The 72,089-nt window shown below is 34.9% G+C and overlaps 1 protein-coding gene, 3 long non-coding RNA genes and 1 other non-coding gene across 5 annotated transcripts; 2 read left to right on the top strand and 3 right to left on the bottom strand.

Moving 5' to 3' along the window:
• Nucleotides 1-3,899: 3,899 nt before the first annotated feature.
• On the bottom strand, nucleotides 3,900-6,376 carry LOC112727953 (uncharacterized acetyltransferase At3g50280). Its single transcript, XM_025777912.3, has one exon. It carries the CDS (start codon nucleotides 6,109-6,111, stop codon nucleotides 4,696-4,698), a length of 1,416 nt encoding a protein of 471 aa, XP_025633697.1. The 5' UTR covers nucleotides 6,112-6,376; the 3' UTR covers nucleotides 3,900-4,695.
• A 28,908-nt stretch (nucleotides 6,377-35,284) lies between these two features.
• Nucleotides 35,285-39,243, bottom strand: LOC140177097 (uncharacterized). The gene is made up of 2 exons (XR_011868803.1): nucleotides 39,012-39,243; nucleotides 35,285-35,601 (listed from the first exon to the last, which is right to left on the bottom strand). It is a non-coding gene; the product is annotated as an uncharacterized lncRNA (long non-coding RNA).
• On the top strand, nucleotides 35,534-38,911 carry LOC140177098 (uncharacterized). Its single transcript, XR_011868804.1, has 2 exons — nucleotides 35,534-37,698; nucleotides 37,852-38,911. It is a non-coding gene; the product is annotated as an uncharacterized lncRNA (long non-coding RNA).
• Nucleotides 39,244-39,765: 522 nt separating the features above from the next.
• On the top strand, nucleotides 39,766-43,504 carry LOC112727952 (uncharacterized). Its single transcript, XR_003166052.3, has 4 exons — nucleotides 39,766-40,551; nucleotides 40,623-40,703; nucleotides 40,815-40,930; nucleotides 43,311-43,504. It is a non-coding gene; the product is annotated as an uncharacterized lncRNA (long non-coding RNA).
• Nucleotides 43,505-56,713: 13,209 nt separating this feature from the next.
• On the bottom strand, nucleotides 56,714-56,817 carry LOC112731575 (small nucleolar RNA R71). Its single transcript, XR_003167348.1, has one exon. It is a non-coding gene; the product is annotated as a small nucleolar RNA R71 (small nucleolar RNA).
• Between the last annotated feature and the right edge of the window lie 15,272 nt (nucleotides 56,818-72,089).

Here is a 72,089-nt window from a genome sequence, read left to right as displayed (position 1 = left end):
TTCTTTCATTCTCATATTTCTCTTTTTCCTTCTTCAAAAGTTCAACCTGACGAACCCTTTTGGCTAAATGGGCTAAATCAGGAATATACACATTAAGCAGTTTTTGATGCATATAAAATCCTAACCTCATAATTGCTATTTTCACCACTTCACTCTCAGGAAATGACACATAACATCTACTTCTAGCATTTTTGAAACGTATCATATAGTCATCAATGTTTTCACCATCTTATCATTTCAAAGATATTAGATCAGTAACTGCTACGTTCAATTCTCCTCGATAAAATTGGGCATGAAAAGTAGTTTCCAATTGAGTCCAAGTTGTTATCGAATTTGGTCTGAGATTCAAAAACCAAGTAAATGCATTCTTCGTTAACGAAGAAGGAAAAAACTTTATTTTCAAATTCTCATCATTGGCTAGATTCCCATTCTCAGCCAAATATCGAGCAAAATATTCAGTGGTCGATTCTCTAACTTTTCCCGCAAATTTTGTGATTATTTTTGGATTTTCCACACCTCTTGGCACTTCGGTCATTTGAACAACTTGAGGGAAAGTAGATACAAAATGAGGTCGATTCATGAACCCAACATTCAAACCGACTCTATTGAGCACATCTTCTACAATTCTGGTAACTTGATAACGTTCTCCACCATGATTAGCACGTAATCGGGCCAAAACGTCATCTGCATTTTGACCATGGGGAATTATCTGAGGATTTTCTCTGTTTCTTAAAACGTTATTTTCATTTTGAAATATATTTTCGAAACCCTTATAATTCCCTATGGCATCATGCCTTTCTCCTTCATCTTAATCAACGATTCAAGCGATTCGCTCGACTTGCCTTGCAAGACGTTCGAACTTGGATTCGTGATCAGCCATCATAGGATTCAAAATTTTGGTCATCTGCTGAGTCAATAAGTTAACCAAATCATGATGACTTTCTTCGAACTGTTGTCGAAATACTGCCATCGAATTAGAAGCATTCGATGTAGAGCCCACATTATAATCACGAGAGTACCCGGAGTGTTGTTGTAGATTTTGAGAATTATTTACTCCAATCATACTTCCAACATGGATAGGAGGAACAAAACCACTCACTGGTGGAGTATAACCAGGAGGAAGGCCATAAGGAGGCCAACGAGTAGTTACTGGAGCATGTATTGCTGGTAGATTACCACGTTGACGAATATTACGTCCATTATTTTCAGTGTGAACACTAGTAACTACTATGCTTTCACTTACAATCATGCCTTCTGAACGTGAAGTAACGTTCGAAGGATGTACAGTTACTGGTATACTGTCATTGGTGGACGAACCACCATTCACATTCGACATTTCATCTGCCATGTGAATAACTCTTCCACTTTTTAATCGCATACAGCAAATGACACCAAAAACATTTGACGCACTTCAGTTTCAAACTGTCCCACCGGACGTGCTAATTTGTTTTGTCAATTTTTTAACAAATCGATGGTGGTTCGATTCTAATGATCTGAGAGTGAAACCTACTCCTCTTTTACAGGTACCAGTTTTTCTATAAGTGCATCAAAGGTCCTCGAATTAGACGAGTATTTAGAAAAGTAAAAGATTCAAAAGGTGTAAAACAAGATTTTTGAAAGATAAGGCAGAAATTAAAAAATAAAAAAAAAGGTTTGCAATGAATTTAAATAAAGCGATAAAAATGCTTTCGAGTGAATCAAAGGGCTTGACATGGAAATTTAAAGATACTGGAATATAAAGTAGGCAAAGAAATTAAGCATTACTTGAAAAGTAAATTCAACAAGAAAAGTAAAGTTTTGTTGAAATTGTAAATTAAAAGATAAAGACATGAAAGGAACCCTACAGAAATCGAACTCGAATGCAGACTCAGAAATTTGCTGGAATATGAGTGTGCTTGAGTGTATTTCTAGAGAAAAGTTCCAACCCTAATTTCTTAAAGCTTTTTAATATTTATAACCCATTTCCATAACTGTAAAAGTACAGAACTGGTGCCCCTTTGTGTGCGAAGATTAAGGTAACTATTCCCGCTCTTTTGATCAAATGTGGGGCAGTTTTCGAATCTTTTTAATTTGAAAACCTTTGATTTGTTTCATTCGACAAACTATTCGATTCATCGTGTCAATCGAACCTGTACCAAATAACTTCCAACTCGATGCCTTCAAATACATGACCTTCGATCCCTGCTCCCACTCCAAGGCTTTACCAATATTCTTGAATCACTTCAATCTTCGAACATAATTTATTTGAGACTAACAACTACATATGAATTTTTACATTAATATTGTAATTCATTATTCATTTAATTAAATTTAAGTAATGTGATATATTGTTTTTATTATTTAATAATAATATTAGTTATATTTTACATTTAATTAATTTATAAATAAAAATTTGAATTAATTCTACATTTTATCACAAAATATTTTAATATAGTTGAATTTTCATTTATTTTCATTTTATTTTATTATTTAAAACATAATTTTATTATAATTTTATATATTTATTTAATTGTGATGGAATGAATAGGTTCAATCAATTATTTAATAACTCAGTAATTCGACTGATCCGATTCTCGTACCAATAATTATTTGTCCTTTATTCTCTTTTAAATATTCCAACACATATGTGGTGATGTATAGACTATAGAGTATATCCAACTCCAAATATTGATGAATAGTACTCACATGGTTAACAAATCTTCTAAGCAGAAAACAAAATTATCTCAACTTTGCATTTTAGAATTTTGGCCAACAAACTAAACTCGATATTCTTCAATCTTCTAGTGAGATATATTTTTTCGACTAATTCTACAGTGTGTATGAGTTGGTATCTAAATTTTGTATAATTTATTTTTATAATAAATTTTAAATTTTAAAAATAATTTATTTTTATATCTTTTAAATTAAATATTAATTTTTAATTTTTTTTTAAGTTAAACATCACTTTTTAGGCACTATAGCAATCATCTATTTTTTCTCCCTTTAAAAACTTGCATTATTACTAATAAAAAGGAAATCATTTACAAATTATTATGCAAGTTACCAACTCCAGAACTTGCCTAACTATCTTTCTTCCTTCCTTTCTGTTTTTCTTTTTCTTTTTCTTCAATAATTTTGTGTCATCAAAGACATTTATAGAACAAACTTAACACCTCAGATATTGGATACATGTTGGCAATTATCACAACAACTAATTAATGTATCACACAACATGTATAATAATATGGGACATCTCAAACTCTTGGTGGCCCCTCTAACGTCTAATTTCACATCCTAATAATAATCCTACACATCAAAGCATGAAGATAAGAACACATACAAGATACAACTAGCTTTTTAATAATTTGGTTCTTTTAAAATTATATACGCTACATTTTTAGAAAAGAAAATTAATGGCTCAGATAACTGAATCATGAATGATTAAAGAGATTTCTTGATCAAAATTTGCAGGGTTCATGTTAAATGAAAAAATTAAAGTGATTTTTGGGTTGGAGAAAAAGTTCTGGGCGGAAAGAGTATTTTGCAATTGTATGAAATATTCGGAAATCAAGAAATAAAATTCTGTGAGGGATACAAAGCAAATTGGATACTTGAAAATGTGAATATGAGATTAAGCTTAGCAGGGTGGATTAAAGTGTGGGTGAAGGAATTGCTTTTTACAGATAACATGATGATATCAAATTTTGACCTATGACAAGCATGGTTAAGACACTAATGTGGGAAAAAAGAGTATTAAGCAGAGCAACGTAGTATAATTGTCAAAAGTACGTTTGGTTGTTACTAAACTCTGTTGATGGCAATGTCAGAGTGTCCTGGTTGTAATTTGGTTTAGAGATGTTGTAAGACTGTGTGTGTCTTATTCCTCTTGTTTTGAGCTTGAAATTTACTTGTAAAAAGAATTGTATAAATGTAGTTTTATTTCGAAAGACCAATGCATGTGTAACCTCAACAGAATTGCAATGCTTGTCTATACTCTATGGCACACTGCTCTAAGTCTGTTACTTCAAGAACCCGCTTATTTATCATTCATTTTCTATCCACAACTCTATCCACAGAATTCCAACCAATTTATGCTCTGATCTTCTGTTAATTCTTGGAAATAACGTTAAGTACTACAATAAAGGGGCCGCAAAGCTTCCTCACAGAAAGAACAGAAACTCCACTCACCCGGTCACCCCATTTAGAGTTTGGGGTCCATATCCTCCTACATTAAAATTATTCATCAAAATTAATTATTAATATAAAATATATATTAAAATATAAAATATATATTAAAAATAAATTAATTTATTAATTTTTTTTAATACGCATAATAATTTTTATATAATATTTCACTTTTTTAAATTTTTTTAATTTATCATTAATAAATATTATTACTCTCTCCCTTTTTCACTTAGAAAAAAAAAGGAGAAAGAAAAGTGAAAACAGAAAACTGCCCACAAACCAACTTACACAAAAATCATTACATCTGGTAGGGCCAAACACCCACCCAAAGACTGCCTTACAAAGTTACAATACTTTGATCCCACCCATCCTAAAACGTTGACCAACCAAAACGACACCCAAATATTGTCGTCTACTGATCAATATATGCATACATTGATACATATCAACCTTTCCACCGTCGTTTACTAAAATTTCACCGCCGAGTCCCCTGCGTTTCATTCCGCTTAGTCTTAAAACGGCAGAAATCACTTATTCGAATGACGTCACGTACTGCATAAATTCCATGTCGTTTTCAAGTCCCACCATCGTTTCTGGTGCCAAAACGACTTCAAGATCAACGCTGCCGTTTCCTTCCCTACCGGGAAACGCTGAGATCTTGCCGTCGAACTTGTTTGCCTTCCCGCTCCGAATCGCCAACGGCTTTCCCCACCCGAAATCATTGTCGTACATTGGAAAACGCGGCGAACTCCCCATAGTAATCATGGCTCCGTCGAAGTTACCGAGAGGGAACAGTCTCGGGGCCTTTTCCCAGTCTTCTATGCCACGCCGCACCGTAGAATCATCGTGCGCGATGACGTTACGGTGCAGCAGTTCGGCGCAAAAGCCGACCTCGTTGGAAACAATATCCCCAACCGTTGCGACCGTTGGGATGCTCTGAATCGCGTTCCCAAAGTAAAACGGATCCATCTTTGGTTCCAAACGGTGACGGCAATTAACGGCCATCCTAAACGTCGACGTTTTCGAAGCGTCTAATTTCCTGGCACGTGTCACGGATCGCCAAAGCTGAGCAGATAAAGATTGAAACGACGAGATCTCGTCGTTGTTCCTCACATTAACAGTCGCTACCCTACCGTTTCCATTACAGTTTACGTTACCGTTAACTCCAGCGTTTTTCCAACCGTCGTTGTTGTGGCGGTTACTGTTAGCTTGCTTTTTCAGTCTCTGGATGTCTTCCCTGGAGAAATGAAAGACTCGCTCCCGGAGAGGCTCGTCGGCGGCGAACGTCACGGTGGGACCGCTGGCTGGGACGGGGAGGACGACGGCGGAGTTGAAGACGGTGTCGCGAGTGAAGTCCGGGTAGCTAGCTATCTTCTTTTTGGCGCCGGAGCCGGCAGCCTTGGTGACGGCGGCGAATGTGTTGAAGAAGTGCCAGAAGGAGGTACCGTCGGTGACAGCGTGGTTGGCGGTGATGCCGACGAAGACGCCATCGGCAAGCTCGGTGACCTGGACGGCGGCGAGGGGAAGGTGGTGGCCAGAGTAAGAAATAGTCATATCGTAAGCAAAGAACTCCTTGAAGGAAGGATGGACATCGGGAAAATTGGCTGGCGGCGAGAGGAGGGTGGCGAGGGTGAGATGCTTGGCATTGGCGTGGATAAAATCAACTCCGGCGTCGTTGCAAACGATGTGAACATGGCCGGCGGAGTCGGTGGAGAAGCGGCCGGCAAGGGCGGGGAAGAGAGAGAGTGTGGTGGAGAGAGAGAGCTTGAGGGAGTCGATGAGGTCTTGAAAGGGTTGAGGGGGAGAAGAGAGGAGGACTCCCTTTTGGATGTAGTGGCAAGAAAGCATGGGGAGGTCAGAGACAGAGAGGTGTAAGGGTTTGAGGGTGGATTTTTGGTCTGGATAGATTGTGCATTTTGAAATTATGCTTGTGGATGAAGAAGGCATTTTTTGTTGGTTTGGTTGGGTTTCTTTAGAGAGAGGGTAAGTGAGTAAGTAAGTACTAGTGTGAGTGAATTGTGTATGTGGGTTTGGAAGTGGAGGGTGCGAAGGGGATTTTATAGGGTGGAGGTGGGTGGACGGACGGGGGAGAAACTGGGATAGTGACGTGTCTGTTGTGTACTATATAGTCTGCCAGTGTATGTTTGTTGTCCTGTTGCCTTTGCCCTGTCAGCTTTTTTCATTTTTTTTTTTAATCAAAGGTAGTTATTTCATTAATGAAAATGATAGTCCAATAGGACAACATGCAAAAAGGTCAAAAAAAAAAAAAAAAAAACTCTACCATAAAAAATCTAACAAAACATTCAGAATCTAAGTTTTTAAATTAGGGAAAACACCACTTCCATTTTTCGGCTAAAATTTTTAGATATGGATAATTTTAATGTAAAATACAACAATATTTATTTATTTTGGTATTTTACACTATTATGATAAGAGTACAAAATGTCACTGACGTTTTATTAAAAAAAAATTTTTAAATATAAAAGACAAAATGTCACCAACGTTTTGTAAAAAAAAATTTTAATTATAAAAAAATAAAATGTCACTGACGTTTTGTAAAAAAATATTATTTTAGTTATAAAATGAGAAAATGTCAGTGACGTTTTGTAAAAAAAATATTATTTTAATTATATAAAGAGAAAATATCATTGACGTTTTGTAAATACCCACAACAATGTTTAACACCTAATTTAGATCATTTTTAAAGACTTCACCACTCATAATCCAATATACAAAAATAAAACTTTCCATTTCTCTCTATCATCATCCTTCAAACTTCAGAACCTTCATTCATCCGCATGAGCTTCGCAATTATTTGTGTTTGATCTTTGTCATCTCTATTCTTTTTCATCTGAAAAGATTTCCATCCAGCATCACAAAAATTAACATTTGCACTTAGGATGAACATTTCTATTAAACTCTAAATTTTTATAAAATTTAGATAAAATTAACTACGATGATAAATTATTTTTTCTGTCTCACCACACTTAGGATACAGTCTGAACTCACAATCAAGATTTTTAGAATTGATTTTTTTTACAGATAACGCGTTGTGCATTGTCTTCTAGGAAAAATTTCTTATTTTGGATTGGTTCTTCAGCTTTCAGAAATTGGACCAAAAGATTTTAACTTAGAATATTGTTCAGTAGCTGAATGCAACAGAATAGTGCCCACTTAGCTCCATTGTCTAGGTAATCCTATTCATCAAAATTTTCATTCATCCACATGAGGTTCGCAATCACCTCTATTTGACTTTTGCCATCTCTGTTCTTTTTCATCTTATCAAGGATTTCCATCCAGCATCACAAAGGTTCAACATTCGCGCTTGGAATGAGCGTCTCTATCGAACTCCAAGCTTTCACGGGGTCTAGACAAAACCAAATGCGATGGTAAATTATTTTCTGTCTCACCACACTTAGCATAGTCTGAACTCACAATAAGAATTTTTGGAATTGATTTTCTTTTTTACAGGTAACGTATTGTGCATTATATTCTACAAAAAATTTCTTATTTTAGATTGGTTATTCATCTTTCAAATACTGACCAGATGGCTTTAACTTAGAATGTTGTTCAGTAGTTGGATGCAACAGAATAGTGTCCACTTCGCTCCATTATCCAAGTTACTCTGTCCATCCCTTCTGAATACTTGTGTGCTACTACTAGTGTGAAAATGTCTGTGATGAGTTGCTGATTCCATTCACTATTGGACTGAATTAATTCAGAAACCCATACTAAAACATAATCTGTGTTAGGGATAGGGGTTGGGGTAACAGTTGTGAATTCTTTCACCCAAGAATCCTCTTTAATTCTGATTAGATTGCCTCTCTCGATTTTTCATAATACTCCTTTTTTTAGAAACTTTCTTCCTTCGATGATGCTCCTTCCTTCCTAAGAGGGGTTAGTTCCAACCTCCATTGTTAGAAAACTAGTATACTTAAAATATTTATTTTTCAGCACCTTGTTTATTAAAGAATGTGGGTGAGTTAACAGTCTCCAACTTTGCTTTGCTAACATCGCAAGGCTGAAAGCTTTTAAATCTTTGAAATTGAAACCCCCTTTTAAATCTTTCGATCTACATGTGATTTGTCAACCAACTTAATGCATCCTTCTTTCTGACCTTTTTTTAACCCACCAAAATTGTATTATTGCTCTTTGAATATCATCAATTAAAGTTTTAGGTAGCTTGAAATAGCTTAAAATGTAAATCGAAATAGCCATTACCACTGCTTTGATAAGAATTTCTCTTCCTGAGGTTGAAAGAAGCGATCTCTTCCACTGCTGCAATTTATTGTTGATCTTATTCTTTATATAATTAAAAGTAGCTAGTTTAGACCTCTGCACCACTGCTGGTAGCCCTAACTATTTATTCTGGTTCCCGACATGAGGCACTAAAAGAGCATTAAAAAAGTGGTCTCGGATAATACATTATCGCTAATTAACATGTACTTGATGAACACACTTTGAGCATCACTAATAACCCTGTTCATTAGAAAATGTAATATGTACACCAGAATCTTGAAAATAATCTTGTAAAAAATACTACTAAGGCTTATAGGTCAAATTTGAGACATTGAAGTAGCATTAACAATCTTCGAAAATATGACAAATATGTGTATGATTAAAAACTTTTAAAATTTTACCTCCTGCAAAAAATCTCATTACCACCTCCACCACATCTGTCTTGATTGTTTCCCAAAAAGATAGAAAAAATTTAGCTGTGAATTCATCATCACCAGGGACCGAAAAAGGATTAATAGAAAAAATCGCTGACTTGACCTCTTGCTCAATAACTGGACGGATTAGCTTGCGATTTGTAGCGGTGGCAATCTTAGTAGGAATTTCTTATAGTTCTTCAGTAGGATCTCTTGGATCGCTAGAGGAGAAGAGCTTAGCAAAATAGTTCTGGGCAATTGAAGCGATTCCCTCTGCATCCGAGGTCGAGTTCCCTTCCTCATCTTCTAACAGGTGAATGTTGTTTTTCCTACTTTTTGTTTTAAAATTTGAATGGAAAAATTGTATTCCCAGTCACCCCATCTGAGCCATTGAAGTTGTAACTTTTTCTTTCAATATCTTTCCTTCTTTTCATACTCATCTTCTATCTCTGCATCCAAACACCGAATAGTAACTGAATTAGCGTATTCATCTCTATCAATTTTAGTAGCTAATTGTTCTTTTAATTCCATAATTCTGATTTGCAAATTCACGGTGGTATTTTGCTGCCACTGCACCAACATGTGTCTGCATAGCTTTAATTTTTCAGCTAATTTGAACATAAGAGATTCCTCTATCATGGAATTCCAGTAGCTCTTAATCAGATTAACCACTTCCAGTTTCTCACACTATCGTTCTTGGAATCAAAACCTCCTTTTTGCTCTTCTTTCTTGTCTTTCCGTACATAACAGTAAGGGACTATGGTCAGACCCATGGTCATGCAAGTGAGAAATAAACGCATATGAAACTCTTCCTTCCAATCATTTGAAGCCAGCACCCAATCAAGTCTTTCTTTTATCAAATTACCTCCAAATTGCTATTACACCATATAAATTTATCTCATTCAGAGCCCAAATCAATCAACCTACCCTAGTTGATAAAATCGTTAAAGGATTAGATAGAGTTAAAAGTTTTTATCCTACCTCCTTCCTTTTTTAGATTATCTCTGATCGCGTTAAAGTCTCTAAAAACAATGAATTTGTTGTTGACCCGCTCTAGAATATGTAAAGGTTTAGCAAATTGACATTCTTTTCTCCTTTTCTCTGTACTCAAATAAACCCCTAACGCTTCCCATTGCTGCCCAAGTCATGAATTGGAATATTTGAAATTGATTTAAAAGCATTCCTAATATAGAATCTGCACATTATCCCCTTCTTTCTATGCCATTACAAGCCCTCCTGCCATCCCCACTAGGTTTACTATTTCTCTATTCTAAAAACACACCTTATTCATCACACCCTCCACAATCAAGGTATTGTTCTTGGTTTCACAAAGGAATAATACCTTGGGAGAATGAGATTTACCAATTCTTTTGATGTTGTGAATTGTCAGAAATTTTTTTAAATACCAAAAGTTTCACATCAGCATCTTTATGCTTCCTTAGATTTCTCTTTTTGGGTGGCACTCTCTCCCATTACGGCTGATATAACATCATCTCAGCTCTTAACCATGAGCCCCACTGCTCCCCTATATCAGTACCTTTGACCGAATCCTCCAAATGCAAACTATAGGCTCTAATTTCATGTCCCACACGACTATAGTAGTGGCAAAACTTTTCAATGCGCTCATATTTGATCTGAAGATCAATGACTTTGCCATTACTGCCGGCAATTTTGAGAGACCTTCGCAGTGGTTTTGTTATATCCATCACCACTTGGATTTTCAGCACTTTCTCCTCTTTTTCCTTCATTACGAGTAGATCTGAGTCTATGACTTCCTCCAATGCTCTTTCTCTCTTTCATCCCAAGGTTTTAATTTTACAGTGTTTGGAGAGTCCCCAAAACTGTAACCATATGGGAATGTGGACAAAATCTTTCTCTTTGATGGTTGTGTCTTCATTCAATCTTCTCAAATTGAGAATATAGTTCTTGTACAATCACGAGACACCTTTCTCAATTCTAAAGAGATCCATTTTATTGTAAAAAAAAATTGAAATAGATTATCCACAAGATCAACCACCTTAAAACCCTCTAGTTGCCTCCAAATTGCGAAGAACGCTGCTCAAGTGTGCCTGCGCTGAACCCTTGGTCAGCCAGTAGCCTTCCAACTAAGCTTCGAAAGCACTTTTTAACCACTTACTTTATATTATCATCAACAAACTGTACTACTTGTTCTTCAGTTTTGATCACAGAGTTGTTTTTCAGTCTTAGAACAATGGTTTCTACCAAATTGAATGCCTCACTTGGTGAGAATAACAAAATTAGAATTCTTCTCAAAAGATCCTAGCAGAGCACCTAACAAAAATCTAGTGACAGACATACACTAGCTAATATCAATGTTTTCTTTCTTTTTAATTATGAGTAAATATCCTTTTCGACCTCTGTCCTTTTTAAAATTTGACTATCCACCCCCTAACTTTTATAAAATATCAAATTGGCTCCTGTCCATGTATTCCGTGAGACCAATAAATCTTTCCATAGGTATTTCCGTTCATAGTCGTCGAAAAAAGCTGATGTGTAACGTGCAGTGTGTGACATAGTCTGGATACATCCTAGCGTAGGACCATGTTTTGCTGACTGTATAGGGGTTTAATGGTCCCAACGAACTCATAGCGTTCCATGTAAGATGTGTCCAGACCATGTCACACGCAGCTTTTTTCGACGACTATGAATGGAGACACCTACAAAAAAATTTATTGATCTCACAGAATACATGAACAGGAACCAATTTGATATTTTATAAAAATTAGGAAGCGGGTAATCAAATTTTAAAAAAGATAAGAGACAAAAAAGATATTTACTCTTTAATTATTAAAAATAGAGTTTCTAATTTTATTAAATCAATATGTAACATTAGTTAGAGAAAACGTTAAGTAATAAAATAATAATAATAATAATAATTTCCGTCAACCAAAATGTTGTAAATCTCTATTACATTCTACTGTAATTATTTCTAAATTAATTAAATAGTTAAAAGTATATACTGAATTAAATTTTGGGAGATAAAAAAATTTTTTAGGGACATTTCTGAGAAAGTTATGTTGAAAATTTGGTAATTTTTTTTTTGTCTTGTATTTTATACGCTAAAAAATAAAAATATCTCTTTAATAATTTTTAATGAGACATTATTGTTAAATTATATTATATTTTCAAATGTTTTTTGTATATTTTTTATTTTTGTAACATTTATTAAAAATACACACAAAAAAAGCAAATTATAAATATTAATATTATATAACTAATAAATATTATTAATTTATATTAATATTTGATCATAATAATTTATACTTATATTTATAAAAATTTGTTTATATAAAAAACATAATTTATATTTTTATTTATTAAAATTTATATACATAAATTAATATAATTATACTTATATTTATCAAAATTGGTATTTTTAAATTAATAAAATTTATTTATTAAAAATATTTAATATTTATATTAGTTAATTGTTAGTCAAAATTGCTATTCTTAAGATTTTCTGGATTATAAAAACGGCAAAGATATTAAATTTTCAATAATTTTTAAAACATTAATAACGAACCGGTTTATTTTTTATTTTGAATTGTTTCATGGGAAAAGGTAAATGAGATTAGAGAATGATTAGAATGTGCTGAGGTAGCAGGAAGCCATAGTTAAAAGAGGACACGTTGACCTAGAGACTGTGCACATCGGGAAGAAACATGTTATTTTCGTAGTTTGGGATTGTCTTTATCGTAAGATTTATCTTATATTCTAAAGACACATATTAAATTATTAATATTATAAATTTAAAACTTTTTATTAAAATATAAAAAATTTAAATTTTAATATATTTATTTTAATTTATTAAATAAAAAATTTTAAATTTTTATTAATAATAAATTTATCATGTATCTAAAAACATATGTTAACTAAATATTTTTTTCATTGCAATTTAATTAAATTGTATTCCATTCTAGTGTAACTATTTTAAGACTTACTAATATGTTAGTGTGTTTAATTAAAAATAGTATAAAAAATATATTCTAAAATATTTTTTATATTTTTATCAATGAATTAAATATATAAAAAATTAATTTTTTTATTATTATACTCTAAAATTAAATCCTTCTTTCAAACATTAATTAATGATGAATAATACACATACTTGATGTTTTTTTCCACATGTCCTTGTGAATAAACATTGGTTGTTGTAAAAGATTTATAGGGTGTTTACTGTTTAGTACTTGATTTGACTCAAATTTGATCCGCCTTAAAGTTTTTTGGCCCAAGTTTGCGAATTTCACTCAATAACCCCCCCCCCCCCAAAAAAAAAAACAAAGCATATTTTAGGTTGTATTAACTATTAAGGTTACACTTCAAGTTAGTACAACTTTGCCCAAATTCCTATATTTCGTTAACAAATAAAAATGGTATTTTTCTGGAAAGCAAAACCAGTAGTAAATTGGTAAACTTTAAAACTCCAACTGATTGTTTACAGTACATAATTATGTTTTTAATATTAAAATATTTTAATAATAAATTGTATCATATCTATTTCGAAAATTACTTGAAACGATTATTTTGGCCTGAACGTGAGATTCAGATTCCTTCTGAGGCAGCGTCCGACTTGTGCTAGTGCTGAGGTAGTGCTGTTCGAGTTCCTTGTGAGGAGGTGAGGGGTGGTACCTACAAGAGACTCCGATGCTAAAGTTAGCAAAGGCTTTAGGCAAGTTTTTAGTTTATTGGATCCTGAATATACCTGAGTATACCAATATATTTATAGTAGAATAGCTAACCACCTTTTTAGAGTAGTTCCGTCTTTGATCGGAAAGTTGTTGAGATCTCCCTTCTAGATGGATAGGAGATATCTTGGGAAGTAGTTACTTATTTATATAAGTAGGGCTTTGTATAGCTATCGTTGAGCCTGTTGTTGCGCCCGACCTCTATGAGGTCGGGTAGGCGTAGAGGAGGCCTAACCTCTTGTCTGTCTTTATTCTTTTTGGGTTTGGCTTTATTTTAGGCCAGTGTATGAACAGTACCCCTGCTTGAACCTGAGCTTTTATAAGGTCGGACTCGAGCATTCGTGGATTGAGCCTCCCACGTCGGGTATATCGCCTTTGGTAAGTCAGATACTCCATGTGTTTTCAGTCATTTTGAAATGTTGCATTCCTTTATGGCACCGGATGTTACTTTTGCAGTTTATCTTGAGAATCACAGACGTCATTAATGAGGGCATGAAATTAACTTTTTGCACTTAGTACTTTATTAATATTCAAACTCATTTCTCTTTCCTCTTTTTGGCCCCCTCGAAATGTTTCTTTTTTCTTCTTTTTTCAGAATTTCTTTGATATTTTTTCATAAAACTTCTTTAAGATTTTTTATTTTAGATTACTGGGAATCTTTGCTCGTTTGTTGAAGGTGTTGGATCATATGTGGTTTGCTGTTATTGTGCTCTTTTTTCATTTCGTAATCCTTTAAGGTTGGTCTTTTATCCCTTTAAATTTTTTTTCTATATTTTGGCATTCTGGGTAGCATTTTTTCTCCTTGGCAATAACCGTTGTGTATGTAACGGTGGTGTTTATGAAATATTGTTTGTCTGAGATGTTACTTTGTTTGTCTGACCTTGAACTTTGCTGTTTAGAAATATGAGCGATTGCTGGATTGCACCTAAATGGCATTATCTTTAATAGATTAAGTGGAAACATTTCTGTATTTGAAAATGTAGTGGTTTGGTTGTGTTTATAGGCATTTTGAAAAAGCTATAACTTTTTGGTACTGTTGATGTTGATCCGACTTTATATGAATTTGTGGATATTTTATTACCCGACTATCCAACTTGTTGTGACAATTTTTGTTTGTTTGTTGTAGGTATAGTTTTTGATGTCTCGTTCAATAATTCACATGTCCTCTAAAGTACCTTCCGACCTAACTTGGATAGATATATCTGTGCTTATCCTCATCCCCATTATTGATAAAGAGTAGGACGAGACTTTTCATAGATATCATATGCTATGATTAAGTAGGGAGGATGAAAGAAACTATGAGATTGTAATGGCTGACCACGAAGAGAGAGTTTGTTTCTACCGATTAGATAGGTCGGAACGTCACTTTATCTACGTATACGATTGCTTTTTTACTAAACTAGGAGTTAGGATTCTTTTCTCTGATTTTGAGTCTGAGGTCCTCAAGCTTTGTAATGTCGCCCCTTCTCAACTATATCCCAACTCTTGATATTTTTAAAAAATTTATCAATTTCTGTGCCATGCACTTGACGTTCTTCCTTCTGTTAGAGTATTCATTTACTTTTTTATTCTTACAAAGCCCTTTAGTCCCAAGAAACAAGGCTAATCCTCTTTCCAAGTTGTTCGGGGAAGGAAGGTCTTTGTCATTTTTTATGATTCCTTTCACGACTATAAAAATTACTTTTTTAAACTCCGCTCTGTTGAGGATGTCCGTCTTTTCTTCTTGAATGAGAGAGATGGGCCCTTTTTTCTTTATACTAGGATTGGACAACTTGGATGCGGTTGATGAGAGTATAGTTGCTCTATTCCAAGAGTATTGGGATTGAGTTTTTCATTTGAACACCAAGAAGCTTTTAGGAAATCCTATCCAAATTCAATCCAAGGTAGGTAGTCTTCTTTTTAATTTTATAACTCTGTTTTTATCAATTTGCCTTAATGTAACCCAACTTTGATGTCGTGCAGATAAAATGTCTCCTAAGTCGGCTGCTATAAAAACACTTCAGATTGCCAGAAAGAATGTTGTTGCACAAAGTATACAATTAAAAGAGGTTGGCGAATCTGGCGAGCTCTCCTACCTTCTAAGTCGGACTCGGGTGCATCTGCTCCTATAAAAATTATTTCTGATCGTGCTCCTTCTCCTTCCAACCTGAAAAAACAAACAATTCCTTTTCCACCCCCTAATCCTAAGCTGAAGCCTAAGAAACGCAAGACTACCGAATCGGTGGAAGTCTATGAACAAGGTTTTGATGACATAGCTTGGGCCAAACAACACATCCTTCCAAATGGTTTTATTGGTATGGATGATGTTTCTATAAAAAACCATCTCTAAGTACTTGCCCGTGGTGGATTTCAGACAGTAGGAGTATGTGCATCATTGTTGAAGAAATTGGAAAAGACTCCTCTTGGTACCATTTAGCGTACTTTGTCTAATCTTCAAACTGAAGTGGCATCCTTGAGGCAGACAAAGAAAGAATTAGAGGGTGAGAAGAAATCACTTTTGTACGATCTTGTCAAATCTCAGGAGAGGGTGAAATAGGCGGAGGCAGCCTTAGCTATGGTGGAGGGCTAAAAAAGAAGTTCGAGGAGAGTTATACTAGGGTCTTCTGGGAGAAACTTAACTTGGTAGATGAGGTTGCCAAGTCCAGAGAGAAATATGCAGAGCTGAAGGTATAGATGAGATAGTGGAGAACCTGAAGGCTCAGTTCCGAGTTGTTGCTCCTGAGGCAGACCTCTCCCTTATCAACCCCTGAAAATATTATGGTTGATGGGAAGATTGTTCCTACGCCCGAAGACAATGAGGACACTCCCATGCCTGATCCAAAGTCCTCAGAAGTCTGAGTTGAGGGAGCTTCTCAGAGCTTTCCAACTCAGATGGAAGACGAGCCCATCATACCTCATGAGGAACTCCCCACTTCTTCTGAAGCTATTCCGACCTCCTCTACTTAGCTTGAAGACGCTACTACTGGCGAACAAATCCTTCCGCTATAATTCGTTGCTTTGAGTGGCCCGACTTGTGGGTCTTTATGAACAATTTTTTTGTTTTGTAATAGTCGTAATTTGAATATTTTATTTTTTCCTTACTTAAAGACCTTTTTCCACTACTCGAATGTGTGGAGGTTCTTTTGCATGAATAAGTATTTCCTTATCATCATTATTTAGTGGTAGTTATTTTTTCCTTTTATGACTTAGTTGTAAATCATTTTGGTAGCTTTAGATGCTACCTTTAAAATCTTGGTAAATATTTTTATTAAGTGGAAAAAGACGTCGATAAAGTAATTCGGCCATTTTTTGGACCTTTTGCTTGTAGACTTAACTTTCCCTTAATTGTTTACACTTTGACTTTCAGTAGTCGGGTTTATCAAGTTATTCTTGCATTTCGTTTTAGGCCCGACTCTTTTAGGTTGGACCACGAACCGCTGACATAATTTCTTATACTAATTTGTACCTCGTCGCTTCATCTTACCAACCATTCAGGTCGGTGATAAACCCCATTTGGAGGGTTTATCTTGTGTTGAATTTAGAGGATTTTATCGCCTTCTCCCACATTTATTCAATGAAATAGCATGGTTTTGTAAATTCTCCTTTAATTGTGCTTAAGAGTGAAAACATGCTTTTTAGGTCTTAGAATAGCCAAATTTAATTCACCTTGATTCCATTAGATGCCTTGATATGTTTGTTAAGTGATTTCAGATTTAGGAGGCAAAGATTGGATCAAGGGAATGAAGGAAAAGCATGTAAAAATGGAGAACTCATGAAGAAATGAAGGAATCGCAAAAGCTGTCAAGCCGACCTCTTTGCACTTAATTGATCATAACTTGAGCTACATAGGTTCAAATGATGCGGTTCTAGTTGCGTTGGAAAGCTAACATCCGGGGATTCAAAATGATATAAGATTTTCCATAGTTACATTGCGCACTGGGGCGCGCATGCGCACGGTACGCGTACGCGCCGATGGTTACACATGCTTCACTTAATGCAACTCGTGGCCAGTGAATTCTAAGGCATTTTGGGCCCAATCCAACTCATTTCTGATGCTATTTAACCCAAGGATTGAAGAGGGATGAGGCACCTAGTTAGTTAGTGAGTTTTGTTTGAGTTTTATCATGCTTTAGTTAGTTTCTAGAGAGAGAAGCTCTCTCTTCTCTCTAGAATTAGGAGTAGGTTAGATCTAGATTAGGAATTCTTAGATCTAGGTTAATTTCATGCTTTGATTTACTTTTCCTTTGCAATTTCTTATTCTTCTACATCTCTTCTCTCTAGTTTAGCATTTAATTCTTGTAATTCTTTACTTTTATGTTGATGCATTTTTGTTCTTCCATTTTCCTTTAATGCAATTTATGATTCATGCTCCTTTATTGTTCATTTGATTTTTAAGGTTGTGGTAGGCTTAGAGAAGGGGGGTTGAATCTATACCTGCCTTTTAGTTGCTTTTTTTACCCTTTTTAAACAAACTTTCAATTCTGATTCTGTTTGTACTCAGCAGCAGAAATTTATGAGACAATTTATTTTTGTCTCATGAATATCAGAAAACAGAACACAGCAGAGAAGAGAGAAGCTAACACCAGCATGTATCCTGGTTCGGTTGCCTTGTGCTATGCAACCTACATCCAGTCTCCTCCACAACAGTGGAAGAGTTTTCACTATAGTTAACAGTATTACATACACCAATTACACAGGATTGACCCAATCCTTTCACACTCAAGTTCTAACCTAACTTGACATTGGCTATGCTAATACCTAACTATTCACTCTTAGTGCTAACCCAACTAAGAAAGGGATACCTTACAGGTACAAGATACAAGACACTTAACCAACCTAAAGAAATCAAAAAATAACTCTAGGCGTTTCTCTCAAGTGTTTCTCTCAGCCTTTTTCCACTCATGGCTTTTTCTTAAGCTTTCTCACAATGCCTTTTCTCACAAGAAATTACAGAAAGATAAACATAGAAAAGTACATTACAATCAGTAAAACATGAAGGAGATTGACTTCATCAGCAGCCTCTTTGCTATGTGCAAAATCAGATTCGCAAACCTCAGATACAGTTCTTTAGTATTGGCCGAATGCTTCTTTGAAAGAAAGTATTATCCAAGTAGAGGAACTTCTTCAGAACACAACTCACAAACTCTGGTTTTCTCTTCTTACCTCTGAATAAGCAGAAAGTCATCTTTTATCTCCTTGCATGTTGCTAGGTTCTTCTTCCAAGGTCAACACCTTGAGCCTTGAGCTTCACCAACCCACAGATTCACTTTTTACCATTAAACCTTAGAGTATAAACTTTGCTTCTGACTTCCTCATCTTGACCGAAAGCCATAAAACAGCAACCACAAAAATCTTTCAATGGTCAACTTAATCTGAGCCATTGAGAAGCTACTTGGTCCCCAAGAATCACTTGTGACCGTAGATATACAGCAGATTAGGGCAGAAAACAACTTTTCCTTGTATGCCATTTTTGGACTTGCAGAGAGTTTGGAAGAAGAGAAGAAGATCTGATGCATGCAAGAGGAAATGGGTTACCTTTAACCTAAGCTTGATTTGGTTTGAACTTGGTGATTTGACATTTGCCTTTCAAGCTTAATCTTTCTCTTTCTTGCTTCTTTGTCAAATGGCTTAGTGAAGAAGCTCTCTCTTTCTCTTTCTCACTTTTCTGAGTTTCTGACCAAGGTTCAGAAGTAAACGTTGCTTTTGGTAAGGCAAAAGAGAGGGATTTGCTTGCTGAAATAAAATCGGGCTTGGATCGGGTAGAGATATGCTTGGCCCGTTTTGATTTCTTCAGTTTTGATTCCTTGGGCTTCTGATTTTTCTTTCAGCCCGATATTCTTGCAGTTTGCTTTTTATTCCATTTGGGCTATTAGATTTTGGCCTGCAACAATAAACAATTAGTAATAAGTAATTATAATTGATCAACACTAATTATTTATTTTGCCCAAAAATAATGTTTGTCATCACTAATTAATTTAGTTAATTTCTTAACTCAACAATCTCCCCCTTGATGACAAACATGATTTAAGCAATAATCAAAAGGAAATTAATTTGAGTAAGGTTTAGGAACTCCCTTTGATTTTTGTCATTTGTTTTTATGTTGCTCCCCCTTTTCTTTTCAAGATTAGCTCCCCCTAGATTTATGCTTTCCTCTTTGTACCTGATTTACATTGTACTTAAAGAGAACACAATAGAGAGCTATACACATTTATCTTGTCTAAGGGATTTCCAACAAACAACACCACATAATTAGCCCAACATCAAACTAATATCAGCAGCACAAAAACTTAATAAGTGAAAGTAATTTTTAATGCAGCAATCAGATAAAAAATTCCAAAAGAAATACTAGTAGCTGCAGCAATGCCAAAAAATTCCTAGGACACTTTTACAGGACACATTTACCATTCTGTTGCTATTACTCCCCCTTTTGTCATCAAGGGCGGACAATAAGCATGATCAACAAAAATGATGTCTTGAATCCTGCAGAAAAGAGTCAGTTCACAGTGCAACAGTATTTAGAGTTATTACAGTCATCCAAAATAAAATAGTTAAAAAGAAGCAAAAGAAAACAGAGTTCATGAGACAAAAAGGAGATCAGTAGCAGCAGTTTTCATGAGACAAATCCTAGGCATTAGAAGCATTTCCCTCCGAGTCAGCTTCCTCTTCAACATCAGTGGCAGGGTCTTCATCCTTTTGAAGGTTATCAATGAAAGTCATGAACACAGCCACTCTATCCCTTGATTTCTTTAGGAAATTCTCATGCTTGCTAGCCATTTTCCTTTGTTCTTTGCTCATAGCAATCAAGTGATTTGATTGAGAAATGAACTCCTGAACAACATCTTTGACCACATTCAGCAAGGCAGATTTCTTTCCAGTAGAGATGGATGTACCCTCAGTGGAAAGAGAAGGAGATTCCTCATGAACAAAGTCATCATCTTCATCATCTAAGACCACCCTTTCAGATCGAGTAGGTCCTTTGGGCTGTTTCACTGAACCACCCCCTTTTAGGTATAAATGTCTATTTTGATATTCCTTATTGGTCAAGTCAACACCAAAATACTCAAATATGCAAGTTAGAAATATGCCACAAGGAAGTGCTTTGTCTTTTCATTCCTAACAGAGTCAAACATATATCTAACCATCAAGTATGCAAATGAAATTTCAGTTTTGGTGAGAAGGGCATATAAAATAAGAGTATCAGTGTAGAAAACCCTTTGATATGAGCCACTTTGAGGAAGTATAATGTGGTTGACCATTCAATGCAACTGAGCACACTCATATCCTAAGGCTTTGTGAGTGGGTGTAATACCATCAATTAAAGAAACATGTTCACAAATGTGAGCCAATGCATCATGATAAAAAATTTCAACACCTTCATCCCACTTAACCGAAGTGTAAGCACAAGGCCTAACATCAGTATACTTCAAAGCATCACTGATAGTTTCATTGTTTAAAACTATGTCTCGGCCCTTTACATATGAGTGAGCAGTGCCTTCATGATAAGTCATGTTGGCATAAAATTCTTTGACCAATAAGGGGTAAACAGGCTTTTTGATATCAAAAAGATGATTCCAGTCCAGAAAAATCAAGTTATCAACAAATGGAAAACCTTTTCTTTTCAAAGATGGTAAATCAGCGAGAAAAGATGGACACAGGGTACGATACTGGATAACCCCCGCATAAAAGTTATTATTCATGGCAGATTTGAATCTATAGGGGTTATAGTTCGAATGAGAGGTCAAAAAATGAGCTTTGTGATCAAAAGGTCCAATGTCTAGTTCTTTAACATTTTTGAGAGGGACTCGAGTTTTACCTCGTTGAGAGCGCACAGGAATCGACCAGAATTTTAGTTGTGTTGGTTTGGAAAGGTTCCTCAGCCGCCGGACGTTTGCCTTTGGAGGAGCTAGGCTTTGAAGAACCAGGTTTTGAGGAGCCTGGCTTGGAAGGAGTCACCTTCGGTGGTGGCGTTGGTTTGGTAGAGGTAGGGAATCTGGGAGTGTTTTTGGTACGAGCCATGGGGTCACAATGAGGAGGAGAGGTAGGAGGAGAAGGAGAGGGTGTGAAGGTTTGGTCTTGGGAGCGAGTTGATGGCTTGGAGGACCGCTTGAGGATTTTCTCACAAGGAGGCCTTTTAGCAATGGTTTTCTTCTTCATTTGGTAATATTTAGGCTTTTGAGGGAAGAGAAGCAGTAAATAGAGTGGGAAGAAACTGAAGAGTTTGAGGAGAAGTTATGGAGGGAAGAGAAGGAGTGTTGGTAACCGTACCCAAAAGAAAGTTTCTCAAACCATGCAACTGCATCACCACTGATTTGACTTGAAAAGACATGACCTCATTAAAGAAAGATTTAATTTGATTTTAAAATAAAACTAGAAATTTATTTTAAATTTTGAAAAACAAAAAATAAAATCAAACTGAATATCCTTTTGAAAAAAATAAAAATCCTTTCAAAAGATATTTTAAACACACAGCCCAACAAAAAAATTAACAACCAAACAAAACTTGTAACATCCATATTTGGGCCCAGAGATGGTTGGATTTAAAGAAACATATAGGACCACTCTGAATCTGATTTATGAGGTTGGCCCAATTCATTTCTTACTTGCAACAAGCCCAGAACACGCTGATTAAGGGGAACGTTCATCTTCTGCCCAGAATTGTCTCATACCTGTTTATGAGACAAAAAGCTCCAGCAAATTCATTAGCAATTATCAAACAAAGAATCATAACTCAAAATTCCTAGACTAGTCCTAAGCATGCAGAATCTGTCCTCAGCTAATGGTTTTGTGAAAATATCTGCTAATTGCTCCTCTGATTTAACAAATTGAATGCTAATATCCCCCTTTGGGATATGTTCTCTTATTGAGTGAAATTTCACTTTAATATGCTTAGTCCTAGAGTGCAAAACTGGATTTTTAGAAATATTAATGGCACTCACATTATCACACATCAAGGAAATATTTTCAGCATTTAATTTGTAATCGGCAAGCTGTGTTTTTAACCATAAAAGCTGAGAACAACAAGAAGAAGCAGCAATATACTTAGCCTCAGCAGTGGATAAGGCCACTGTTGGTTGCTTTTTACTTGACCAAACATTCAATGACTTTCCAAGGAAGCAACATAGGCCTGAAGTACTCCTTCTATCAACTCTATCACCAGCAAAATCTGCATCACAATAACCAACTGCAGAAAAATCATCAATCTTAGGATACTAAAGACCAAAATTGGATGTGCCATGAACATATCTAATGATTCTCTTAACTGCAGAAAGATGTGACTCTTTTGGTTTGGATTGGAACCTAGAACACAATCCAACACTTTGCACAATATCGGGTCTAGAGGAAGTTAAGTACATAAGAGAACCAATCATTCCTCTATACCTAGTCTCATCAACATCTTTCTCAGTTTCTCCCTTATCTAAATTTGAATTAGGATGCATGGGAGTACCCATGGGTTTGGAATTTTCCATACCAAATTTCTTAACTAATTCTTTGGCATACTTCTCTTGATGAATGAAAATACCATTTTCAGTTTATTTAATTTGCAGCCCAAGGAAAAAATTAAGTTCACCCATCATACTCATGTCAAATTCACTTGTCATGAGTTTTTCAAATTCAGAACAAAGGGATTCATTGGCTGAACCAAAAATAATGTCATCAACATATATTTGGACTAGAATAAAAGAATCATTAGAGTTCTTGATAAATAGAGTTGTGTCAGTGGTGCCTCTTTGAAAATTATTTTTCAAGAGAAAAGAGCTAAGTCTCTCATACCAAGCTCTAGGAGCTTGTCTTAAACCATAGAGAGCTTTAGATAGTTTGAAAACATGATTAGAGTGCTCTTTATTTTCAAAACCAGGAGGCTGCTCCACATACACTTCTCTATCTATCACACCATTTAAAAATGCACATTTCACATCCATTTGATATAATTTAAAACCACAAAATGCAGCATAAGCTAAGAGAAGTCTTATGGCTTCCATTCGGGCAACAGGGGCAAAGGATTCATGAAAGTCTATTCCTTCTTCTTGGTCATATCCTTGTGCCACTAGTCTTGCCTTGTTTCTTGCAATGCTACCATCTTCTCCCAACTTGTTCAGAAATATCCACTTGGTGCCGGTCACTTTCTTTCCACTTGGCCTTGGAACCAAAGTCCACACTTAGTTCTTTTCAAACTCAAGAAGCTCATCCTCCATAGCTTTAACCCAAGAAGGGTCACTAAGGGCTTCCTTGACATTTTGAGGCTCTATTTGTGAAAGAAGGGCAATGTTTGATCCTTCATTTGCTTTTCTAGTGGAAGACCGTGTTTGCACTCCATGAGAAACATCTCCAATGACAAATTCCTCAGGATAATTCTTTAAGAATCTCCATTCACGAGGTCTGGTAGATTTGGAGGCAGATTCAGATACCAAGGGATTCTGGGTGCTGCTGGCTTCAGGATTTCCCTCAGATTCATGAGACAAAATGGAATTGTCTCTTGAATTTTCAGCAGTTGCAGTTTCTAGTTCAATTTGACCAGACTTTTTCTTTTCATGATTTTGAGTGGTTTCATCTTCTTTTTGAGCTTGATCTCCTGCATCACAATCTTCCAAAATGCTTTGCACCATATTAGTATCACAAAATGTAACATGTATAGACTCCTCAATAATCCTAGCATCTTGATGATAAACCCTATAGGCTTTACTAGTTGTGGAATATCCTACAAACAAACACTTATACGCCTTTGGATTAAACTTACCCAAATTTTCTTTGTTATTTAAAACAAAACATTTGCAGCCAAAGATGTGCAAGTAATCTAAGTTTGGTGGGTAGCCTTTCCAAAGTTCATAAGGGATTTTCTTCAAAAATTTCCTTATGATTGTTCTATTCAAAATGTGGCAAGCCGTGTTAACCGCTTCAGCCCAAAGGAATTTTGGAACATTGCTCTCACAAAGCATAGCTCTTGTCATCTCTTGTAAGCTTCTATTTCTTCTTTCCACAACACCATTTTGTTGTGGTGTTCTTGGACAAGAGAAGTTGTGAGATATTCCAAATTCCTCACAGAAGAATTCAAATAAATTATTTTTAAATTCAGTTCCATGATCACTTCTTATAGAAGAGATTTTTAAATCCTTTTCATTTTGAATTTTCTTGCAAAAAGGTTCAAAGGCCCGAAAGGCTTCATTTTTGTGTGCAAGAAACAAAACCCAACCAAACCTAGTATAGTCATCCACAATTACTAAACCATAATGTTTACCACCTAGGCTTTGAGTCCTTGTTGGACCAAATAAATCAATGTGAAGCAACTCAAGTGATCTTTTAGTAGAGATGTCTTCCTTTGGTTTAAAAAAACTTTTTGTTTGTTTTTCCATTTGGCAAGCATCACAAGTGATGTCTTTGTCAAACTTTATCAAAGGAAGGCCTCTTACTAATTCTTTCTTTACACGTTTGTTTATTTGAAACATACTTGCATGGTCTAATCTCTTGTGCCATAACCACTTTTCAGATTCTTTAGAGTGAAGACAAGCTATATTTTGATCCTTTAATTCATTAAGAGTAAGTCCATACATATTATTGAAACGCTTGGCAACAAACATTACTTCATTTGTTTTTTCATTAACAACACAGCATTCAAATCTTTTGAAAGTCACTAAATATCCTAAATCACTATCCCATATGAGCCTCCTTGCTTCCCTTTCTTTTCCAAGAATGACATTGAATTTAAGATATTCGATTATGGGGTTCATCCATCCTATGCTTTAATTGGATATTGCCATTGTGTCTGACCTGTTGTCTTCCTTTACTATTGATGGTGTATGGATAATTTCATGGATCAGTAAACACAATTAGCTCGAGCTAGCAAGTAAGGCTTCATATTGGTTGTTAGAAGTAGAAAACTCGAACTTTAATGATAGTTCAATCATTTTCTTCTTCATTTTTTAGGATAGCTCCTGCTCCACTTCTAGCTTTATTGGATGATCCATCCACATATAGAATCCAGGTTGTAAGATTTTCTTGGTCTTTAGTGTATTCAGCCACAAAGTCGGCTAGATACTGGGATTTGATTGTTGTCCAGGTTTCATATCTTAAGTCGAATTCAGATAATCTATGGCCTATTGTAGCATCCTTCCTGCAATGTTCGTCTTCTGTAGAATATGCTTCATGGATTGATTAGTTCGGACCTTTATAGTGTGAGCTTGGAAATAAGGTCGGAGCCTTCTAGAAGTGATGATAAGGGCATATGCGAACTTCTCTATCTTTTGATAGTTTAGTTCTGTCCCCTGGAGAGCTTTGCTTACAAAGTAGATGGGTTGTTGTTTGTGTTCATCTTCTCAGACTAAGGCTGAGGCTATAGCTCGGCTTGCAACTGCTGGGTAGAGAATAAGCTCCTCCCTTGGGACAGGTCAGGTAGGAATTGGAGGTTGGCTCATAAATGTTTTAAAGTTTCGGAAGACTTGTTCGCATTTCTGAGTCCATTCAAATTGGTTTCCTTTTTTGAGTATCGAAAACAAGGGTAGAGACTTCAAGGCTAATCCTACTAAGAACCTAGATAAAGCTATCAACCTTCTATTTAGTTGTTGGACTTTCTTGAGGCAAGTCAGACTTTTTATCTCTAATACTACTGTGCATTTGCTCGGGTTGGCCTCACTACCTCTTTGGATGAACATGAAGCCTAAGAACTTTTTGGCCTCCACTTCAAAGGTGAACTTTGAAGGATTAAGTCTCATCCCGTCCTTACTTATTGTGGTAAATACCTTGGCTAGGTTGGACAAGAGATTGAGGTCATCTCTGGTCATGACAAGCATGTCATCCACATACACTTCCATCAATTTTCTAAGGTGAGATAAAAATACCTTGTTCCTTAATCGTTGATATGTGGCCCCATCATTTTTCAATTGAAATGGAATTACTACATAATAATAGTTAGTTTTTGAAGTGATGAAAGAGATCTTCTCCTAGTCCGGCTTGTACATCGAAATTTGATTGTATCCTAAGTATGCATCCATAAAAGATAGATATCTATACCCTAAAGCTGAATCAACTAAGGCATCAATGCTTGGAAGAGGATATGAACCCTCGAAACAAGCTTTGTTGAGGTCGATGTGATCAACACACATATTCTATTTTCTATTTTTCTTTTTCACAAGGACCACATTAGCCAGCCATAAAGAATATTTTACCTCCCTTATGAACTCGGCTTCTAGTAAGGCTTACACTTGTTCTTCTACGACTTATGTTCTTTCAGGACTGAGTTTTTGCCACTTTTGCTAAACAAGTAAGAAGCTTAGATGAACGGCGAGTTTGTGACTCATGAGGTTAGGGTCAATGCCAGGCATATTAGAGGCTTTCCAAGCGAAGAGATCGGAGTTTTTCTGTAAGAGCTTAACGAGATTTGCCTTTAAGTTTTCATCCAGGTTGGCCCCTATACTCGTTGTCTTTTCTACTTAATCTTCGATTTGAACCTTTTCGACCTTCTCTTCAGGTTGTGGACGCAACTCTTCTCATGCTCGGACACCACCGATTTTTATAGTGTTGACTTCCTTACCTTTTGTAATGCCCCTTTAGTTGAGTCTTTCGTTGTAACACTTTCTTGCTAGCTTCTGATCTCCTTTTATAGTAGCAATTCCCTCTGCAGTTGGGAATTTCATGCTTAGGTGCGGTGTAAAAATGACTGCATCTAATCAGTTCAAGGTTGTTTGACCTATCAAAGCGTTGTAGGTTGATGCCACATTGACTAAAATGTAGTCAATGCTTAAGGTCCTTGATTTCATGCATTTACCGAAAGTGGCATATAACAAGATGAAATCAAGAGGTCAGACCGGCGTATCTCCTAACTCAAAAAGGTTGTCTGTATAAGCTTTTAGGTCCTTGTCTTCTAACCCAAGTTTGTCAAAAGTGGGTTTGAATAGTATGTCAGCTAAACTTCCTTGGTCCACTAAATTTCTATGAAGGTTTGCATTAGCGAGGATCATTGTAATTAGCACAGGGTTGTCCCGAGCTGGTGTCACCCCTTGTGCATCCACTTTGGTGAATGAGATTGTGGGTAGATCGGGAAACTCCGCTGTTTTTCCCGACTTGATATACTTCCTTAAGATGTCTTTTGCGTGAGAACTTAGTAACTCCTCCTCCTACAAATCCTCCATTTATCATGTGTATGTTCCTATCAGAGGTTTGTGGTGCCAATCTCGCCGACTTCCATCTTCATCACCTCTCTTCCTTTTTCCTGGGTCGTTCGACCTTTCAATGAGGTATCTTTCTAACCGACCTTCTTTGGCCAACTTTTCTATAACGTTTTTCAGATTGTAACAATCATTGGTAGAATGCCCATATAATTTGTGATACTTGCAATATTTCGCCCGACTTCCAGTTTTTTTGTGCTTAATAGGACGAGAAGGTGGAAGTTTTTCAGTATGACAGATCTCCTTGTAGATATTAACAAGAGAAAGTCGAAGCAGAGCATAGTTGTGGTATCTCTGAGGCTTTTTCGAGCTATATTTCTTTTTTTTTCTTTGTCTCATTATCCTTATCCTGAGCTTAATAAGGAGGATTTGGCCTTGTGACCGGATCTCTAAGTAAAAAATTCTCCTCCACGTTACTATACTTCTCTACCTATTTTTGTACTTCATATAAAAAGGTCAGATGCCGCTTTGATATGGATTGAGAAAATGACCCTTCTCTAAGGCCATTAACTAACCCCATTATTACTGCTTCGGGAGGCGATTTCTGTATTTCTAAGCAAGCTTTGTTGAACCTTTTTATATATGCTTAGAGGATCTCTCCAACTTCTTGTTTTACTCCTAAGAGACTTGGAGCATATTTAACTTTGTCCTTCTAAATTAAAAATGAGGTAAGAAACTTTCTTACCAGGTCATCAAAGCATGTCACCAACCTGGGTGGTAAGCTATCAAACCACTTCATTGCTGCTTTGGTTAATGTTGTCAAAAAAGCCTTGCAATGAGTCACATCAGACGTGTCGTTTAGATACATCCTACTCTTGAAACTACTGAGATAATGTCTTGGATCGGTCGTGCCATCATAGAGATTCATGTCGGGACTTTTAAAATTTCTTGGAATCCTAGTCTGCATGATCTCTTCTATGAATGGATCTTCTCTCCCAAAAGAGTTTTCTTCTCGTTCAATGTTATTGGTCCGATTTTGCAAATCAGCCTCTAATTTTAGAAGCTTTTCCTCAAGTTCCCTTCTACATTGTACCTCCCTTCGTAGATCTCTTTCGGCTTTTCTTTGTTGCTCGATCTCTTGTTCGAATTGCTCCAACCGTCCATGATGTCCATGTACGAGTCCCATCAGTTGAGTGTAGGGCTCTTTGTTCTCATGTGAATGTACCCCTGACTGTAGTCGTCGGGTGTGAGGGTTTCGTGATGCTCCTTTTCCATTAGGGTTACTTGCAACTTCTTGTCGTGGGGCATCACAAGGGCTCGATCGTCGTATAAGGCCTTGGTTCGGACTCAGATGCAGTACGCTCGTCTTCAAATTGTTCATCCACCATGGTGAGTGTAGACTTCTAGGTCTCCGGAAATGCACTAATGTTCCAAGGGTTACTTGAAATGGTGATTTGGGCCTGAATGTGAGATCTAGATTCCTTCTGAGGCAGCATTCGACTTGTGTTGTTGCCAAGGTGCTACCGTTCGAATTCCTTGTGAGGAGGTAGGGGTGGTACCTGCAAAAGACTTCGATGCTTAAGTTAGCAAAGGCATTAGGCAGTTTTTAAGTAGATTGGGTCCTGAATATACCTGAATATATTAGTGTATTTATAGTAGAATAGCTAACCACCTTTTTAGAGTAGTTATACCTTTGATGGTAGATAGCCATTCCCTTTTGATAGAGAAGTTGTTGAGATCTTCCTTCTAGATGGATATGAAATATCTTGAAAAGTAGTTATTTTTTTAAATAAGTAGGACTTTGTACATCTCTAATTGCGTGTGACCTCTATGAGATTGGGTAGGCGTAGAGGAGGCCTAACCTCTTGTGTAGGTCTCTATTCTTTTTGGGTCTAGCTTTATTTGGAGTTAGAGTATGAATAATATCCAATGAATTATATTTCAGATTTTTAAGATTTATTCGTTTACAGCTAAATATACTAGGTAAAGTCATTTTTATTTTCTAAATATTGAGTTTGACTTGGCCATATTTCGACACTACTAGCTAGACGCTTGTTGTCGACGGCATGTTTGGAATCGAGAGTTAGCTACGGCCAGATTGTCAATAAGTTAAAAGGTCATCGCTAAAATAGAGATTTTATTATTTTTTTAAGGAAAAATGTTATATATTAACGGCTTTGGTGGTTGTTAGTAAATGTAGACACCATGATCACACCATAATGCGTGTGAATTATGAGGTTGTATGTTTGATTTGTGTATGTATTAAGACAGATTTTGAGACATTGACATTTGAATCATAAACATAAAATATAGGTTTAATTATTTTTTTAGTCTCTGTAATTTTACAAAATTTTTAATTAGATTTTTAAATTTTTTTTTAATTAGTTCTCTATACCATATCAAATTTTGTAACTAAGTCCGTACTTAAAATACAAATTTACTTGAAGTTTAAAGTTATACCAATTAAGCTTAGAATTTTTTTTCTATAAATATATAGGATTAAATTTAATAAGTTTAGGGAGTTTTCATTCATTCACATACTCACTCTAAAACTTTTTAATTACACTAACGTGCATAAATATGAGTCACCAACCCATATAAATATATTGGCAGACTCCATTTTTTTCCAGTAGTTTTAATTCTATTTTTTTTTCTTTCATGATTTAATTTCTATTATTTTTATTCAAGTATTTGTTAATTTCTGTATATTTTAATGTACGTTTTGTAATTTTTAATTCTTTAAATTTTGCACTTATTTTTTTTATTTTTTATTTTTTATAATTGTTAGTTTTTATATTCTATTAGAAGAATTTCTAAATCTTAAGATTAATATATAAAAAAAGTTAAATCTATTTTTTAAATTGGGATCATTGATACAAACTTAATTAACATTTTCTGTCAAAATTAAAAAAAAAAAAAATCCAAACGAAACAATAGCTAAAGTTTAGCAGCCATACAAATTCAAGTCTTCGAACAAAATCATCAATTATATATTACAAATTATCATGAATAATATCGCCCCACCCCCCACTCCGCTCTTCATTTTGATATGTTTAATTATTTAGTATATATATAGTCAAAGATAACTTTAGACTAAGACTCACATTTAAATACAAGAATCATGTTGGTCTAATTAATTAAGATGTTGATTTGACATAGTTAAATGATTGAGCAAATTAAAGCACGGGGATTAGGAAAGCATTAAAGGCCACAGAGCACGAAGATATATGGATGTTATAAGACATGTGATTATATTATGTGGTCTTTCTAGGAAATACCACTTTGAACGAAGGAAAGATCACTTTGGACGTAAATTCATGTTCATGAAATTCGCCGAAGCATCGTACTATCTATTTTAACCTAGGTACCACAAACCGACCAATTCAATTTTGTCTTCTTAGTATGAACAAATTTATACGTAACATTTAATCTTTTTCATGTGTTAAACGTTAAATATTAGTATGTTCATGCATGAGGAGAAAAGACTTGTACTTCACCGGTTACTACTGGCCACTTTAATTTTGGCGAATTCTTTTAATTAGTGTGTCTAGTCTTTTTTATTTATTAAAAAAAAAATATTCATGTACATATTGAATTAATTTTAAATACTGTGTAATTAAATTATAATTATATTCATAATGATATATTGTTATAATTTGATTGTAATTGATAAAAATCGATTATTTATATCTAAAATATATAACGATAACGAGAATACTGAATAACTGAAAAATAACAATATAAAAAGCATGAGTTTTGATATTCTCTCAACTGATCTCGACAAACGATCACTGGAAGAAGAAAATCTGATCGCTACAAGTACTAAAAAAGTGAAGATGGACGCTGTGGGAAATTAGCCCCAATCTGAAGACATGATAGAGAATTCTATTACTAGTACTACTCATATGAAGGCAAGATGGATGGAGAGGGGATCAACATCAACTTGAAAACGTGGTAGAAAATACTATCATGACTACTACTGGCATAAATCTTCCTCACCCCTAAGAGGAGAATAAAAAGGAGAAAAAAATGAGTGACAATACTATCTGAAAGATTTTTTATTGGGATATGATGGTTGATAATGGTTTTGAAAATCTAAATCCTAAAGAAATAGCTGATTTGGTTGCAGAAGAATAGAAATAGAATTTATGAATATAGTGGATAACTTAAGACTCCCTTTACTCCAAAGCTCAACATCCAGGTTTTTTTTAAAGGAATATGAAGACTACTGCAGACTATAGAAAATTTCCCTGGTTATTAAACCTTTAGGCAAGTCTCTCAACCTTTAAACCATGGAAAAAGGATGGGTCCTCAAGTGATGGGCTAGAAAGGATGCATGTGGTCAATATCATGGATCATGAAAAAAATTTCTTCTTGGTTTTTTAATCAAGAAGATTATGCTTACGCACTGTTTGAGGGACATAAGGCTACACTTATATAGAATAGCTATGGACCTATGGTATACAATGTGGCTACGTTTTAAAGATAATTCAGTAGTAAAGATAAGTGTAGCCTATTCTAGTAAGCATGAAAGCTGAAAAGCGTAGCTTTTGGTCATGAGTAGCATTACTTGAAAAGCACACCCTATTCTTGAACGCAAAAAGTGTAGCTTTTGATACAGAAAAGGGTAGTCTTTGAGAATATGCAACGGCCGAATAGGCATCCCCCACTAAAGCATCTCCAAAGTAAAAAAAGCGTAGTCTTAGCCAAAGGCATAATTTTTTTTCATTTTTAACTACACTTTTCAAGTGTAGTTGGATAGGTATTTTTCTTGTACTGTTCAATGCAATTTTGGCAAATTCTCTTAATTAGTGTGTCTAGTCTTTTTCATTTATTTAAAAAAAATTACTTACGTACATATTGAATTGATTTTAAATGCTGTGTAATTAAATAATGATTCATAATGATATACTTGTTATAACTCAGTTGTAATTGTTAAAAATTGATTATTTATATCTCAAAAATATAACGATAATGGGAATACTGGATAATTGAATAATAACAATATAAAAAACACAAGTTCTGATATTCTTTCAACAGATCTCGACAAGCGATCAATGGAGGAAGAAGATCTGGTGGTTAGAAGTACTAAAAAGGTGAAGATGGACAATGTGGGGGATCAGCCCCAATCTGAAGACATGATAGAGAATTCTATTGCTTATACTACTCACATGAAGGCAAAGATGGATGCCGAGGGGATCAACATCAACCTAAAAACATGGCAGAAGGTACTACCACGACTACTAGTGGCATAATTCTTGAAAAAGAATCTATGGATATGGTGGATAACTTAAGACTCCCTTCAATCCAAAGCCCATCATCTATGTTTCTCTAGAGGAATATAAAGATTAGTGTAGACCATAGAAAATTTTTCTGGTTATTTAGCCTTTAGGCAAGTCTCTCAACCTTCAAGCCATGGAAAGATGGGTCCTCAAGTGATGGGCTAGAAAGGATGTAGTCAAAATCATGGACCATGAAGAAAATTTTTTCTTGGTTAGTTTCTTTAATCAAGAATACTATGCTTATGCACTGTTTGAAAGACCATGAATGATTGCAAATCACTATTTATTCGTACAAATTTGGAGGCCCTTCTTTCTTCCTTAGGAGTTAGATTTTCGTAAGGTGGCTGTATGAATCAAAATTTTAAATCTTCCAGCGGAACTGTATAATAAGCACTTGGAGAGATAATCTGCCATATGGTTAATTCAGCCACCGAGGCGGCCAAAACCACCAGAAAAGGGGAGGACAACAAGGCATGGGGGAAAAACAGAATCGTTGGAGAAAGAGCACCAAAACAGAAAGGATTCTCAAGTGGCGCAAAATTAGGAAAAAATCTCAAAAAAATTAGATTACAAACAATCTTGGAAGGAATCATATTAGCAATAATGACAACCCATTTGGGCCATGGATGCTGGTTAAAAATACTCTAGAACGAATAAAGCAAGACCTGAGGATATTTCCAAAGAAAAAACGGAAAGTTTTTATACTTCAAGGTACCAAGTTTTATCTGAAGATGATCTAGAATCTACAAATGAAAAAAATCAAGACATAAATGTTGAAAAGGAAAAAAATTATTATAGAAAATCTGAAGCAGAAAATCAAGGAAGGCTTGGACAGAACATGTCAAAGTCTAACAACTTCTCATCAGTTTAGAAAAATCAACAAAAATCTAAAGTATCAAATTTTATTTTGAAAGACAAAATGCTAACCAAAATAGAAAGAAGATCCTGATTCAAAATCAACCCAAATCAAGTAACAATCAATGTGTTGTAAAAGCTATGCCTCAAGCTCAGGTGCAGAATTTGGAGAAATCTAAAGACAAAGAGAAAGTCAAAGAGATCATCAAGAATATTGGAGGAGTTTTAGCATGCTATAGAAACGGCTAGCTAGACAACAACAAAATGGGAAATTTATTTCTATTCCGATGCAGCAGATACCACTATCATGGCCCTCATTTCAAGGTACATGGGTGGAGCTAATTTCGACCAAGGAGATGGAAGCACGACAAATAATCTTCCTGACCCAGGTGACACAAATGAAAGTTTAATCACCGATGATATGGTCATTCTTGATGACCAGAATTTGGAAAAGGAGGAATCTCCTTCAAGCCCAAGGCCTATTCTCAAGAAGATTTTTTTATCCTTATCTTTTTTTTATTCATGAATTTATTAATTTGGAATTGTAAAGGAGTTATTGTTAAAATGCTCTCTCATATTATTGAAGATATGTCTTATAGATATAATGCTAATGTTTTTGTGTTATTGAAAACTCATGTTAGATAATAAAATAGATAAAAATAATAAAAAAATTGAACTTTGATTCTTGGTGTATTAGTGAAGTCGATGGATTTTTTGGGGGCATTTGGTGCTTATGAAATAAAGCTTTTTGGAAGACTGAGCCTATATCTATTGAGCGCCAGCTTATTCATCTAAAGATTAGTGATTCTCAAAATAATTTTTGGTGGTTTACAGCAGTCTATGACAATCCTCATACACAGATTAGAAGGAGTCTTTAGGGTAGATTGGAGGCTTTAGCTGATAATGCACAAGGACCATGATGCATTGGGGGTGACTTCAACTCTATTTTGTCTTTTGATGATACTGGAGACAACTCAAACCTATCTAAAGATCATAATAGATTTTTATCTTGTACCCATCTTTGTGGTGTTAGCGATCTTGGATTTTCGGGTCCACCTTTTACTTGGCAGAGAGGCAATACGACAAGAAGGCTGGACAGATTTTTGTACAACCTTGACTTCAAATCATTTACCCATCTTGCTCGAATTCAATCATGTAACATCCTAACTTTTAGTACCTCATGATTGCATTAAAAGTCCAGGCGTTACCTACCTCTAATCTTTTTTATTTAGTACTTTATTTATTTAATATTGAGCCTCTGCGAAATACAAGTAAATTTTTAATTATAAAAGCGAAAAGCCTTTACTTTAAACCACTTAATAACATAAGTATATTCACATAGCATTATATACATAGACTTATTTCAAAAATTCTCAAATATAGGTCCTACCCCTCTGTAACCAAAATGACAAATGACGAGGGAAAAAATCTCAACTAAACCAAAAACAGAAAATACAAATACATATAGCTTTGTAGAAAATCTGTAGGGGGTGAGAACATCGTCCTCACAGGTTCTCAGTAGGAAAAGAAATACCATCAAAGCAAAGAAATACTTGTAAATAGAAAAATCCCATTATAAAAACAGTTTCTTTTTAAAATACACTTTGAAAAAGTTTTATAAGAAATCTTACTTCGGAAATATCGTAAAGAATCTTCTTTAGTTTACAAATTTCTAAAGTAAATCATTTAAAAGCGAAGAGACCAAGGGCATGCCTAAGGACTTCCTACCCAACCAACTTACATCGCTGATTCTTATCCATCCAGTACATAATCTAAAGTATCGGGGCAATACCAAGTCCAATCTACCTCAACCTCCATCACCACATCAGGAACAACCCCCAACATCACCACCGCCAGCATGAGAGATCTGTTAGTTTTCAAACACAGATAAAATAATACAAAGCATACACAAAAAGAGTACAGATAGAGTAATTAGGTCAAATAGCAGATAGATACAATTATTCAATTAGACAAACCAAATACAAGATGCACACCCAAATAATACACACAAATACAAATGATGCATGTCTGCCTTACGGCCTCCTACTCCTTCCTCATCGTGGTTTTTGGTTCGTCTCTCCCTCATTTCCGTCTCGGGCTTCCTTCAGTGACGGCCCCTGAACTTGGCGACGGTGACTCCTATCGGCTCTATGGTGGTGACAGGCAATAACTCCTCCCTCCTCCTTCTCTTCTTCTCCCACTCCCTTCTCTCCTTTCTTTCTTTCTTTTGTTTTCTGTTGTTGTTGTATGTAGTGTTTAGGGAAGGGGGTTGGCAGCTAGGGTTGGGGGAAAGTGTGTGTTGTGTTTAGTTAGGGTTTGTGTGAGAATATGAAATAAAGTTAGGGTTAGGGTTTCACTTTGGGGATTTTTAGGTTAATTAGGGTAGGATAATTTTAATAAAATTAGAGTATAGAGTATTAATTTGAAATATAATTTAATTCCTTAAAATTATTTTAAAAATATTATTTATTGTATCAATTTACTATTTGGGTTTCAATCAAGTATTCTTATTTAAAAATATAAGATGATGTAATTAATTTTCTTTATTCATAAAACTTAAGATATTAAATTCTAAAATATCAATTATTTACATCAAATCGTATAAAATTATTATTATTTTACCACTGCTAAAATTTATAATTTAAATATAAAAAATTATTCAATAATTATAAAATTAGATAAAAATTCTAATTTAAATAGTCAAAACCTCATTATTTTTAAATTTCTAAAATTTTAAATTGTAAATAAAAAAATACTCAATAATTGTAAAGTGAGATAAAAACCTTAGTTTATTTCAAATTCAATTTATCAAAACTTGCTATAATTATCTTTGATAAAAAATTCTAAAATTAAAGCCTTTAATGAATAAACAAATTGAAATTAGTTCATAATAATAAGATTTTTCAAACAATTCTGGGTCTTACAAGTCAAGCCAATATGAAAAGAGAAGATAGGCCATTCAAGTTGCTTGCTCCTTGGATACTCCACAATGACTATAAGGCCCTCATGGAGTGGAGTTGGGAGAAAGAAGTAAAGCTAATTCATAATATCAGCACTTTTGTTGGAAAGGCAAAAATTTGAAACAAAGATGTCTTTGATCATATCTTTAAGAAGAAGAACCGTTTGCTTCTTAAGATGGAAGGCGTAAATTGCATGCTATCTTGTGACATTACTCCATTCTTAGACAAGCTGCAAAAGAACTTATGGAAAGAATATGAAGCGATTGTGATTCAAGAAAAAGAAACAAAATCACTTCACTTAAGGATAGCAATAGGGAGTGGATTGATAATCCTAATATCTTTAAAGCGATGGGTGTATCCTTTTTTAAATCATTATATACTTATGACATAATTTATTCTTCTTTTTCTATTTCTGATGCTTTTCCTATAATTGCTGAGCAGGATATGCTAAACTTGGGGAGGAGGTATCTCTTCAAGAAATTAGAAGTGCTATCTTCAAATGGAAAGCCCCTAAAAAAGATAGTCTTTCAGCCAAGTTTTTCCAATTTTCTTGGGATACTATCAAAGCATCTTTATGTTTTTGGATTAAAAATACTTAAGGATCTTGGACAGATTAGGGATGTAAATTAGACGTTTATTAATATTATTCCTAAAACTTAAGCACCTGAAAATTTTACTCATTTTAGACTTATTAGCTTGTGTAATATATGCTATAATATTACTAAAATTATTGCTGAAAGACTAAAAATCTATATACCTGATCTTATTGCTAATTATCAAGCAAGCTTTATTCTAGGTAGAATTAGCGCTGATAATATTTTTGTGGTTCAAGAGGTCATTCACACTATAGGATTAAGAAGAGTGGCAAAGGATTTATGGCCATCAAGATTAATCTTGAAAATACCTACAATAGATTAAGTTGGAATTTCATAGTGGATACTCAAAGATTTCTACTATGAACCTTCTCTGGAATTTTCAATCCGAAGATTTCCATCATACTAGAGGTATTAGACAGGGAGATCCTCTCTTACCTTACCTCCTTGTGCTTTATATCGAGAGACTTTCTCACTTAATTTATTCCCTCGTAAGGGAACGAAAGTGGAAACCTATTAAGCTTTCTAGAGGCAATTCTAATCTCTTTCACCTCTGTTTTACAGATGATTTAATCCTGTTTGTTCAAGCTAATAAAGAACAAATTTTGGTGATAAAGGAGGCGCTATCTAAGTTTCGCAAAAGCTCAGGTCAAAAAGTGAGTTTCCAGAAATCATGTGTCTACTTCTCAAGGAATGTGCATCACTCTATTCATCAAGAAATCAATGGCCACCTTAGTATAAACCTCACCAAAAATTTGGGTAAATATTTCGGTGTGCCCCTCATGCATGAGAGATGTAACAAGCAACAATTTCAATTCATCATTGACAAGATGACTAATAAACTTTCTAGTTGGAATATGAAGTCTCTCTCTCTCACGCAGGAAAGTGTAGTTAGTTCTTTCTTCTATCCATATGCATGTGATATAAATTATGAAGATCCCAAAGGAAACTTGTAACCAAATTGATAAAATTTATCGACATTTTTTTTGGGGTTCCAGTGACAGAGAATCCAAAATCCATTTGCTTAATTGTGATGCAGTTTACGAACGAAAAAATAAATGAGGTCTTGGATTGAGAAAGGCACAAGAACCAAATAATTTGTATCTCGTGAAATTGGCCTGGGGACTAATCACCAATTCTCAGTCTCTTTGGGTTAAGGTCATGAGGGCTAAATATAGATGTGGTAGTGAGATGATTCCTAAGGTTGTCGGGAAAACCAGTTGCTCAAATGCTTGGAGAGGGATAGTCAAAATCTAGAACATTTTTAAAAGGAACATTATTTGGAGGATCGGTGATGGAAATTCTGTTAGATTTTGGGATGACCATTAGATATCGGATATTGATACTCTTTGGAACTTTGCCCTGGTTAATCTCGACGAAGATAGCAAGGAGGAAAGACTAAAAAGCTTTGCTAATCAAGATGGAAGATGGGATTGGGAAAAAGTGACTCAATTCCTTCCAGAAGAAATCTTAGAACTTATCAAGGTAATCAAAGCTCCACAAGAGGAATTAAGGCCTGATTCTATTGCCTGACTCCCTATCCCTAATGGGGAGTTCAATATAAAGTCTGCCTATGAGAAATACTATGACAATGATGATATTCCAGACATCAATTTCAAACAAATTTGGAAACTTAAACTTCTTCAATGTCTAAAAACTTTTGTTTGGCTTCTAAAACATAAAGCTTTACTCACAAATTCTAGAACGCAGAGAAGAGGTCTTACCAATGATGTAAGCTACCTAAGGTGCCATAACCATGAAGAGACCCTGCTCCATGTGCTCTGGGACTGTCCTTACATCCGTAGCATTTGGGTCAAAAATGTCAATAATACTAATCACATCGAGTTCTTCAACCAAGACATGTAAAGCTGGCTGGAGAGCAATCTGAGTTTAGGGACTCGCAATTCTTATGTGACTTCTTGGAACATTTTCTTTTTCACAACCGGAAACTCTACTAGAAGAAACAGGAACGAGTTAATCTTTTGTAAGACGCAGGACTTTTGAAAAGTCTTATTATGATCAAGTCTCAAATCATATAGTTATTTACAATCTTAATTTTAGAAATTATTCTATTAAAGATAATTAAAGTAAGTTTTGATTAATTGAATTTGAAATAAATTAAGATTATTATCCAATTTTAAAATTATTGGATTATTTTCTATATTTAAATTATAAAGTTGGTAGTTATGAAATAATAAAAATTTTATATGATTTGGAATAAATAATTAATATGTTAAAATATTAATACTGCTGTTTTGGAAAATAAAGAAATTAATTATATTATTTTTAATTTTTGAATTTTGAACATTTTATTGAAAATAATTTGTAAAGTTGATGAACAAATAGTATTTTTATACATTATTATTATTGGATTAAAATTTATTTCTAATTACTGTATTATCCCTACATTTATTTGAAATTACAAAACTACCCTTAACCCTAATTTTACTCAAAACCCTAATCCCCTCTAACCCTAACAGCCACCAAAACCCTCCCCCAACACCCAGTAGCAGCAACGCTGCAATAAGAAAGAAAAACGAAGCAGAAAGGAAGAGAGAGTCAGAGAGCTGCGGCAGGAGAGGAAGAGAGGGATGAGCCAACGCTGGTGGGCCTCGTCGCCACCGCCAAGCTGCTCGCCACTCACCGCCATCGTCGCTGGTGTGACGCGGAGGAGGGAGCCAGAGGAGAAGAACGGCACCGTTCCTCGTCACGGCCAAAGCTCACCGCGTCGCCGTCGCACTCACCGCGTCGCGCCACCGCTGTAGTCCTTGTCGTCGCCGTCCTGTGGAGCTGCCGCCGGACTGCTGTGCGTGAGGAGCTCGTGATGTCCCCACCATTGACGTTGCGGAGGAGAGAGCCCAAAGGAGAGAGACTGCGCGACAATGAGGGAGGAGGACACGGGCTAGTGACGCGAGGAGCGCGACTCGCTACGCTGCCGTGTGCTATCGCCGCCGTCGAGCTCCCATGGCAACCACCGGCAAGATTCAAAAGAGAGAGAAGCTCGAGGAGAGAGAGAGAGATCGGCAGAGGGAGGGTTTCTGTTCGTGCAGCCGTGCCTCCCTGCCTTAGATTCCTCACCGTCTCCACTGTTTTTCACCACCGCTGATGTTGTCCGTCGCCGTTGCTTGCCATTCGGAGCGACTACATCGCTGTTTCTGCCGTTCTGCTCACCGGGTGTGGCGCGGTTGTTGCGGAACCATCGCCGAAATTTCTGGCCGCTTTTGCCGCTTGAGACCCTGCTGCCGTCGCCAAAAAATTTTGTCGGTAAGGGTTTTAAATTGATTCTTCTTTCCGTTGAGTTTCTGGGAATCTCATTGTCGTTGCATGTTGTTCAGGTCGCCGCTACCGCTTGAGGTGGCTACCGGGATGTCGTCGAACTGGTTCAGAGCCCGACACTATTTCATTTCGCTAGTTCAGTAAGTATTTCTATTTCGAAAGCCCCGCGTTAGTGTTCTATATTGTATTAAATCCTTTACGATATTAATGTTCTTAGGATTTAGTAACCGAGGTTGATTGTTGTGATTTAGAGCTGTTTATGCTGCCGCAAAAATGTGTGGGGCTGTGATTTGAAGCTGACGTTGATTTTGGGTCGAGTCAAAAGGATTTTTGAGAGGCGTTTGGACTATAGTTTCAATTTGTCGAGGTAGGGGCCTTTTCAGAAACCACATTTTGTGAAATAGAATTATTATATATGGATATTGACATGAGAAAATGTATCTTTGAGTGATTGTATAAGTCTTATGTAGTTGTTGGTTGTCTTGGATGAATATGAATGCTTGATTGGCTGGGTTATTGTTCGGTTTCGTGAAACGGACAATTCTTGAAATGCTTCTTTAAAGTTAATTTGTAAAAGCTTTGAAATCGAGTTCATCCTCTTAGAAATTGATTTGAACTTAATTTGGTGATCTTGAAATCTAAACATGATGCACCCTTGAAAACAGCTTGATTTTGAATTGATTTGGTTTTGAACCCATTGAAGAGGGTTGCGGAATGGTTAAGTTGGGACCCGGAAAGGGTGGCAAAGTCCAAGTTTTAGGGGAGGTGCTGTCGAAATTTCTATAAAATTCGGGACTTTAATTGGAAATGTTATTCGTAAAATTATGAATTTAAGGCCTTTACTATTTCACTTGGAGAATTGTGAATTTAAGACTTTTATTTTCTTCACTTGGATTATTTCTGAAAGTGATAAAATTATGTTTTGAAAAGAATCTTGGAAAAGAGGATTATGTCTTAGCTTGGTTTCCTAAGAGAAGTACTATATTTTTGGGTGCAAGTCATTTGGAAGAGAATTATGTTTTTAAGGCTGTTTAAGAGGTGGAAGGAGTTTAGGTTTCCTTGGATTTGACTGAAACATGATTTATGTTGTTTGAATTTGACTTAAAGATTTCAGTTATAGAAGTTTTAGTGACTTTGAAAGAACTTGGATTTCGATTTACAAATTGTAATTTTTGACGTTTTAGGGAAGGTTTAAAGTATTCTTTGAGTTCTGGTTTAGCAAAACTAAAATGATTTCCGAGCCGTTGGAAACGTTTCAAATTTTTAGCATGGTATTGAAATTTGTTTTAGTTTAAGTAAAAGGAATGATTTTGAAAATGTGGTTGGAGTAACTGATTACACGACTTGGTTTGGCTTAAATTCTATTCTTATTTTCATTTATTCAAATCAAGAAAATTAAGGTTTTACAGATTTTGAATGAATTTGAGGAAATGAATTATGTTATGCTCCCCTAAAGACTTGAGACTCTGCCAAGAAACTTTTTTACAAAATCCTATTTTTGGATGGATGATTTTGAATATTTCAGAAGAGTTCTTTAATTTGCAATGGTTTTGGAAGTTTTGGAAAGAGGATGCCGAGGGTGGCCTTGTTTTAAAAAGGGAACCTATTTTGAGTAAAAGTGGCTTATGAGCCTGAAATGATTTGAGGAATGAGAATTTTAAAGCCAAGGCTGAAAAGAACTGATTTTTTTATTTCAAAGTGAAGTGAATTGAGAAGCAGTGATTTATGGCTTGAATGATGACTTTATGAGTTTGATGATGTTGGATGGTGGAAGTGCTATTTTGTTATGAGCCGGAATGGCTATATATGATAACGAATTATGACTGTTTGTGTAATATGTTATGAGTCGGAATGGCTGTATATGATAATGAATCATAGTTGGTTGTGAAATATGTTATGATCCGGATGGCTGAGTATGAATATGAATGGTTATTGAATTGATAAAGTGATTGTTGCACTTCCAATTATCTAAGATACGAGTTTCCCTGGGTAGAAGCAGTGGCTAGCCACCACGTGCTCCAGGTTGAGACTCGATACTCTGCTGACCCTATGTCGTAAGCGTGGCCGGACACTGTGAAAGTTCCGGATGAGTTCGTCCCCGTGAATATACACCAGTGAGGGTGCTGGATATGAATTATGATTATGACTGTGAATAACTCAAGTTGGGGATGCACGACAGAGGGACAGTCCAATGGTTATCTACTAGGTCTTGTCGGGTTGGCTTTATAACCGACAGATGATATCATCAGCCACTAGGACAAGCATTCATCATATGCATCTATGTGACATTGTTTGAGTGTGCATATTGTACTTGGTTTGCCTTTGTGATTAATTGTGGTTAACTGCTAATTGTTCTACTTGAAGTAATTGTTTGTTTTTGCTTGAACTTTCCTACTTGTGTTTGCGACTAGGATTCTGTTGGACCGTGATGATAGGTTGTTGTTTGGACTGTTTGGGCCTAGGGCCGTGGTTGATCATGAGGCGGGCCGAAGGCTATGTTTGGTTGATGTTTTTGGTTCAGAAAAGTATGAAAAACTAATCTGGTTCAGCATAGATAAACCTTTTGAAATGCTTTTGAATTTTTGAGAAAAGAACAGTTTCTTTTTTCAGAAAAGATTTCAGATTTTTCTTTATAGTAAACTTTTGCTTTTGAAAAGATGCATAAGGTGGTTATTAATCATTGTAATGATTTTATCTCGTGTATCCTATTATAGTAATTCTGTAATGATGTTCTCACTCCCCTACAGGTCTTTTTTTTTCAGGTTACGAACGACGAAGTTCGGAAGAGTTTATTTCTTTTCTGTTAGACGATGTTTCTGTATTGTTTTAGTATTTATGTTTTCCTTGCCTTTAACTCTGCAAGTTTTGTAAGAGGGATAGGATTTTGATATGAGATGCTCGTAAATTAATATGTATATATATATATAATATGTATTTCCTATGAGCGTTGTAATTTATATTGTAAGTATGAATGTATGTTTTCGAAAAATTCGGTTTAAGTTTTAAACAGGCTCATATTTTAGTATTAAATATTATAAGAGGTCGTCATAATACCCGAGCTATCAGAGGCGTAGCCGAAAGCGTGACATTTTGATAGTTAGGATGTTACATCTTCAATCAAGGAAGTATCTCGAGTGCAAAACTATTCTACTCATTATCAAATAGCAAGAACTTATGAAGAAATTATATCCTTTTTAGAAGCAAGTAAAAGAACCCATACCTCACCAACAATGCAATATATAGGTTGGGTTGATCCTGTGGCGGGGTGGTATAAGTTGAACATGGATGGCTCTTTCTCTTTCTCTACAAGTGTCGACACTTGCGGCGGATTGATCTGGGACCATCATGGAAGACTAGTTGCAGGATTCATGCTAAGAATCGGTAATAATTTCATCACTATGGCTGAAATTTAGGGGCTATATATTGGATTGAAGCTTGCCTTAGACCTTAACCTTCAAAATCTAGAGATCAAGACCAACTCTATGTGTGTCATCTAACTCCTCCATCACCATCATGGGCAACGCCACGCTTCAACTTCGTTGATTCGAGCTATCAAGCTCTTGCTTACAAATCCTGAAAATTTTTTAGTTAGACACATTCTGAGGGAGGCGAATTTTGTAGTTGATGCTGTTGCTAAGAACACTCATGGTGCCATTGAGAGTCTCCATTGTTTTGTCGAAGCCCCTAAGTTCTTGGTTCCCCATCTAAAAGCTGATAAGAAAGAATTTAGGTTCTCTCGCTCTTTCTTAATTTAGGACTTTTTTTACTTAAATAAATTAAAGAGAATTTAAAATTACCAAATTCTCCTAAATCAATTTTTGCTACGTGAATCTCCTCTTCCTATTATTATATAAATCGTCCGAGGGTTTTGTGCTTTAAGTTTGGACGTTAAACATCACAGGCTGCGACGATTTATGTTTAAATTTCGTAATCCAAAAATATGTAAATCGTCCTAGAATATTGTGCTTCACCAAATGAGTGTAAATTGTCCCGGACTAAGCAAATTTATGTATTTTTAGCATAAAATACAGTAGGCAGGGATGATTTACTCGCAATGAGTAACACTCAGTAGCCTACCACAATTTATGTACAAAATCTAATACATAAAATCTTGGAATAATTTATGTAGAAAATCAAAGGCACAATACATTTTCAAGAGTTACGTTTCGCAGAGAGCCACCATTGTAACTGCGACGAAATTTTTTGAAACAAGAAAAATTGGGAAAGAAAACAGGTTTGTGCAGTTGAGGAAAAAGAATCAGTAGGGTCTATATATTTTTAATTATTTTTTTATACGTATATTTTATGGAAATTTTTGTTATACTTTTTTATTTGGCTTTGTATAATTTTCACCATGTATTTTTTGAGTTAATATTTTTTAAATTAATATATAATTTGCTTACTATTATTGTTTGATAGTATAAATTATTTATTCCATTAAAAAGATCATATTAAATAAAAAGTATTAAAAAATGATAAAAAAGAGTACTAAATTTTAATTCATAAATTTAAATTTTTTAAAGAAATGAGAGCCAAAAGAGTGTTTGAAAAAAATGTAGTTTTGTCTAATATATACGTGTAACATCGTAACTTTTAGCACCTCATAATCGTACTAAAAGTTTGAGTGCTACTTACCTCTATTCCTTTAATTATATATTATGTTTATTTAATATTGAGCTTTCGTGAATACGAACATAAACTCTTATTAAGAAAACAAAAGGAGACTTTGTTTTAAACTATTTAATCATAAAAGTATATATATTCACATAACTTTATATACATAGACTTATTTCAAAGATCCTTAATACAAGTCCTACCCCGTCTAAAAACCAAAATAATAAATGACGAGGGGAAAATAAATTCTAACAACTCAACTTGTGAAAATAATCTTCTATACTCGTGTAGCTCCGCACTAAACCTTCGCACCTGTAGCTGAAATGGGTGGAGATAGGGGGTAAGAACTGGGGAGTTCTTAGTAGAGTCGGGGTTAAGTTCATTATTTAAATTTGAAACTCATATTTTCCTTATAAAAATTTCACGCAAAATGACATTTCATATATTTCACCACTTACTAAGAAACCATTTTAACCAAAGCTTACCACTAATCCTTTCAGTCACGGCCTTTGACCCAAATCAAATCAACTCGGCTTCTACGGCCCAATTCAACACAAATCACCATTAAAACTCAATCACAAAACAGAATCAATCATAGGCACAAATAATGCAAGACAAACATAAATCAGAGAGCAATTACAGAACATAGAATCCAATCACAAGCACACACAATCATAAAAACATAATCACAACAAGTATGCGCAAATAAATATGATGCATGTCTAGTCCTATATAGGCTATGAGCTCATGTGTCGGTTTGTTGCCCGATTCCCGACACTGGTCCTGAGATAAGCGTTTCGTACCGCCGACCTTATCTCAGCCAACGTCCCCTCCATGAGTGTTACGCATCACCGTCCTCATAGGGAAACCTTCCTTCCGGTCTCCAATGAGCGTTACGTATCGCCGTCCTCACTGAGCCGCCCTTATAGTATCGAGTGAGTGTTATGTATCGCTGTCCCCACTAGACACTTGGCACTAAGGCCCAAACAGCACTCAATTTCTTTTCAATCTTTGCTCTCTACTCTACTACCGTAGAGATCCCTTTACTTAATACATTCTTTAATTCCTTTAATTCTTTTGTTCTCTGTTATTTATTGAATTATATTTTCACTTAACTCAACAACCTTTGTCTGAGTTTGGCTTCCAGTGTCATAACCTCTGTAAACAACTTCTATCTTACAGCTGCGCCTCTCTTGAGCCGATGTATGCAAACATAACCTCTGTAAGCAACCTCTGCCTTACAGGTGAGGCTCTCTCTAGCCAATGTATGTATTAACAACCTCTGTAAGCAACCTCTGTCTTACAGGTGCGACCATCCCCTGGAGTGGCTGATGTATCTCTGGAAAGCGAATCTCAGTGGACTCACTACCATATCTTTACTTATCTCATTTTCTTTTCGTTCTTTCTTTTCTTTCTTATCATTTCACAATATAATTTATCTTCGCATTATTCCCTCACCTTTCCTTAAGTGTCTAATAGAAAAGAATTATAAAGTACTTTAATTAAGTCTGCATTCTCTAAAACTTTTAAGATTACTCTGTTTGCTCTTCTCTAACTTATAATAATATTAATAATATTTCTACTAGTTAATATTCATAATGAAATGTTAACAACAATAAAAATAGAATAATTTAAATAGTAAAAAATAATATATATATATATATATATATATATATATATATATATATATTTTCTTAAAACTTAGTTTATAAAATCCTATTTTTAAACTTTTATTAATTACTTTCTAAATCACGAACTTTTTAATATTCTATTTTTAACCTTAATATTTTATAAAATTACATTTGGAACCCTCACGTATTTTTATATTTATAAAAATAATCCTGTATTTTTTATAAAATACCTATTTTTATCCTCTATATTTTATGTATTATCTAAAATACCTGAAAACTTATATAATTACAAATTGTACCTCGATTTTTGTATACAAATATAATTTTATCCTTTGAAAATAAAGTTTAAATATTAATCTTCTTATTCCAAAACTGAAAGCCCCTTTCCTTTTAAAATATTACTTGTATTTTAATCTGTTTTCGAGATTTTCGGTTACTGATTCTTCACAGCTTTTAATTTAATCTTTCAACTTCTAAATCTCTTCAATTTCCTCAAAATACCACATCACAATAATCCCAAAACCTTTAAAACAACCATAGCTGAGCTGTTCTTCATAGCCAAACCAGCAAATCACAAGCAACAACAATAATTCAACATAAACTCATTCAAACTCAAATAATAATCAACCAAATCAACATTCACTTATCAAATTCATATTTAATTATTATATAGTTACCAAATCCTACCTCCGTACATAAATCATAACAACGAAATTTTTGGAAAAGCTTTCTGACCGAGCTGCTGAAGAACAAAGCGTCAGGAATCGTCTGTACCTCCTAGAACTCCAATTAGCTGAACTTAAGAGAAAAAGGAATTACATCACCGTCAACTTCTACCAAACAAAAGTGATGTCAACGTGTAGAGGAAGAGGATACAAACACTTTTATCAGATTAAATTTTTTATCAAAATTACGGATGGTAAGAAATTGAAGTCGAAAGTTTTGAGGGTTTCACGATTTCCTTTCTCTCTATCCCACGGTCGTTTCTCTCTCTCTTTTCTTTTAATATTGGTTCGGTTCCAAGAGAAAAGAATGAATATTAGATGGTGAAGGATAATGAATGGTGACAAGGTATCACAATTATTAAGTAAAGGAACATATAATCATTAGGAAAAGTCTAGGGGCCAGCAATTTTATTGAATTTTGGCCAGTATGTAACCAGCAGAGAAATGTGAGTCATTAGATGAAATTTTACACCAATCTCACACCATTAAATCATCATTGATAGCTATTTGATGGCTACCAATCACAAAAGTTGCTGATCCCCTAACATTACTCTAACCATTATATTTACGTATATCTTGGCCGAATAATAATAATAATAATAATAATAATAATAATAATAATAATAATAATAATAATAATAATAATAATAATAATAAATTTAATTTTTTTATTAAAATAGTTTTTAATAATAATACAAACTAATAGAATAATTTATAATTAAATTAAATTTTAATAATCATAAAATTTTAGTTAATTATTTTTAGTAAAATAATTTTTTTTAAAATAAAATCTCAACAAATATATTAACTTATAAATAACTAATTATTTAATTTTTAAAAATTTGGAGTGTTACAATATACATGTCTTTTTGAGTAATATAAATTTAAGTAAAAAGCACATGAATTTAAATTACTAAAAAAGAAATTAATTTATATTACTCAAAACTATATATTTTTTAACACTTGTTGGTTTTTTTTTTTTTAAAAAAACTTAAATTTATGTGTTAAAATTTAATATTCTTTTATTTAATTTGATCTTTCTAATATAATAAATAATTTATATTATAAAAAAATAATAATAATAAACAAAGTACATACTAATTCAAGAACATACAATGAAAATTATACAAAGCCAAATTAAAAAATAACAAAAAATTCCGTAAAAAATATGTATAAATAAAAATAATTAAAGAATATATATCCCCCACTGATTCTTCTTTATAAGCTATATTGTCTTCTTTTCAATTTTTTTTTTGTCTCACAAAATTTTATCACCGTTACAATGATGGCGCTTTGCGAAATGTAACTTAAAAATGTATTATGCCTTTGATATTTCATATTAATCGTAGTAGGCTTTTGAGTTTTACTCATTGTGAATAAATTGTTCCTGCCTACTATATTTTATGCTAAAAATATGTAAATTTGCTTAGCCTGAGAAGATTTACACTCATTTAGTGAAATTTAAACATAAATTTGTCCCATCCTATGATATTTAACGTTCAAATTTAAAATATAAAGTCATAGGACGATTTTTATAATAATAAAAAAAGAAAATTTACATAGCAAAAATTGATTTAGAAGAATCTAAAAATTTTAAATTTTTTTTAATTTATTTAAGTAAAAAATGTCCTAATTTAGCTTTCTTTTGTTTCCTAGGCCGTTTGGACCTATGTTTATCAAAAAAATATGAGTTCCGCTAGGGAGACAATGGACTATTTGTACAATGTGTACAATGGGCTATTGAGTTACAAAATGAACATCCCCATACTATCTAGAATAACCATCCGAGTACTAGGGAAAATAAACATCTTCTCAAAAGCTTAAACTGATTTTGAGGTTCACCAAGGATCGAACTCTTGACCTTTCGGATCTAGCTCTCTAATATCATGTCATGATACCACTCATCCCAAAAGCTTCAGCTGATGGAAAAAGATAACACTAATGGTTATATCTCTAATACTCCCTAAACCTCCATTGTACACATTGTACAAATATTCTATTGGCTCCTCATACTTTCCCAAAAAATATAACATTAATTTTTCTGTTACAATTCTCATGTGCAATTATTGTTATAATCATAACCAATCAATGATTATAATCTGGAGCTACTTATATAAAGTATCAGACTCACAAAAGAGATGTATAATTTTTGAGTTAAATTTCAAAGTGGTCTTTGAGATTCACAGATTGCACCAATTTGGTCCCTGACTTACTAATTGGACTATTTATGTCTCCGACTTTATTAAAAATGCACCATGGTCGTCCTTCTCCACATCTCCAGCCAGTTTACCTGCCGTCGGTAGTGACATGGCACTGAGATACCACGCTGGCGTATATAACGGCTAGCTGAGGAGGCAATTATAAAACTATTTGATCCATTGTGGTCCCTCTACCTATTTTTAACTTTAATGTCTAGTATGTCATCGTTATCGCTCTTCATCTTCTTCTCTTTACTCATGAACGTTCTTCTCCTGCTTCTTTTTTTGTTACTCTTTGAAACTGAAACGAAAATCATTATTGGATGTGCGAGCCGAGGTCAAGGAAGCTCTACACAATCAACGACGAGAACTCGAAGTCGGAGCAGACCGTCCCAGGTGCCAAAGCATTGTGGGTGCATCTACTGCCCTGTGCTTTGGTGGTCCGGAACAAATACCAACCCAGATAAACCTTTCTTTGATTGTCCCAATTACAATGTGAGTTTTTGTTAAGAGAAATTGCTAAGTGGTTTTATGTTCTTTAGTCCTAACCATATTTCATACACAGACTAGGGGCAAAATATGGTGTGAATTTTTTCTCTGGATTGATGATGTAGAAGAAGAAGAAGAGGAACATAAAGGAAGACTGGATTCTACTGCAAATGACAATGAACATGTGAGGGTCAATTTAGCCTGAAGGATTGAAAAATTAGAAGCTAAATTGAGGACCCAAAAATGTATAATCCAATTCTTAGGCACACTGATCTTTTTCTTTCCTGTAGTTGTTGTGTTAGTTACAAATTTAAATTTTTGACAATGTTGTATGTAATATGTTAATGGATGAATGAAAGTAAGATAGAGTTACTTTTTTTTAAGTAATGTGCCCTATTTTGACAGAGTAGTTACCATAAAGGAAAATAATTAAAACTCATCTAACTTCATAATAGTAGAATGCATAATGCATAATTACTGAAACTGATAAACATGATTGAGTAGCAAACATTAAAATGCCTAAAAGAAGTGCAATACAAAAGAAATGAAGTCTGGCAACACAAAAATTTGGGCTATTGTCCTAAACAAAGCAACTCCAACGTAACTGTCATTCACAAAACAAAGAAATATTGTCCTAAACACCCTGATGGAGTAAGTAGCATTGCATCAAACATCAATTGTTCTTTTTTCTTGGTGCTTTAAAACCGGGAGTTGGAACAAACTTCAAAAAATTGGCCAATCTTAAAGATGTTCCTGCACTGGCTCCTTGCATTGGATCCACACCAATAGATTGAGGTGGTGGTGAGCTCTTCATTTTGGTGGGTAACTTCTCTAGTCTTAATGGTGCTGGTGCAGCTGCTCCTGCTATGTCCTACAATAGAAAAAATTTCAATCCAAGATGAGTCTATTGTTACCAAATTTTAATGGAGTTATGTTGTAACAAAAAGAAGTGCATCACCTATGATCCTTCATAATTTGGTTGTGATAGCTCAATCTCCATAGCAGGAGGATTATCAACAGGTGCAGAATCAGGAGGATTATCAACAGGAGGATTATTTGAAATAAAGTACCATCCGTGGGTCTTGTAGTCTCCAAGATCAGCATGAAGCAGCTCCAAGAATCACTTCCAAGTGTCTGTATTTTCAATTTCAACTATAACCCAGGCTGTAATGATTGGCATTTTGCGCCACAGCGGACAATATCTGACCTCTAAATTAGGTCTTCAGAAATGCATTGTATATCCAGGATTGGTTTTCAGTAAAGTTTCAGCATAGTCTTTAAGCATCGCATACTGTGCCTTCTCATCCCCGTATACAACATTCCTTCCATCTGCCAAGGCCCTTACAATGGAATTTCTATTCAGTATAAGATCACACGTTGTCCTGAAGCATGCAGCAGCCTTACATTGCTTGAAATTAGGGTATTTTCTTACCTTTTTGACTAATTTACTAGCCAGCCAAGCCCTATTTTCTTCCCAATTGGTGTTCTCCCTCGCACATGTATGATCCTCTTTGAAAGTTTTGATTTGGCAACATGTGTTGTCACAATCCCTTGAGGCATAGACAACCAAAGCACACTCTATCACCTTACAAACAGCCCTGCATATAATGTTATTATTTTTCTTGAATTTAATTCTCTTGCCCTCTTAGATAGTATACTCTCTTACAGCCTCTCTAAAAGTCATACTTGGTGTTGAACTTCATTCCTACTTGGAGTTGTAGCTCACCAAATCTTGCACCATTTCTAAAGATTGGGAATTCATCTGAGTCTTCTTCAGATTGTAGCTCATCCTCAGAATTAGGAGGAGTCTTCATTTCTTCTGAGTGTCAGGAATTAGCACCATCAGATTCTGCACCTGGGTCAAGTGCTTCATACACATCAATAATTCTTGGATTTTCCACAAACCCCAAATCCACCTCTCCATCTGACACATCCTCAACCAAAGCATCATCTAGTTGCATTATTTTCTCTTTTTTCTTAGCCATAACAGATACATTTTTTCTTGCTATTTCTAAGCTTCTTATTTGTTGGTTTGGAAACATTTGCACTATCTTCAATACTAGAGTTGTCTTCTTGCATTGACTTAAATGAACTATCCTCTGAACTATCATCATTGTATTGGCTTAAATGAACTATCTTCTGAACTATCATCATATCTAGAGTCATTATTCACAGTTAAATCAACATGAAGAATTTTCTTGTCCTTATTAGCAAACCTTCTATATGTTCCAACAGCTTGAGATCTTGTAATCCTCCTAGGTAAGAACTGAAGTTTGGATTTCAAGTTTGATTTGCCTCTGCCCTTCGGTATGGAGCTAGCTTTGGTAGTCTCTTTCAGTTTGGGCTTCAAGTTTAGATTGCGCTTCTGAATGAGCTTTTGGGCAAGTTTGGGTTTGGAGATGGATGTAGGGTTGGATTTTGACTTAGGCTTGGCCTTCAGGTTTGATTTAGACTTAAAAATAGGTTTGACATGAGTTTTAGCAGGATTTGAATTAGGGGTTGTGTTAGCATCAATAGGATTTAGAAGGGTCAGGGTTGGTTTCAGGTGGGTTTGGAGTAGGATTGGGGATAGGGATTGGATTTGCATTTGTATCAATATGGCTAGGGTTGGAGAATGAAACAGATTTTGGATTTGGTTCTGTAGTTGGGTTGGAGGTGTTAGAATCAACTTTGGGACCCTCACTTGTATTATTCTTGCTCACCAAGTCTTCCTTACCAGGATATTCTTCTCCATTATCAAGCCATATCACAACCTCCTTCCCTACAAGCAACTTCGGTGTGGACACCCCATGCTCAAAGTACACATCAATAAGTCCATCATTCCTTTCTGCATGAAAGCACATTGATGAGCGGATAATTTATACGCTTTTTGGCATTGTTTTTAGTATGTTTTTAGTATATTTTAATTAGTTTTTATTATATTTTTATTAGTTTTTAAATAAAAATCACTCTTCTAGACTTTACTATGAGTTTGTGTATTTTTCTGTGATTTCAGGTATTTTCTGGCTGAAATTAAGGGACCTGAGCAAAAATCTGATTCAGAGGCTGAAAAAGGACTGCAGATGCTGTTGGATTCTGACCTCCCTGCACTCGAAGTGGATTTTCTGGAGCTACAAAGGCCTAATTGGCGCTCTCTCAATTGTGTTGGAAAGTAGATATCTTGGGCTTTTCAGAAATATATAATAGTTCATACTTTTCTCGAGATTTGATGGCCCAAACAGGTGTTCCAAGTCAGCTCAAGAATTCTGGCGTTTAACGCCAGAACTGGCACAAAAGCTGGAGTTAAACACCCAAACTGGCACAAAAGCTGGCGTTTAACTTCAAGAAAAGTCTCTACACATGGAAGCTTCAATGCTCAGACCAAGCACACACCAAGTGGGCCCAGAAAAAGATTTCTGCATTAATTACTGATTTCTATAAACCCTAGGCTATTAGTTCTCTATAAATAGGACCTTATACTATTGTATTTTCATCAATCTTTGGACGTTTAGTCCCTAGACCTTGGAGGCTGGCGATTCGGCCATGCTTACACCATTATCACTTTTGTATTTTCAACGGTGGAGTTTCTACACACCATAGATTAAGGTGTGGAGCACTGCTGTTCTTCATGAATTAATACAAAGTACTATTATTTTTCTATTCAACTCAAGTCTATTTCTTCTCCAAGATATTCATTCTCACCTATGAACGCGTGACTGACAACCACTTCCGTTCTACATGCAAACAAGCTTGAATGTGTATCTCTTGGGTTTCTAATCTAAGATTAGAACCTTCGTGGTATAGGCTAGAATTATTGGCGGCCATTCCTGAGATCCGAAATGTCTAAACCTTGTCTGTGGTATTCTGAGTAGGATCTGGGAAGGGATGACTGTGACGAACTTCAAACTCGCGATTGTTGGGCGTGTGACAGACGCAAAAGGATCAATGGATCCTATTCCAACATGATCGAGAACCGACAGATGATTAGCCGTGCGGTGACAGCGCATTTGGAACGTTTTCACTGAGAGGACGGGAAGTAGCCATTGACAATGGTGATGTCCAACATAAAGCTTGCCATGGAAAGGAGTATGAATGATTGGAAGAAGGCAATAGGAAAGCAGAGGTTCAGGAGGAACAAAGCATCTTCATACGCTTATCTGAAATTCCAACCAAAGAATTACATAAGTATCTCTATCTTTATTTTATGTTTTATTTATCTTTTAATTATCAATTCTCCATCACCATCTGAATTCGCCTGACTGAGATTTACAAGGTGACCATAGCTTGCTTCAAGCCGACAGTCTCCGTGGGATCGACCCTTACTCACGTAAGGTATTACTTGGACGACCCAGTGCACTTGCTGGTTAGTTGTGCAGAATTGTGACAAAGTGTGATTCACGTTTAAGAGCTCCAAGTCCTTTGGCGCCATTGTTGATGATCACAATTTCGTGCACCAAGTTTTTAGTGCCGTTGCCGGGGATTGTTCGAGTTTGGACAACTGACGGTTCATCTTGTTGCTTAGATTATGTACTTTTCTTTTTATTTTTCAGAATTTTTAAGAATGAATTCTTCAGTCTAATCTTTTTAGACTGAAGCTTTAGACTAACATTGCATGATTCCTGGAATTCTTATTAAAAGTTTTGAATCACTTTATTTTCTTTTCCACTAAAATTTCGAAAAATCACAAAAAAATTTATAAAACCATAAAATCAAAAATATTTTTATGTTTCTTGTTTGAGTCTAGTATCAATTTTTAAGTTTGGTGTCAATTGCATGTCTTTATTCTTCTTGCATTTTTCGAATACATGCATTATGTTCTTCATTAATCTTCAAGTTTTTCTTGATGATTTCATTGCTCTGATCTTTAAATTCTCTTGTTTTGTGTGTTTTGTTGTTTCTCATATGCATTCTCAATTTGTTAGTGTCTCTTATATGAAAATTTTTAAGTTTGGTGTCCTGCATGCATTGTTTGATTTGAGTTTCCTAAGATTAATTGTATTTTGATTGTTTCTCATCATTGAAAAATTCAAAAAAAAAAATTCTCAAAACTATGTCTTTTCAAGTCAATAACACAGAGAATTAAAGATTCAGAACATTCAGCAGAGGAATTAAACAGAAAAAGCTGAGCGTTCAAAACGCCCAGTGAAGAAGGAAAACTGGCGTTTAAACGCCAGTCAGGGTACCTGGCTGGGTGTTTAACGCCCAAAAAGGTAGCATTTTGGGCGTTAAACGCCAGAATAGATGCCATTCTGGGCATTTAACGCCAGAAGGACACTAGAGGGATGGTTTTGTTTTTAATTCAAATTTTTTTCAAATCTTCATAATTTTTCAAAATCAAATCTTTTTCAAATTATATCCTTTCAATCATATCCTTTCAAAATCAATTTCTTTCCATTTTTTTTATAATTTTCGAAAATCCTTGCTATAATTAATGATTTACTTCAAAATTTTCAGGTTGTTACTTGCCTATTAAGAAAAGATCAAATTTTAAATTTTAGAATCATATCTTTTAATTTCTTGTTAGTCAAGTAATCAACTTTAATTTTTAAACTTTCTTTTTTTAAAATTGATTTTCAATCATATATTCTCAATCATATATTTTCAATCACATCTTTTTCAAAATTAATTTTCAATCATATCTTTTTAATTTCTAATTTCAAAATCTTTTCAAAAATCACTTAATTTCTTTCCTAATCTTAATTTTCGAAAATCTCAATCAAATTTTCAAATTTCTTTTTAATTATTTCAAAATCTTTTTAATTATTTTCGAAAATTCTTCCCCTCTTCTCACATCCTTCTATTTAAGGGACTAACACTCCTCCTCAAGGTGCAATTCGAACTCTATCCCTCTTGATAAGTTCGAATTCTCTTCTATCTACCTCCTCCTTCTATTCTTCTTTTCCTCTGACACCTCAAGAAATCTCTATACTGTGACACAGAGGATTCCCTACTTTCTTGTTCTCTTCTCTTTCATATGAGCAGGAACAAAGATAAAGGCATACTTGTTCAAGCTGATCCTGAACCTGAAAGGACCTTGAAGAGAAAGCTAAGAGAAGCTAAAGCACAATTCTCTCTAGAGGGCCTAACAGAGCTTTTCAAAGAAGAAGAAACCATGGCAGCCGAAAACAACAATGCCAACAATGCAAGGAATGTGCTTGGTGACTTTACTGCACCTACTCCTGACTTCTATGGGAGAAGCATGTCAGTCCCTGCCATTGGAGCAAACAACTTTGAGCTTAAGTCTCAATTAGTTTCTCTAATGCAATAGAATTGCAAGTTTCATGGCCTTCCATTGGAAGATCCTCATTAGTTCTTAGCTGAATTCTTGCAAATCTGTGATACTGTCAAGACCAATGGGGTTGACCCTGAAGTCTACAGACTTATACTCTTCCTTTTTGCTGTAAGAGACAGAGCTAGGACATGGTTGAATTCACAACCTAAAGAAAGCCTGAACTCTTGGGAAAAGCTAGTTAATGACTTCTTGGCAAAGTTCTTTCCACCTCAAAAATTGAGCAAGCTTAGAGTGGAAGTCCAAACCTTCAGACAGAAGGAAGGTGAATCCATCTATGAAGCTTGGGAAAGATACAAGCAATTGATCAGAAGGTGTCCATCTGACATGCTTTCTGAATGGAGCATCATAGGTATCTTCTATGATGGTCTGTCTGAACTATCCAAGATGTCACTGGACAGCTCTGCTGGAGGATCTCTTCATCTGAAGAAGACGCCTGCAGAAGCTCAGAAACTCATTGAAATGGTTGCAAATAACCAATTCATGTACACTTCTGAAAGGAATCCTGTGAATAATGGGACAACTCAGAAGAAGAGAGTTCTTGAGATTGATACTCTGAATGCCATATTGGCTCAGAATAAAATATTGACCCAACAAGTCAATATGATTTCTCAGAGTCTCTCTGGAATACAAGCAGCAACAGGCAGTACTAAGGAAGCTTCCTCTGAAGAAGAAGCTTATGATCCTGAGAACCCAGCAATGGAAGAGGTGAATTATATGGGAGAACCCTATGGAAACACCTATAATCCTTCATGGAGAAATCATCCAAATCTCTCATGGAAGGATCAACAGAGACCTCAACAAGGTTTCAACAACAGTAATGGTGGAAGAAATAGGTTTAGCAATGGCAAGCCTTTTCCATCATCTTCTTAGCAACAGACAGAGAATTCTAAGCAAAGCCACTCTGACTTAGCAACCATTGTCTCTGATCTAATCAAAACCACTCAAAGTTTCATGACTGAAACAAGGTCCTCCATTAGAAATTTGGAGGCACAAGTGGGTCAGCTGAGTAAGAAAATTACTGAACTCCCTCCTAGTACTCTCCCAAGCAATACAGAAGAGAATCCAAAGAGAGAATGCAAGGCCATAAACACGTCTCACATGGCCGAACCTGGAGAGGAGGAAAAGGCAGTGATCTCCATTGAGGAAGACCTCAATGGACGTCCACTGACCTCCATGGAGTTCCCTGATGAGGAACCATGGGAATCTGAGGCTCACGCAAAGACCATAGAGATTCCATTGAATTTACTTCTGCCATTCATGAGCTCTGATGAGTATTCTTGCTCTGAAGAAGATGAAGATGTTACTGAAGAGCAAGTTGCTAAGTACCTTGGAGCAATCATGAAGCTAAATGCCAAGTTGTTTGGTAATGAGACTTGGGAGGATGAACCTCCATTGCTCATCAAAGAACTGGATGACTTGACTAGACAGAGATTACCTCTGAAGAGACAAGATCCTGGAAAGTTCTCAATACCTTGTACCATAGGCACTATGACCTTTTGAGAAGGCTCTGTGTGACCTAGGGTCAAGCATAAACCTCATGCCTCTCTCTGTAATGGAGAAGCTAGGGATCATTGAGGTACAAGCTGTAAGAATCTCACTAGAGATGGCAGACAATTCAAAGAAACAGGCTTATGGACTTGTAGAGGATGTCTTGGTAAAGGTTGAAGACCATTACATCCCTGCTGATTTCATAATCCTAGAGACTGAGAAGTGTATGGATGAATACATCATCCTTGGCAGACCCTTCCTAGCCACAGCAAAAGCTGTGATTGATGTTGACAGAGGAGAATTGATCATTCAAGTGAATGGAGACTCCCTTGTGTTTAAAGCTCAAGGATATCCCTCTGTCACCATGGAGAGGAAGCATGAAGAGCTTCTCTCAATACAGAGTCAAACAGAGCCCCCACAGTCAAACTCTAAGTTTGGTGTTGGGAGGCCACAACCAAACTTTAAGTTTGGTGTTGAACCCCCACATTCAAACTCTAAGTTTGGTGTTGGGAGGTTTCAACATTGCTCTAAACATTTGTGAGGCTCCATGAGAGCCACTGTCAAGCTATTGACATTAAAGAAGCGCTTGTTGGGAGGCAACCCAATCTTTAATTATCTATATTAAATTTCTATTTTCTTTTGTTATTTTATGTTTTCTGTAGGTTGATGATCATGTGAAGTCACAAAAACAATTGAAAAAATAAAAACAGAAGGAAAAACAGAATGAAAAAAATAGAACACCCTGGAGGAGAAACTTACTGGCATTTAAACGCCAGTAGGGGTAGCAGAATGGGCGTTAAACGCCCAGTCTGGCACCATTCTGGGCGTTTAACGCCAGAAATGGGCACCAGACTGGTGTTTAACGCCAGGAATGGGCAAGAAGCTGGCGTTAAACGCCAGAAATGGGCAGCAACCTGGCGTTTAACGCCAGGATTGGCAGCAAGGGGCGTTTTGCACGCCACATGGTGCAGGAATGAGAAATCCTTGATACCTCAGGATCTGTGGACCCCACAAGATCCCCACCTACTTCATCTCTCTCTCTCTTCTTCACCCATTCACCAATCACCTCAAAACCTCTTCCCCAAAACCCCTCACCTATCAAATCCCACCATTCTCTTCACCACTCACATCCATCCTTCATAAAACCCCACCTACCTCACCATTCAAATTCAAACCACTTTCTCACCCAAACCCACCCATAATGGCCGAACCATATCCCCCTCTCCACTCCTATATAAACCCATCTTCACTCCTTCAATTTCACACAATATACACACTACCTATACCCCTTGGCTGAAACACAAAGCCCCCTCAATCTCCTCTATTTCTTCTTCTTCTACTCTCTTCTTTCTTCTTTTGCTCGAGGACGAGCAACCTTCTAAGTTTGGTGTGGTAAAAGCTAAAGCTTTTTTTGTTTTTCCATAACCATTAATGGCACCAAAGGCCGGAGAAACCTCTAGAAAGAGGAAAGGGAAGGCAAAAGCTTCCACCTTCGAGTCATGGGAGATGGAGAGATTCCTCTCAAGGGTGCATCAAGACCACTTCTATGAAGTTGTAGCCAAGAAGAAGGTGATCCCCGAGGTCCCTTTTAAGCTCAAAAAGGGCGACTATCCGGAGATCCGATATGAGATCCGAAGAAGAGGTTGGGAAGTTCTCACCAACCCCATTCAACAAGTCGGAATCTTAATGGTTCAAGAGTTCTATGCCAATGCATAGATCACCAAGAACTATGATCAAAGTGTGATTTACAATGGTCCGAGGGAAATACTTAGACTTTAGTCCAGAAAATCTAAGGTTGGCATTCAATTTGCCTATGATGCAAGGAGATGCACACCCATACACTAGAAGGGTCAACTTTGATCAAAGGTTGGACCAAGTCCTCATGGACATCTGTGAAGAGGGCGCTCAATGGAAGAGAGATTCAAGAGGGAAGCCGGTTCAACTAAGAAGGCATGACCTCAAGCCCGTGGCTAGGGGATGGTTGGAGTCCATCCAACGCTCAATCATTTCCACTAGCAATCGATCTGAAGTTACTATAGACCGGGCTATCATGATTCATAGCATCATGATTAGAGAGGAAGTAGAAGTTCATGAGGTTATATCCCAAGAACTCTACAAAGTGGCGGACAAGTCTTCTACTGTAGCAAGGTTAGCCTTCCCTCACCTCATTTGTCACCTCTGCAATTCAGTTGAATTGACATAGAGGGAGACATTCCCATTGATGAGGACAAGCCCATCACTAAGAAAAGGATGGAGCAAACAAGAGATCTCACTCATGGACAAGAGCATGAGGAAACTCCTCATCATGAAATCCCTGAGATGCCTCAAGGGATCCATTTTCCTCCACAAAACTATTGGGAGCAAATCAACACCTCCCTAGGAGAATTAAGTTTCAACATGGGACAACTAAGGGTGGAGCACCAAGAGCATTCCATCCTCCTCCATGAAATAAGAGAAGACCAAAGAACCATGAGAGAGGAGCAACAAAGGCAAGGAAGAGACATTGAGGAGCTCAAGCACTCCATAAGATCTTCAAGTGGAAGAACAAGCCGCCATCACTAAGGTGGACCCATTCTTTAATTTCCTTGTTCTTTATTTTCTGTTTTTCGAATTTTTATGCTTTATGTTTATTTATGTTTGTGTCTTTATTACGTGATCATTAGTGTCTAAGTGTCTATGCCTTAAAGCTATGAAAATGAATCCATCACCTTTCTTAAATGAAAAATGTTTTTAATTGAAAAAGAAAAAGAAGTGCATGACTTTCAAATTTTAAAACAGTTTAATTATTTTGATGTGGTGGCAATACTATTGTTTTTCTGAATGAATGCTTGAATAGTGCATATTTTTGAATTTGATTGTTTATGAATGTTAAAATTGTTGGCTCTTGAAAGAATGATGGAAAAAGGAGAAATGTTATCTGATGATCTGAAAAATCATAAAATTGATTCTTGAAGCAAGAAAAAGCAGTGAAAAAAGAGGCGAAAAAAAAAGAAATAAAAAGAAAAGCAAGCAGAAAAAGCCAATACCCCTTTAAACCAAAAGGCAAGGGTGATAAAAAGGATCCAAGGCTTTGAGCATCAGTGGATAGGAGGGCCCACAGAAATAAAATCCTAGCCTAAGCGGCTAAACCAAGCTGTCCCTAACCATGTGCTTGTGGCGTGAAGGTGTCAAGTAAAAACTTGAGACTGAGCGGTTAAAGTCGTGGTCCAAAAGCAAAAAGAGTGTGCTTAAGAGCTCTGGACACCTCTAATTGGGGACTCTAGCAAAGCTGAGTCACAATCTGAAAAGGTTCACCCAGTTATGTGTCTGTGGCATTTATGTATCCGGTGGTAATACTGGAAAACAAAGTGCTTAGGGTCACGGCCAAGACTCATAAAGTAGCTGTGTTCAAGAATCAACATACTTAACTAGGAGAATCAATAACACTATCTAGATTCTGAGTTCCTATAGAAGCCAATCATTCTAAACTTCAAAGGATAAAGTGAGATGCCAAAACTGTTCAGAAGCAAAAAGCTAAAAGCCCCGCTCATCTAATTAATACTGATCTTCATAGATGTTTTTGGAATTCATTGTATATTCTCTCCTTTTTATCCTATTTTATTTTCATTTGCTTGGGGACAAGCAATAATTTAAGTTTGGTGTTGTGATGAGCAGATAATTTATACGCTTTTTGGCATTGTTTTTAGTATGTTTTTAGTATATTTTAATTAGTTTTTATTATAATTTTATTAGTTTTTATTTAAAAATCACATTTCTGGACTTTACTATGAGTTTGTGTGTTTTTCTGTGATTTCAGGTATTTTCTGGCTGAAATTGAGGGACCTGAGCAAAAATCTGATTCAGAGGCTGAAAAAGGACTGTAGATGCTGTTGGATTCTGATCTCCCTGCACTCGAAGTGGATTTTCTGGAGCTACAGAAGCCCAATTGGTGCGCTCTCAATTGCGTTGGAAAGTAGACATCCTGGGCTTTCCAGAAATATATAATAGTCCATATTTTTCTCGAGATTTGATGGCCCAAACAGGCATTCCAAGTCAGCTCAAGAATTCTGGCGTTTAACGCCGGAACTGGCACAAAAGCTGGAGTTAAACGCCCAAACTGGCACAAAAGCTGGCGTTTAACTCCAAGAAAAGTCTCTACACATGGAAGCTTCAATGCTCATCCCAATCACATACCAAGTGGGCCCGGAAGAAGATTTCTGCATTAATTACTGATTTCTGTAAACCCTATGCTACTAGTTCTCTATAAATAGGACCTTATACTATTGTATTTTCATCAATCTTTGGACGTTTAGTCCCTAGACCTTGGAGGCTGGCCATTCGGCCATGCTTACACCATTATCACTTTTGTATTTTCAACGGTGGAGTTTCTACACACCATAGATTAAAGTGTAGAGCTCTGCTGTTCTTCATGAATTAATACAAAGTACTATTGTTTTTCTATTCAACTCAAGTCTATTTCTTCTCCAAGATATTCATTCACACCCAAGAACATGATGAATGTGATGATTATGTGACACTCATTACCATTCTCACCTATGAACGCGTGACTGACAACCACTTTCGTTCTACATGCAAACAAGCTTGAATGTGTATCTTTTGGGTTTCTAATCTAAGATTAGAACCTTCGTGGTATAGGCTAGAATTATTGGCAGCCATTCTTGAGATCCGAAATGTCTAAACCTTGTCTGTGGTATTCTGAGTAGGATCTGGGAAGGGATGACTGTGACGAACTTCAAACTCGCGATTGTTGGGCGTGTGACAGACGCAAAAGGATCAATGGATTCTATTCCAACATGATCGAGAACCGACAGATGATTAGCCATGCGGTGACAGCGCATTTGGAACGTTTTCACTAAGAGGACGGGAAGTAGCCATTGACAACGGTGATGCCCAACATAAAGCTTGCCATGGAAAGGAGTATGAATGATTGGAAGAAGGCAATAGGAAAGCAGAGGTTCAGGAGGAACAAAGCATCTTTATACACTTATCTGAAATTCCAACCAAAGAATTACATAAGTATCTCTATCTTTATTTTATGTTTTATTTATCTTTTAATTATCAATTCTCCATCACCATCTGAATTCGCCTGACTGAGATTTACAAGGTGACCATAGCTTGCTTCAAGCCGACAGTCTCCGTGGGATCGACCCTTACTCACGTAAGGTATTACTTGGACGACCCAGTGTACTTGCTGGTTAGTTGTGCGGAATTGTGACAAAGTGTGATTCACGTTTAAGAGCTCCAAGTCCTTTGGCACCATTGTTGATGATCACAATTTCGTGCACCACACATCTCCCTTAACTCATCATCACTTGTAAGAGCCATTAGTCCACCATCTAAGCTCCTCCCCAGAGGCAACCACCAACACTGAACTATGTTGTCATACCCAAGCTCCTTGTAGTAGTTTCTTACGAAGAACACATCTAATGTATCCTCATCTAAATCTCCTAAGTAAGTTCTATTGTCCGGTGAGTACATTAGTATTCCATCATCATTCTTTTTAAATGTTCTCCCATGATGGAACATGATATCCATCAAACTCTCCATCTACGTTATAAGAAAAAATAAATTGAAGAATCAAACAAATAGATTCACACATACAACAGCAAACCATGACATTCAACTACAAACAAAAAATACAGAAGCACCCATTACCCAAGCCAAATAAGATTGCATTAAAAATAGAGCATGAAAAAATTTCTTTACTACCCATAAAAATCCTAGCAGATAAACAAAAAACTTTAAACTTTCATCAACCTACATCAAATTCTCACCAAACAGACACAATGGCGCATAAGTTAAACTTGTAAGGCATTATTTTATTCCAGTTCAGACCTACCTTTGTGTGTTCGCGATGAACTATTTCTCCTTTCGTCAGCGACAACGATCGTACACAACTATCACAGTGTCAGCGAACTCCACGAAGCCGAACGTTTTCACCCTTCAAACCCTAGACAGTTACTAGGATTGAGGATTTCATGGTGTGAAGTGTTGGTGTTCAGAAGAAGAAGATGAAGATGAAGTGATCACAATTGTTGGGTTATTTCAGTTTTGACTCTCAACATGTCTCAAACACCGCCATTCCATCAATCTTTCTTTTTAGCGCCAAAATTGGCAAGCCAGCGTGGCATTTCAGCGCCATGTCACTGCCGGCGGCAGATAAATTGGCCGGAGATGTGGAGAGGGATGACCGTGGTGCATTTTTAACAAAGTTGGAGACATAAATAGTGCAATTGGTAAGTCAGAGATCAAATTAATGCAATTCGTGAATTTCAAGGACCACTTTGAGATTTAACTTATGATTTTTACATTCCAATTTGAACCACCTTTAAGAGAACATAAAAAACTTATTTGAGTATCGACATATCTCTTGCAGGTACCAAGTACGGATCAGATAGAAACAAGAGGGGGCATTTGCCCCCACAAAGATTTTGATAAAAAAAAATATAATTATATATAAATATTAATATTTTTATATTATGTTTATCCCTAAAATAAATAAATAAATTAACTAAAAAAATAGTGATAATTAGTTTTATGATACTATCTAATTAGAAGTTATTTGAAATACATCTTCGAATATTAGTAATTCATTTAAATAAGTGTCAAGGATTTAAATTTTATTTTGTATATATAATAATTTATTGGATAATAACAGACTTTTAAATAGAATTCAGATTCACAATAGATTAATCTTTAATCTGTTATGTTAGAATATACTATAAATAAAAAAAAATAAAATATCTATATATAAATTTTACTATATATTTTTGTCTCCATTATTAATTTTTTTTAGATCCGTCCCTAGCAGGTACTGAAATTCCGTGTTCTTCAATGACCAAGTTATACTCATCATCATTCCATAAAAGGCATCCTGCAATATTATGATTGACGAGCTATGAAGCACGGACACTTCGCTGAGTTACTGTGCCCGCGTGTCGGATACATTTTGGACACGACACTTACCGACACTCGTCCGACACGCGTGTCTGTTGTGTCCAACCGTGTCTTAATAAAAAATAAAAAATTCTTCCCCGGACACAGCTGGACACGCCTAAATACCATCACGTGTCAGCGTGTCCAATCTTATTCTTAACGTATATTCTTAAAATAAATTTAGATATAGTATATTATTTATTAAAATAAAAAATATTTAAATACTTGATATAATTAAAATAAGACATTAAAAATAATTAAAAATTTTAATTTATATTTTAATATCAATAAAATATCAAAATATCATTATGATTTATCTAAAAAATACTTTATATTTTATATATATACGTGTCTCCGTGTCAGGTAAGATTTTAAAATTCGCGTGTCGGCGTGTCCCGTGTCGTATCGTGTCCCGTGTCCGTGTCAGTGTTCGTGCATCATAGTTGACGAGAGAATAGTCATACAAGAACACATACTATTTTAAGTTGAATTTTGAATTAATTAACTTAAATTTTAGATACTATCAATGCAAGACGCTATAGTTATTAATAAGGAACCAACCTCCCAAAGAGAGACACAAATCATTCACATGCCACTCTCATAACTCTTAATTAAAAAGTTCGGATGTCGCAAATTTATCGAAAACTAACAGTAACGTGGGCGATGGTCTTATAGATTTAAGGCTTTATATACGTTAACAAAAGAGTCCAACATAAAAAGTAGAGCAAGAACAAGAAGTTATCAAACAAAAAAGTCAAAAAAAAAAATAATAATAATAAAAAATAAAAGAAAAAATTGCAAAACAGCTTGATATCTATCTTAATATAATGTTTCTAGTGAGATTATTTTTGTAGTTAGTGATGATTCGACGGTAATTTCTTTTTCGCGTCTTATAAGTAGTTTTCTTCTGAACTCTAGCCCCGCTTTTTCCACCAAGAAAGAGAAACTCAAAAATAAAAGAGCTTGAACCCACTTGTGTCTTTTTCTTTTTCAATACAGATGATAACACAAGAGAAATTAAATAAAGTATAAATCATATCCTATCATTAAATTGTAGAATAAATAATTTTCGTTTTTGTTTTTGAAGGTATCTTTAACAATCAATAATGATACCAATATTAAATCCACACATAATGGAATATATGCTGTGTAACCCCCAAATACTTAGAATGTACATGCATCTGAACTAGCTTACCTCGTTGACAATAATTTTAAAAATGTGAGATGGGCCATGCTATATTAATAATAAGAATTTTCATCCACTAATTATATTACGTCATCATGATTAGGCACTAGCAATTAATTAAAATTTCAATAGCCGCATTATGTATCATACGACAGCAAAACTTGGTGGTGAATCTCTTCATTGTCTCTAGGCAAAAGAAGAATCTATTCATTCTTAATCTTAAACAAATCATATAGTCCTTCTCGGTCAAAAGAAAAAGAATGTTTCCATATAAGTATTTGTTTAACGTAATCTTAATTATCTCATATCCCGCAGTAGTCTCAATCTCACCTTGTTAGCTAGCTCTAGAAATGTCAATTGGGCGGGACGAGAGTGGGGGTGCTTCCCTGTTTTTTTTGTCTCCGTCCCTAAAATTAATTTTTGTTTCTGCTTTATTTTTTGCCATGAGAAAATAATTGTCCTCATTTCTATTTTTTGTATTCTCCGTATTTAATGCAAGACTCCATTTTTCATCTCCCTATATTTAACATTCATATGAAAATTAGAATAAAAAATATAAAAAAATTAAAAAATAAACTATAAAATATTATTACACACACAAACATATTTTATCCAAAATTATAAGTGCAGAAATATAACATAACAAATCATAGTCCATAAAATAAAATCTTGAACAATAGGGTTAGGATTTTTCAATGAGTGAAATTACTAAAAAAAAAATCCTTATATTAGAAATAAAGGAAGAATTATTAAGTAAGTTCAAAAATTTGGAGAATTATCGGGGATAGGACGTGGATCCCGCTCGAGTTCCCGCACCTATCTCGGAAAAATTTCGCTTTCCATTCCCATCCCCATGAAAAAAAATTTTACCATTAAACCTCATTCGAAACGGTTCCCACAGAGATCCCTACCTCCTGAAAATTTTTGACACCCCTAACTAGTTCGTTGTTATCACGGAACAATTGATTCACACACTTTAGTTAATTATTTAAAAAATATATTGTTTTGATTAGTTTTTACCTTTTGAGCTAGCAGCATACAAATTGAGATCGACCACTATAATCGTAAATTTAATATTATTGTAGCCGTGATATGACAATAATCTTGGGCTAAGAAACATCTCCAAATTTATGTTTGTACCATTGTAATTGACAGATTTAATTATGTTATATTAAAAATATAATTATTTATATATTTTTTATATTAATTTAAATTTTTTAAATAAATAATTTTATGATATATTAAATATATTTTAGTGTTTATTATTATATTCAAGTATCTTTTTATTTATAGCAAGAATCAACATCCGACTCCTAGTAATCATATTAAGATTGCAAGTTTGTAATAAGCTACAATAGATTTAAATTCAAATTAAAATTATATAAAAAAAGATAGATTTATACAGTTATACAGGAATACGAAAAATTATCGCTATCAAAAAAGTATTTGATACCAATGGAATTATCTTTAATATTTTTTAGACAATAATTTCCATCAAATTTAGCAGCAAATTAATAAACGAACATTGTCAAGTTAGGACTTTTGCAATAGATTACTGCCGGATAATCCGATAATAAATCTATCGCAAAAAAAAATGTTAGGGTACTAATATATTATTTTTAATTTATTGTCAATAATAATTAATTATTATATTTTAATTATAATTAACATTGATATGTATAAAAAGACACATTCATAAAGATATTTTTATTAGACACCGTCATAAAAAAGACATTTTTATTAGACACATCTACAAAGATATTTCTACGAGTGAGATTGATCGCAAAATTTTAACGTCGCAAGTTACAATTGAATTACAACCTCAATCATAGTGTAAAACCCAATCAAATTAGTGTGTAACACATGTTCTGTTCAGCTGGATAACTAATATAGTAGTGTTCATAAGTGCTTTTTTCTTTCGAATTTAGGAATTATCTAAACAAAATTGTAGAGAATAGATTGGAGACACAATATTGTTAACATACATCCTCCTATTCCGAGTTACTAAGTCCCCAAATTCGTCATTCCTAATGACGGGGATGTTCCTGCAAAGACTCTGACATTCAAGTTAGCATAAGTCGTAAGAAGAACTAAGTTAAGAACTAAGTTAGAGATCATACCTTAGTACATATATTGTGAAATTGTAATGTCATAAGCTCCTTTCCTTATGTCCTTTAGAGGCTATGAATTGCCTTTTAGGTTTTAGGTTAAGTTAAGTTAGGAGAATGAGTTGTTATTCTCATGAATTATTTGATATTTTATTGTGGTATCCCTTCGTATGATGTTCTTAGGCTTTTATATAGTCAATATTGTAACATTTTTTTTAATAGTAGAATGATAGTTACAATGTAACAATTAACCTCATAAAATTGAGTTATTAGCCATTAGAATGAGTTATGAGTACATAGTGTCCTCTTTGTAACATATCCTTTGGTATCCGAGAAAATACTTAATTATCAAACTGGTTTCTTAAAATTTTTTATACTCTTGAACCCAATTCTTAGTATTGGACTTATAGAAATATTCTAGAACAAATAGTAATAGTATATATAAAGAATATTAATTAAATAACTTTGCTAATTATAATTATAGCTTTATATTTTTTTTGTTAGAATTCATGATTAAAAACTTTGAGTGATTTGCTTAGTCAGACAAGTATAAAAGAGTGTTCTAATTTTAGGTCAATTACATTAAACAGTATTCAGAAAAATTAAGAAAACAAACAGTAAATTGGTTGTGGGAAGTATGTGAGAAAATAGTTAAGATTTTAGAGATATTTATTTTTCTGGAATAACAATTCTTACTAACTACTTTAATCATGCAAGATTCAATTCATGGAAATCTTTAATTGATCAAACCCTAATTTTTTAATGATTTAATCTCCTCTAACCTAATCAACTGCCAATTCTTTGGTCACTTAATTTAGATTAAAGGTTTAAGTCCAATTCTAGCTTATTAGCCACACAGACCCTAAATGTCCAAAGGTAAGATGATTATATATCATATATCATGTTAAGTCCAAGTAATTAGAGAATTATGAGGATTTACTTTCAAGATGTTATTCAAGTGAGTTAACTTTTTCAAGATTCAACAAGAATTCAAGTAGAAAAAGAGTTATCTTCCAATATACTCTAATTCCTAAAATGAAGAACGAAAGTAATTATTGAATTTAAATTAATACATTAGTTAAAAGTAGAATGACAATAGTGTTAATCCATCAAAATAAACAAAGCTTCTAACCTTAATAGAGGATGTTTAGTTGCTCATGGGTAAGAGAAAAACTAAAGTTCTAAAAGTGTGTAAAGTACAGAATGAGAAAGAGAGAAGAGAAGAGAGCTTGAAGGGCTGAATCTTTTCTCCTTTTATATCTAACCTAATTGATTTCAAAATAAAATGAAATAATAACTCCTAGCTAAAACCTAAAAAATTGTGTTTTGTTTTAATAATAATGAAAATAAAATAAAATAATAACTAAAACTAAGCCAACGCAATCCTTTCTTGTAATTCAAATTCGTGTTACTGGCGCTAAACGTCAGGTTCGGTGTTTAGTGCCACTGAGGTAGAAAAGAATGGTGGGATTTGATGTTTTCCTGGCATTAAACGTCAGGCACGGCGTTTAATGCCACTAGCGTGTGGTCTTGAAACTGGTTACGAGGCACCTGGAGTTAAACGCCGGGTCCTGGCGTTTAGCGCCAACTCAACAGAAGGTTTGCAGGAGATACGGGGTACTTGGTGCCAAACAGCACCAGCTCAACAGAATCTAATTTCTTCCTTTTTCTTCTGCACAAACTCTGTTAAATTCGCCCAAATTTTTTTTAAAATTAATAAAACCACAATGCGCATCAACATAGCATCCAAACAGGTCTCAAACACTAAAATCTCATAAAGACTTGATAAATCTATGTCTAAAATACTAAAAAAATATATAGAAAAAATGCTACGCATCACTTATTATTTCTTTGTTAGAGAAACTAAAGAACTGTCCTTTTTTGGGGGCATTCAATTTGCAACCCAATGTTATTTTTCGGTTATTGAGATAGAGGGATATAATATAGAAATAGTCCAATCCCTCAAATTTTCTAACAATTTTAGAGGTTATGATCTTTTGGTATTTTTATCTCTAATTGTAAAGTTTTTCTTAACAAGTTTAGAAGCTATAGCATTACTCATATGAAAAGGAACAGAAATTTAGTTGTTCTTATACTTACTAAACTAGCTCTTACTTCATGGCTAGAAGAGACTCCTGATAAAATATGTTATTAGGTCCATCTTGATATTTTCGGCCATAGTATTTAATCAAATTTACATTTACTTTAAAAAAAAAGTAGTTTTAGAATCTATTTTGAAATGGGTTTGATTGATGGATTATTATTTTTTCTATATATTTTGATTACATAAATTAAATAATTTCATGAAAAATTAGAATATTTTCAAAATAGAACAATATATCATATGTAATATTATCTAATTTAAAGACAATTGAATATAATTTATCTATAAAAAAATATATAGAGATAAGATCAAATGATGCTAGTTCCTTTTGAAGCAAAGTTACACTAATATTTTTTTTATAAAAATTAATTTTATGATCAAATTACTGAATTTCAATCATTTTATTATAAAAATTATTTGTACCAAATTTTGTAAAACTGAACATCAAAAGTATTAGAATCTAAACTTAAATATGAAAATTCTTATATATGATGTGGTCCTGAATATTCTTAATATTTTATCTTTAATATATGTGTTGGATTATCAAAGAATTTTAGATTATTCGAAAAATTAAAAAAAATAAGTTAAAAAATATAAAATAAAAAAGCGTCACATTTAGTTTAATATTTAATGTGGCGCATTCTCATTTTACAGTCTCTCACTTAATTTTTCTCCTAAATTTTTATGATAGTTGAGAGGTCCTTGTAGTGGCTCGACCGTATAAACAGATAAATAGAAAGTGAGACGCGAGAACTTTGCATCTTTGGATAGAAAAAGTGATAATGCTTTATTATTATAATAAAAATGTAAAACCCCACTCTTGCAAGAAGGCATATGGAAAAGATGCTAAAAGCCTCAAACCCACTAAGCATGATCTTATTAGTGGCTTTATCTCTGGTGCTAATAACAACTTAATAATTGGAAATGCTCATCATTAAGTTATTTCCAGAGTGCATGAATGTAATCATTCAACAAATTAAAAGATGTAAGAAAAATACGAATTTGATGACAAACATGTCGCCCTATCTCTAATCCTAAAATTATAGTATTTAATTTTATAATTGTCCTCTCAACAATGATGATTGGTGGCCTTGTTTGATGTGCTATACGCAATTTGACCACACCACAACCATTTTTTTTTTTTTTTTTGTTACGAGTGTTTCATTTGATATTGAAGAGTGCCGCAACATATATTTTGCAAATTTTTTTAGGGTTTTGCTGATGAGCTTTGATTTAAGTTAACTTTTAACCATCTAATTCAGAAAGTTCAGAAAGAATATTAATGTGTAAATAGTCAAATTTGTTTCAGAAAGATTACTCGTTTTTTAAATTAGTCTCTAATTTTTTTTTAATTAAATTCATCTTTCAAAGATTTTAAATTAATTGTGTTAGTCTTTCTGTTATTTTTTTTGTTGACAGTGCCAAATTTATTAATGTGGCACGTTAAATGATACTACAATACAATATATAGAAGTTTTAATTGTCTATTATAGCATGATAAGTTTATGAAATTAGATCAAATCAAAACCTACACTACAGCAGATGCGGGGGATGCCGGCGAAAAATTCCCTGCGGTGTCACCAACAGTAGCAATTCAGGGTGGATAGCTGCGATCCCTTCCCAAATCAAACTTCCGACGCCGAATCACACTGATTTAGTGTCGAACCCACGAAGCCCGCCGCTAACCCCAATTTATCCAGTGATGATTTTACCCAAATTCAATTCAAAATACCAAAATCAAGAAACTGAGGAACCGGCCAAAAGAGAGTGCAGAGC

This window comes from Arachis hypogaea, chromosome 12, assembly GCF_003086295.3.
Source record: "Arachis hypogaea cultivar Tifrunner chromosome 12, arahy.Tifrunner.gnm2.J5K5, whole genome shotgun sequence".
Classification (NCBI taxonomy): domain Eukaryota; kingdom Viridiplantae; phylum Streptophyta; class Magnoliopsida; order Fabales; family Fabaceae; genus Arachis; species Arachis hypogaea.
The sequence above is the reverse complement of the archived record's forward strand: the minus strand, read 5'-3'. Positions and strand labels throughout refer to the sequence as shown.

Excerpts from the sequence above, each read along its gene's own strand:
- LOC112727953 (XM_025777912.3), bottom strand. The coding sequence starts at position 6,111 with ATGCCTTCTTCATCCACAAGCATAATTTCAAAATGCACAATCTATCCA.